The following is a 72,089-nucleotide window of genomic DNA, read 5'->3' on the forward strand; positions in this document are numbered from 1 at the left end:
CCAAATTTTCTGCCTGTGTGAGTGTCCAGAATTCAGAAGAAAACCTGAAGAGATATGGGGCCCAAAGTGACAAAAATCACCCATGCAAAAAAAGCCCAAGTTAGATGGGTGTAACTGGTTCCAGTTAGTATAAATCATCTTTCAGTATCAAAACTATCTAGTCTGACCATTTTAAATAGATCTATCCCCAGCTCAGATCACATACTGTTGACGTAAGCTCACAGCTCTCCTCAAACTTACTTGTGAAGCAGCCCGAAATCAACAGACTTAGACTGGAGTAACTTTGCTTGGGATTGATATGTTAATGAACTAATGACACATTTTTAAAACCAAATCTCATTGCAGCACTGATATACCATTTCCATTAACTATGTGAGCTTAAGATTAATTCTTCTATCAGCTACCAATGTTTTTACATTATGTGTCTCACTTTACAAATTTTTAATATGTGATATAATTAGCAGTGTGGGGCAACAGAATGCAATAAGCAAATAAAATCAGACAGAGCTCATTATACTGATTATTAGTCTTGGCTGTACTCAGTTATTTTCTTCATAAGTATGGAGATTTTATTCTCTCGTCATCTATGCATTCCTCATTGTTAAGAGATGGGAGCACTTGATCTTTGTGAAGCCCCTTCTCCCTGAAGCTGTGCCCTTCTTTTTCAACATTCCCCCCCCCCTGCCCCGCCCCAGGATCTTGTGGCTTGCACAATGGCTTTGTGTAGTTTGGTTCCAGATTCCACAAACAAAACTTATCCCGCAGTTCTGCTGGATGACAAGCTTACATGGTGGTATAGTATTTCCATCTGTTCCTTTGATCTTGTTCTGGGGAGATCCATCTTTTGGTTTGTACACATTGATGAACTTCTCCAACCTTGCTTCATTTACAGTTTTCAAGCTTTTAAACCCATACATCTGGCAAACAAACATCTTAATGCTCTGTATTGTTGCCTTGTTCACCAAATTTGAATGAATAGCCTCAGGATGAAAGTGCAGCATGCTGCCTTTTTGCTTCTTTCCAGAATCTTGAAAAGACAGGCCTTCCCCTTTCATGAAATGACTGCAGTTTACTGTAGTCACATCTGGTGAAACACTGAAATCCTAGAAAGGATTTACATAGCGTGGATCACAAGGTGTCATTTAGGTTTCTCATATATATCAGCTCATTCCTTTGCAGAGATACTCCAGGCTAAGCCCACTGTAATCAAACAGGAGTAATTTTGCATAAGATTGTATTGTTAGTAGCTCAAACTGGTTGTTGTTTTTGCTGTTTTACTATGGCTCACTGGCATACTCCTCCCACCTTCTGGCTGGAATATAAATGCTCAAGGATCTCCATTCCTACTTGTATCTGACAAAGAGAATTTTGACTCTTGAAAGTCTATACCTTGAAAATCTTGTTGATCTTTAAGGTGTTACTGAACTTAAATTTTACGTTTAGGAATTAATGCTGAGATTCAAATGTGATAACTCAGTAAGTAAACAATAACTCAATATATTATTTGCATTGTGGCCACTCTGGAAATTGTTCCATCTCTCAGCTCTCCAATAATGAAAATAAATGCAAGAGAAAAGATGCCTAAAACAACTGAGAATCTTGCAGCTGACTTTTCATTCTCATTTATTATCATTTTGATGTTGCTCTCAAGAAGAAGGGCATGTCATATCCTAATTAGGGATGCTGCCTAAAGAGCTCCAAAATAAGGAACATATTGTTAGACTGTAATAAAATGATCTTACATGTATCAGATCACTACCAATACTTTATTAGACTATTCCACCTTTGTAATGTATTAAATTAAAGTTGCTTTTTGAAGTTTCAGTGCATCACTTCTTTCCATAATTATTTCCTAAATAAATAAATAAATAAATAAATAAATAAATAAATAAATAAATAAATAAATAAACGATGCTTTCTTCAAACAAGGAATAGGTGGCAAATCTAAATCTCCTAGTTACAGTTGATCCCCCACTTATGTTTAGTTATTTGCCCTCCTTAAGTCTGTAGTTTGGCCCTCAGGGCTAGATTTCCCATCATACTCCGGGGAAAAGCGAAGAAAGATGAGAAAAAAGAGGGAGGATGAAGAAGTTCAGGGACTATAGAACAGTAAAGCAAATTTTGTGTTTTTCAAAGCCTGTCCATTATGTCCTCTTTACCTCACACAAGTGACAAAACTCTTCTGTAATTTCAGCTTTCTGTTAAAGTCAACACAAAAAGGGACTTGCTTGTTCCTATGGTGTGATGGACAGCAGTGCCAGTTAAGGGAGAGGGATGGTCTCAGGCTCAGAGGGGGCCTCAGATTTAGAGCTTGTTAATATTTTGGCATTTTACATGTTTCACAACTTGTTTTTATACTCAGTGTACTGCCAATTTAAATTTTTGTTATGGTGGTCAGTAAAGGCTAGAAAAGCTGGAAGTGGCCTTGGCCTCTCTAAACCTCTGGGGGGAAGGGGCTGATGAACAGTCAGTAGGCAGAGCTGTGTACTCCAAATAGGGAAATTGCAGGAGATTTGGGGGTGGTGCCTGAGGAGGGCATGGTTTGGGGAGGGAAGGGACCTCTATGATGTGTAATACCATAGAGTCCACCCTCCACAGCAGCCCTTTTCTCCAGGGGAAATGATCCCTGTAGTCTAGAGCTCAGTTGTAATTCCAGCCGATCTTCAGGTCCCTCCTGGAGGTTGACAACCCTAAGTAATTGACAGTGCTGTCCTCTTAAACAGAGTTACACCCTTCTCAGCCCATTAACTCCAATGGCGTTAGAAGGGTGTTGATCTGTTTAGGATAGCACTATAAATCTGCTATAAGGAGAACATTGGGGAAGTACAAGGTGACAACACACAATATTAATCTTTGCAACAACATAACCCAAGAGTCTTAAGGCTTGGCTTGCATTCTCAGAGTGACTCTGTATAAGTGAGATAGCCGGGGCACTGTTCCTTCTTGCTGTGCTTCCTCAAGCAGCAAGACCAGAGTCCAACCTTGCACACAACACAGACACTCCTGCTGTCTCTTCTCATTATTTGCTTTTGAAAAAACATGTCCCGACAGTCCCCCCTCCCCCTTCCTCCCAGGAACTGCCAGTCACCTGTCAAGAAGAGCTAGTTGCTGTGCTCCATGCGCCTGCTTTCTGGGAAAGGAATGCTTAATTCAATCAACCTCCAGGCTGCAGAAAGCAGTGAGAAGTGGGAGGGGGGAACCCACAGGAGCACATGAGTAGGCATGAACATGTGCGTGCATGCATCTAGTGTGAGAGCTGGTATGCATATTGACAGGAAGGGGTAATTTTGGATCTAGCTGGGTATTTGGCGAGAAATCTGGCAGCCATACTGGAGGTGTGCAAGTGCTATTTTATAAAAGATTCATTTTGTCACGCAACTGCAAGAAAAAAGTAGTGGGATAGTGAAAGATTTCTCAGCATTTCTGAAACACATCCCTTCAGGGTAAGCAAGAGAGATTCCAAAGAACTGTCTCAATAGCTCATTCCTATGCATTTTCATGCAGAAGTCTCACTTCAAGGGAATTTACTTTCAAGTAAGTGTGCACAGGATTGCAGCCCACATCTGTAGAGATTGTTGGTGCAAATGGCAATGAAGTCAATGAAGAAACAAAAGGTAGTCTGAAAAATAAAAAGCAAATGAGAGATGGTGTTTACACTGAAAAAGAGTTAGTAATGCCTCCTAGCAAAAATAAATATTGATTTTGGTACCTCCCCTGCTGGTGATTCAACTTTATTGGTTGATGAGCAAATATCTCTCTCCTCCATTCTGTGCCTAATGGGGAGAAAGACAACACAAATTGGGTCATCACACATATAGGCTGTTGTGTGCAGTGCTCACCTAGCAGTTTAGGTGGCAGGATGGGAGTTGCCCCTACTCCTCAAATTATTTATCACATTTTTAATTTTTTTCTCCAAAAAACTGAAGGCTGTGTATATGATTCTCCTGCTTCCATCTTATCCTCTAAGCTAGGATAACAGTCACCACTCCAAAATCAGTGCAGCAGTTCCCAAAATCATTTCAGAGGGCATTTTCTCCCCTGAAAACTAGTTTGGTTTTCCCCATTCTGTTCTTTGCCTTCTTCCCTCCCTTGGCAGTCAGTGGTAGCAGCCTTAAACTCCTGCTGCCCTGACTCCAGAGGTGATGAGGTTGGGATGGAGACAGGGATTGCTTTGGCTTATGACGAGTATTAATAGTGTAAATATTTATTACTTCACTAGTAACAGAGCCCATTGTAAAAATAAATACAATGGGATCTAGCAGCGGGGTGTTGGGAGGGACATGCCAGTACGGTCCTCCCAAAGCGCTGCAGCTGGTGGAGGTAATGAGAACGCTGCACGGGGAGGGAGCCCATGCAGCTGCACCTCCCCACTGCTCCTAGGACCTACAGCTGCCATGGACGTGGTGGGAAGGCCGCCTGGGGGATTTTCTCCGAACTGTGCCTCACTAGTTTACAGACAGGCCTCTGAGGGCCGTGGATCCAGCAGGGGGGCTGCACAGAGGGGCTCCCCCATGCTTGCCTCCCTGTCAGCTCCTCAGGCAGGCCTCTGAGGGGCCATAGAGCTGGTAGGGAGGCACAGCGCAGCTCCACAGCTGCCATTGAGGCAGTGGGAAGGCTGCACAGGGGGAGTTCCCCCACTCTTCACCTCCCTGTTGGATCTGCGGCCTCTCAGAGGCCTGCCCCTACTAACTCACGTTTTGTCCTGGCACAGGTGCACCGCACAGCCCTCAGTGCACCTGCACCAGGATAAAAAGTGAGTCGTTGGCAACACAGTTTGCCTTTTATGTCTTAGGATTTATACCCTAGTTCTCTCCCTAATGGAGACCCAAAGTGGGTTACAAGTCAAACATTATAATAATAACATAATAATAACATTTGATTTATATACTGCCCTTCAGGGCAACTTAATGCCACATTAATGTTTACAAAGTGTGTTATTGTTATCCTCACCCTGTGAGGTGGGTGGGGCTGAGAGAGCTCTGGAAGAGCTGTGACCGACCCAAGGTTACCCAGCTGGCTTTGGCCGGAGGAGTGGGGAAGCAAACCCGGCTTTCCTGATTAGAGTCCTGCTGCTCATAACCACTACACCAAACTGGCTCTTACTTACCTCCTAATCCATTTTATGCTCACAGTTAGAGATGGGCACGGACCAACATTTGCCTACGGACCGCTGGTTCGGGGTTCGTGGGCTTCCACGGACCATGGTCCACGAACTTTTAACGGACCAGGCCCGGTTCGAGAACCGGTTCACGAACCGGTTCGGGTCAGAAAAGGCCTTGTTTTCCCCACACATTTTCACTTCAGTCGACTTTCCCCACCAAACGTTCTCATGTAACGCTCCTCGATTATCACTTTTCCAAAGAGACAAACAACAACTTCCCCTCCCCTATTCTCACTGACCCTTACCCGCCCTTGGGGGAAGGAGAGAGACTTGTGCTCCTGTCCAGCAGAGGTGGCTGCCCACAAAACCCACCTACCCACAAAGCCCACCTGTTGATGGGGCTGCATCAACAAGAGATGCCCTCCCCAGGGGCGGGGAGACCAACTTTCCATGATGGGCAATCAATGGATGGACTTGAGTGAAAGCCAACTCCGCAACAGGAGATCATGCAGCAATTCAAAGGCCGCTTTCTGGAATGGAAGGCACGGGAAGGAGGGAAAGGATGTCTCTCACACCTTGAGGGAAGGAAGCTCATGCTACCCTGTTCAGAGGGAGCCTCTTCTGGCAGGGGACGAGTCCCACCCCAGTGACGTGGTGTGTCAGCTTGCTTGCTATCAAGCAAGCTGACCTGGGTCACTGTCCTCCTTGTCACCGGACTTTTGGGGATTGACCCTCAGAGGGGCCCTTGCGCTCGCAGGAGCAGGACGGTCGGTCGCCGACGAAACCCACTTCACCAAACATGATGCAGTCAATCAAGGAAGCTCACCATGTGCCTTAGACTGTTTTGTAAGTATACAAATTCTAATGGAAATAGTAGAGTTTATAAAGAATAAGAAGAGGTACTTAGAAGGTGCCAGGGACAGGGCTTGTCATCACGAGGAGGATACCAGGGACAGGGCGTGTCGTCAGGAGAAGGATACCAGGGACAGGGCTTGTCGTTAGGAGGAGGATACCAGGGATAGAACTTGTTGTCATAAGGAGGACACCAGGAACAGGACGTGTCATCAGGAGGAGGATACCAGGGACAGAACTTGTTGTCAAGAGGAGAATACCAGGGACAGGGCTTGTCGTCAGGAGGAGGATACCAGGGACAGGGCTTGTCGTCAGGAGGAGGATACCAGGGACAGGGCTTGCCATCATGAGGAGGATACCAGGGACAGGACGTGTCGTCAGGAGGAGGATAACAGGGACAGGACATGGCTGGAAATGCCCCCCCCCAAGTCACCCGCTATTTAGGGTGTGAAAACAGCTTTGAAAGGAGTGAAGCAGACAGAGAGCCCCCCGAAACGTGCTGCTAGTGGTCCTAGGGTGGATGTTTCACAGAGGCAAGCAGCAGTCATCCCTCTGCACCTCAAAAGCCAAGCTGGAATTGCCCCCCCAAGTCACCCACTATTTAGGGAGTGTGAAAGGCTTTGAAAGGAGTGAGGTGGAGAGAGCCCCCCCCAAAACGTGCTGCCAGTGGTCCTAGGGTGGGTGTTTCACAGAGGCCAGCAGCATCCCCCCTGCACCTCAAAAGCCAGGCAGGAAATGTCCCCTCAAGTCACCCACTATTGAGGGAGTGAAAGGCTTTGAAAGGAGTGAAGCTGACAGAGCCCCCCAAAATGTGCTGCCAGTGGTCCTAGGGTGGGTGTTTCACAGAGGCCAGCAGCAGCCCCCCTGCACCTCAAAAGCCAGGCTGGAAATGTCCCCCAAAGTCACCCACTAAAAAGGCTTTGAAAGGAGTGAAGCAGAGAGAGCCCCCCAAAGCGAGCTGCCGGTCACCAGAGTAGGTAGGTGTTTCACAGAGGCCAGGAGCAGTCTCCACCTTGCACCTCAAAAGCCAGGCTGGAAATATCCCCCCAACTCACCCACTATTGAGGGAGTGAAAGGCTTTGAAAGGAGTGAAGCAGAGAGAGCCCCCCAAAGCGAGCTGCTGGTCACCAGAGAGTAGGTGTTTCACAGAGCCTAATAGCAGTCTTCCTCCCCTTGCATCTCATCAGCAGCCAAAAAAAAGGGGGGGGGGAATGAAGGCAAGAACACAAGCAGGCAACGCCCAAAGCTGCCTTGCACCCACTGTGGGTCTATGAGCGGGGTGACGTCACAGCACAGTAGAACCCACCAGCAACCCAGAAAAAAAAGAAGAGATTTGGGGGGGGGGGATTAAGCCCGAGAAGAACCCAAGGACTCAAAACGCAGAAAGAAATCAGAGTAACCCGATAGTGCAGTGATAGGATTTTTAAAAAAGTGCTCTAGAATAGAAACGAGGAGAAAAAAATTAAACAGGAATGGAGAAAAGAGAAAGCTCTCTTGCACCAGAAGCCCCAAAGCACGGCTAAGGCACAAGCGCAGGCAAAAAAGAACATGGGGAAATGAAGGCAAGAACTCAAGCAGACAACGCCCAAAGCTGCCTTGCACCCACTGTGGGTCTGTGAGTGGGGGTGGCGTCACAGCACAATAGAACCCACTGGCAACCCAGATAAAAGGAAGAGATTGGGGGGGGAGGGGGGATTAAGCCCGAGAAGAACCCAAGGACTCACAACGCAGAAAGAAATCAGCGTGGTAAAAGGATTTTTTAAAAAGTGCTCTAGAATAGAAAGGAGGAGAAATGGAGAAAAGAGAAAGCTCTCTTGCAGCTGAAGCCCCAAAGCCCCAAGGCACAAGCCGCGCTCTCACACACGCACACACAAAAATTCCCCACAGCAAGCAGTTGCTAAGCTAGAACTAACTCATGTCCCCGCGCCAGGAGAATGGAGCTGACACTTTGCGAGCGTTGTCTTTTATACAGAAAGGGTGATCTCTGTTTGGCTGACAGAGCTGCCAATCAAGGTTTCCTGGGCTACGATTGGTGTGTTCCAAACGGGGAAGGTGGTTCCACCGTTGCCTAGGAAATTGTTTGAGCGGGAATCCTGGCATGACGGGCCAACGGACACACGGACAGAAAGCCCCAATGTTCGGCACTTTCATGAGAAAAACACAAGCCCACGGCCCGCGTGTTCGCGAAGCACGAACTGGGTAAGTTCGTGACGAAATTAGGTCCGTAATGCGGACCGTGCCCACCTCTACTCACAATAACCCTGTAAAGTAGATTAAAATCAGTGAGTTGGATGGGAATAAAGGATGTGTTAGGGGCATCCTTGACTTTTGCCCAGGTCCCTGGACCACTAAAATGCCTGTCTGGCAGGGGATCTGCCTAAAAATGTTGTGGAGTGAAGCACAGGCAGCAGTGAAGACTCTTTGTGGCCTGCCTCTTTCCCTGCCTTCTTGATGGGCTGCTGCCAAGCCATGTGTACCCAGCAAGTTCAACAAGTTGTTATCAAGTGTGTCCAGCATTTTTGTTGATGCCATCTGGCAACCCTAGTACTTGGAAGTGACACAATGATCGCTGACATCACATGCACCTTTGCCCCACTCCTAGACTTCCCACTGGTTGCCAGGTTCAGTGCAACTCAGAACAAAGAATCAGGCCTAAAATGTGGATTGCTGTAGACCTGATTTATTTTAGTGACTCTCCTGTCTTACATGGCTGGGCCTCAGAGAGGACAGCCCCAGCAGTACTCACCAAAGCCACACTAGCCAAAGAGAACTTATCTAGGTTGCCAACCTCCAGGTGGTGGCTGGTGATCTTCCAGAATTACAACTGATCTCCAAGTGATAGAGATCAGTTTCTCTGATGAAAATAGCTGTTTCAGAAGGTGAATTTTATGGCATTATACCACACTGAGGTCCCTACTCTCCCCAAATCACACTGTCTCCAAGTTCCACCCCCCAAATCTCCAGGAATTTCCCGTTCTGGAGCTGGCAATACTAAACTTATCTCATTAATGACTAGCAAGATACATATCTGCAGAGAGATATGGCCTATCCATACCTGCCAATGTTATAGCGTACTGTGGTGCCTTAGGTCTCCCCTTTATTCCCCTGGAGCAGGGAATTGCTAGCCTCCAGTCCCAGTTTCTCACCCTAAAGGAACTGAAGAGCAGGAGAAAAAAAAATCCCTTCTTTGTGATGCTCTAGGAATTTCTCCTAGTCTTTATGATAGACTATGGGCACTAAGAGAACAGCCTAGAGTATCACCCAGAACAGACATCACTCCCCACAAACTCTACCCTCCCCAGGTATGGCCCTCAAAATCTCCCGGCATTACTGAAACAGTGGGGAGCCCTAGTGCTCTCCTCTGACCCGGTATGCAGTGCAGATTTTCCTGGCATCAGGTGTACGGCAGCTTACCTCCAGTAAGAACGTGGCTCCCTAAGAAACTTAGCTATTGTTGGTTGATCCAGGACTGCCTTTTGGGCTCAGCTTCTTTTGTGTCCTCAGCAGTGTTCGGCTCCCTCCTGAGAATCGTTAGCCCTTCTCAGAACTCTGGCAAGCCCTTTTATTTTACCCAGGGTGGAGCATCACCCCATAGCCTTGTCCTGATGCTCTGTTACAACCTATGGTTCATAGGCTCACAGCAATTCACTTCCAGTCCTTGGCAATTCATTTCTAGAAGCTGTGTCTGACTTGTCCTGAGTTGCATCCTGTTGCACTTTCATTTAAAAAGGGTGCCTACAAATCCTTCATTTCCTTGTAAAACTTCGTTATACAGAGATAAACAATAGCAGATATTTGTTTATTCAATTTAGTGGATGTAAATCCAGACAGAACTAGGGTTGCCAGCCTCAATGATGGGCCTGGATTTCTCCGGGGTTACAACTGGTCTCCAGTCTACAGAGATCAGCTCCCCTAGAAAAAAGGGCAGCTTCAGAAGGCCAACTCTATGGCATCACATCTCTGCTGATCTCCCTCTCCAAACTCCATCCTTCCCATCCTTCCCCCCTCCCCAAATCTCCAGGAATTTCTCAACCAGGAATTGGCAATCCTAGACAGAACACATTATCCTCAAGTGCTGCTTTCAGGTATACAAAGAGTAAGAACCTGCAATATAACCATGGTACCAAAACCAAACAAATAAACAACCTCAACCCCTGTGTTTAGAAATGGTATGGGGGAGATTTTTCTTTGATTATAATCCACTAGGTATCCTGCCTTATCTATGCTAATCAAGAATTCATTATGTTTTGTTATGTGTGTTATGCCAAATGTTATGCCAGATCAAATCAAGCCTGAATTTCCCCTAGAAGCTAAAATGACTAGACTGGTGCTATTGTATTTTGGTCGCATCAAAAAGACAAGACTTGCTAGAAAAGATAATAATGCTAGGAAAAGTTGAAAGCAGTAGGAAAACAGGAAGATGGAACACAAGATGGATTGACTTGATCAAGGAAGCCACATCCTCCAGCCTGCAAGATCTGAGTGAGGCTGTTGATGATAGGATGTTTTGGAGGTTGTTAATTCATAGGTATTATATTTGAAATATACAATGAAACATGTCACTTGTTTGTGCTAAATGGGCCTCATGCCATAATTTTTGTGGCTTTTTTTCAAAGTTATTTTTATTTTATTAATAGAAATAAAAGCCCATAGAAAGGGCAGAAAACAAGAATAAAGAAAAAGTTTTAAAAAATAGTAAAGAAAGCTTACAAGCAAGAGGAAAAAAAGAAGAGAAAAAGAAAACAGAACTTGGAACTTAGAAAAGAAAAAGAACAATAATATGTATTTCATTTCCATTCTTCTCTACAACATTTGTCTTATTTTAACAAAGTTACAATCTCTCCAAAATTTTCTTTCCACTACTGCCTCCCTTCTGTTTGCTTTATATCCCCCCCCCCATTATCTTCTTAATGATCGAAACCACAAATCATGCCATAATTTTTGGATAGCCTGGCTCACTCCTGATAGCAGACAATAGGATCCTTTGTAATTCTACAACACTTTCCTGGGAGTAAGCACCATTAAATACCATTGAACTTACTTCTGAGTAGGCCTGCTTAAACTCTCCTCCTTAGTGACCTTTGTGGCTGCTCCAAGCCACTAGAATTGGTCTCACATCTCATCTGCCTAGTTGAAGGATGAAGGAACAATTTTAGCCGGGCCAAAGAGAAAAAAAATTGAGTTGACTGAAGGAGACTGCTAAATGCTTTTCGGCTGGTCAAAGATTCTTCTAGTATATTGGCCTGCTGAACTGATACAGCTTTGGAATTAGTTCTGCATACGTCCTTGCTTTCCATTTGCTCAACTTGTACATATGTAAATAAACACAGGTTACAAAAGCAACATAAATCTAACAAGGAAATTGACCTTGAAAAATTCAGAGAAGCTTGAAACAATATTGTAAATTAGATGGTTGTGTATATTTCTATACTTTATACTGATAAATATAAAAAATGTATCTTTTGCAACTTTCCCAGACGATTTTGCAATCTGCGCTGAACAAGCACTTAGGCAATCATCCAATGAATGTGGTCGAGATGGCAGACTCCATAACTCTCAAATTCCATTACTTAGCCGTACAAAAAGTTTATTATGGAGCTCTTGGCCTCAGTGAAGGAGACACCAGCAACACATGGGTTGTGGCACAGGAATATCCCTGCTTTCACCTGTGGCTGTGCCCCATGCAACACATGGGATAGCAGGCACATGTTTACGAATATACTCAGCTCTGTTAATGCCTATGGGGGCTACAGGGTCTGTTTTTCATGCAAACTGCTCCAATATTGAAGCGGAGTGAGGGATGCCTTCCTTTAAAGACCCTCCCTCCCAAGTGAATTGGGCCAAGGGGTCCAACTCTATAGGCCCCTGAACAAGCCCCCCTCAGCCAATCTCTATTGCAGCCTATGCAAGGGGGGGGGGACACATGCTTTCTCCAGGATGAATAAGGCTTGCTCAAACACAGAAGGGCCACCACCGACCCAAAGCCTCCTCAAAAGAACTAACAAAGCCCAACAAAAACAGATAATTCCAGCAAATCCTGCCTGGCAGAAAGAAGGTACTCCTTGCCCTGTGATTGTCGCTTGGATTTTGTCTTCTTTTCCTTCCTTTTCATTGCCAAGGAGAGAGGGGGGAGGGAGGAGGAAGGAGGTGACTCTCAAAGATTAATGATATTGCATGTTAGGGAGAGCTATCTGTTTCCCAAAACTGCCCAAATGTTTCCAAAATGTTCTATTATTCATCTCAACCTTAATCTAATACCTTTCATTTCGGCCTGAAAGTTTGGTGCTTCCACATCCCAATCATTTCACTGAGACTTGGGATGGTGTAACATTTTGGGGACTGAAGATATCATGCCATCGTTCTAGCACATATTCATACCACTTTTTTATAGTAGTATTCATAGATTTAGTAGCAGTATTCATAGATTTAACCACTCATAGAAGCTACTAAGAATTTGCTGAAATGCCTTGCTTTTTAATCCCATTCATCAGTGGGGCTTAAGTACACGATAGGTTTAGAATCAAGGTTTCTGGTACCAATTTATGATACCTCCAAAATGTCCCACAGGCATTCACAGACCTCTGAAGTAACAATCTGTATATTGTAACCTCTACTTGCTGCTTTCAAACAGCCCGAGGTGGCATGTGTGTATTTCAACTGACACATCCGATTGATTTCATTGGGACTCACTAGTTGAACTGGAACAGTGCCAGCTGGAATGGTTTGTAGAACATGCTTTTTAACGTGTAGAGGGGGTTAACCAGATAATATTTCACTGGCTCCCTTCAAAAGCAATAGAATACAGTCCTTGAAACCAACATTCCTAGCAGGGGATGGTTCTTTTTCTGCTGATGTCATCATGGTTTCTCTAGCATTTTGCTAACAACACATTTGACACATTATTATTGCAACTGCTGAAGCAGGGAAACTCACTTTGTTTTTTACTTTAACTAACTCACTGAGAAGCAACAATAACAGGAAACTATGTAGCACCCTCACGAAGGAATGTGAAAAGATGTGCTTGTGACTGAAATTGACATACTTGGCATAATTACTCTATATTAACTTTATCCTGTTCTCCCACTGTTGCAACCCTCATGAAACTCCTTGCAAATTCCCAACAGAGGGCCAGGCAAATGAATAAAAAGCTGATAAGTCTGGTCTGAAGAAGGGTAGAGAATGGAATGATCAGGCATTGATAAAGTGATAAAGTACTCTGCTCTTTGTGTAAACATGTAGTATCTGTATATGAGAAACCTAAAATGCTCTTTGAGCTGCTTTCACATTACTTATGCGAATGTCAGATTGTTCTTAATGTAGAAGGGTGCCCTTTGTAATATGATGGAACATTTTGTCAGCATAGGCTTTGCATTCACATTACACCCTAACTGAAGCAAGGACCAAAAGTCTTCATCTGTCCTCAGCATACAAGAAGAGGAATTCTCCAATTGCATATATCAACACCAAGATATACACAGAGAATAATGGTTGGGTATGGGAATCACTGAATATAAAACACAGAACCAATGTGGTGTATTGGTCAAAGTGCTGGACTGGGAAGTGCTGGACTGGGAAGACCCAGGTTCAAACTTCCACTCAGCCATAAAATTCACTGGGTGACTCTGAGCCACACTTCATAGGGGTGTTGCAAGGATAAAATGGAGGATTTAAGTCACTCTGAGCTCTTAGAGGAAGGGTGGGATAAAAATATACTAAATAAGTAAACAGAATATGAATAAAGGAGTATGAAAGAGCTTGGGAACATGCAACAGTACATGAATAAGCGGCCACTTTTGTATGTTTAGGTTTTTCCATAGGTGAGGCTATAGCATCACATACTATCTGGAAGAATCTAACCTTTCCCGCTGCCATCTCCAGTTGTAGCAAAAGCACCCAAGCCTAATTCTTTGACATAATTTCCTCTTCCAAACAGGCACAGAGCTTAATATTTCAGCTCACTGACCCAGTGATAATGATTTTATTCATAGATTTCTAGGCCTTTCATATTCTGTGATTCCATGTCCATTTTCCATGGAATTTAATAGCAGGTTCCAGAATATTTGTGTTTTCTGTATTTGTTAATAAAGTGAATTTCCAGATCTAATGATTGTGGAGACATTTCAAAAGACTCAAGGACTTCCCACTGTATTTATGCAATAAAGGAGCAGCAGTTAACTCATTTGTTTCTGGGCCTCCAGGCTTCTTGGATAACATATCCCCAGTATTCAAACCACAATGTTTTGTTGCACACAAAAAGAAATTCTCCCTTTCCCCAAGCTAGTGTTCCTCCACCCTTGCAATAATTATTATCATTTATGAGCTGTTTTGAAAGGCCAAACCAGATGTGAATAACATATAGATATGCTGCTGTCATATTTAATTTTGATCTAAATTTAATTTTAAAGAACATTTGCAGCAGCAGAGCTAGTGAATACCAACAAGAATCATGGATAGCAATGAGGACAGAGCACAACAGGCACTAATGCCGGGCTAACACAATTATAGTGGCATGTTTTCATCATTAGGAAAGGCCTCAGATAGAGTCTAAAGAGGGCTCCAGTATTCAAGGGTTAACTTACAACTTGCGGGACCTCAGTTATCTCTACTTTCTATTTTCTTCTCACCATTGCACTACAAAAGTTCAAAGTTTTGCAAACATTCTAATTCTAGATTCAGAATAAAGCATACAAATAGAGATACTTTGAGAGGGGTGGAATCAGACATTTCCATAATTTTTGTTTTCATAATCTCAGTGTAAGATTTGAATTTTCTTGATACAGAATATGAGTTTCGCAAATATAGGGTTGCCAGCCAATGGCTGGCACCAGGAGGAAGATGGGAATGAGGATATTGGAGCCCCCTGGCAGCACGCATAATGTGATGGGGCTTCCAAAGAAAACCAGAAGTGATGTCACATCACTGTAGAAATTGCTGGAAATTCTACAGTAAAACCATAGATGTCACTTCCGTTTTTTTCCTTGGATGTGATGTGACATCACACTGAGCACTACACTGGTGATAAAAAAACAAACATTTCCCTGCCACCCAAAGGAACAGTGGCAGGAAGAGTAGGTTGCCAGCTGTGTTGCCAAAGAGCAATGGTTCTTTTAGATTTGTGGTCAATAAACACACACGTGTTAGAGGAAAATGAATTCATTAAATTCCTCTCACAATTTACAGAAATGAACAAGTACAGAACAGAGAATATATTTATGGCCCTATACTGCTTTTGGGAACTCCAAGAACAACAACAGGTGGGCCCCTGGTTCTGCTCAGTTGCACTGGGCTGCTTCTGTGGTTCAGCCTGATCTGAGATTCTTTGGGAGAGTTTCTCCAAGACTTATAAAGAAGATATAGGGCTGCATCTGTGCACTTTTCCTCCTAGTTGGCCTTGGAAGGAGTGAGGTATTCAAGGCCAACTGATAAGCAGTACGGAGCAGGCATAAAAGGCCCCTGTACCAGCTGCATAATTTAACTCATAAACGTCTCACTCTGCAATGCAATGACAGGACATGGTGACAAAATATGATGGATATTAGGATGAAAACATGTTTTTAAGACAGAAAAACATCGTACATTGCCAAAACTCAATGTTCAGGCCTCACCTGCAAAACACTCTGGGCACAAAATGGAGGGAATGTAAAGGGGCTACCAGGTTCCCTTATCCTTCTGGCGGGAGGGGGAGGGCTGGCACTCACCTTTGCACCACCCTGAGAGTGCTCCTTGTGTGTGCACTTTGCAGTGGGGCAATTTGGGCCCTGAACAGACCCAATTAATTGCATTTGGGGCTCAAATCAGCCCACTGCGAAGAGCAGGAGCACTCTCAGGGCAATGCAATGACTTCACTCCCAGGAGTGTTGCTGTCGCGCCACTCCAGGAGCTCCCAGGAAGCCTGTTCCCCTGCCTTTACTCCCCGCCCATGAGGTGAGTGGTTGTGGGGGGCAGAGGGTGGGAGTGGGGGATCCCTAGGAATGTGGCACACCAAACTTGACTCCTTAAGTTTACAATAGTCTTCTGCATATACCACTACACTGGCAGGATGTCTCCTGCCACAGCAGGGGACCTGGCAGTAGACATGGGCGCGAACCCAAAAATTTAATGAACCAGCGGTTCACGGTTCGGTGCCGACGACAATCCTGAGATTGTGAACCGCAATGAACATTTCCCGTTACCAAACCGATTTGTGGTTCGTTGGGTGTGGAACACCCCCCATGGCACTTACAGAGCCCATATTCCCGGCGAGTCTTTTGCAGCCTCTCCTACAGCCATCACCCAAGCTTGGACAAGATTGCAAAAGGGATCTTGGAGTTATACCCTCTCCAATCCAAGGCCCCCAGGAAACTCCCACTCAACACAATTAGAGCCACCAGTTGACGTTGGCCCAGTGTACAGAAGGTGGGTGTTGACGGATGACCAAGTTTGCTTTGCGGATGACCAAGGTATCTAGAAATGGATGTTTCCCGCCGATTTCTTTCTCCATGGTGAATTGTATGTTCAGGTGGATATTGTTGAGGTGGTTTAAAAACTCCATCAATTCTTCCTCACCGTGGCTCCAAATGATAAAGGTATCATCTACAAACCGGAACCAGACTATAGGTTTCTGGGGTGCTGATTCTAGAGCTGTTTTTAAAAAATGTTCCATGTAGAAGTTTGCTATAACTGGGCTGAGAGGGCTTCCCATGGCCACCCCATCCGTCTGTTCATAGAATTCATTATCCCATTGGATGTAACTGGTTGTCAGACTTTCAGACTTTCAGTTAGGTCACAAGGTCTACAGGAAACCAACTCACACAGATCGGTACTTACACAAAAACTCCAATCACCACCCTCGACAGAAAAGAGGCATAATAAAAACATTAGTAGACCGTGCAAGACAGATACGTGAACCGTACTTTCTCAACGAGGAAACTAATCATCTAAACCACGCACTTCAAGCAAATGGCTACTCAAGAAATGAAATCAGAAGAGCAATTAAACCAAGGATAAATCAAACAACCAAGGAAAAACAGTCTCCCACAGGAAAAGTGTTTTTGCTATATATCAAAGGAATCACTGATCAGATGGGAAAGCTTATGAAAAAGCACAACCTTCAAGCAGTATTCAGACCCACCAGAAAAATACAACAGATGCTACGATCAGCAAAAGACAGTAGAGACCCCCTCACCTCTGCAGGAGTATACCGCATACCCTGCAGCTGTGGACAAATTTACATCGGGACCACATAGCGTAGCATCCAGACAAGAATAAAAGAACATGAAAGACACTGCACACTTGGCCATCCAGAAAAATCAGCAGTGGCTGAACATAGCCTAACTCAAACAGGGCACAGTATCTTATTCCAGGACACTAAAATACTGGACAACACTTCCAACTATTTTGTCAGATTGCACAGGGAAGCCATTGAAATTCATAAGCATAAGCACAATTTCAACAGGAAAGAAGAGACCTTAAGAATGAATAGAGCATGGTTTCCAGTCCTGAAAAACACCAGGCTAACAAAATACTCTATACCCGACAATAGCCCTGCAGAGAAGATTAGCATATCAAGCACCAATCCATATGCAAAAGAACCTCCTCAGGATACAGTGAAGCCTCCCTCCATTAGCATTCCACACCCTGGGAAACTCTTACTGGATGACTCAGCCCATCCCTACCTTCCTGAGTAGATATAAATTACCTGCCAACTTTTTTTCCACACTGTGACACTGAGAGATCTCTGTCTTTTGGTGCTACACTTCTGAAGATGCCAGTCACAGCTGCTGGCAAAACATCAGGAACTACAATGCCAAGACCACGGCTATACAGCCAGGAAAATCCACAACAACCATCGTTCTCCGGCCGTGAAAGCCATCGACAGTTACCCCAATGTTGTGATTTTTCCCTTAGACCTGGTATCTCTCTTATATGGAAAGATTAACAGCTACCTTATTGTTGCCAAAGCCAGCTGTATGTGACCTGCTTTTTAACTTAAAGGTTCCACATTAGACTTATACTTAGTTAAATTTCTCAGGTCACATTCCAGCTACGTCAACAAAACAGTCAAAACAAACAAAACAGATTATTCAATCTCTGTGTGAACCTTTGTGTGTCTTGACCTGGTTCTGGTCTAAATCAGAGATGGGATGTTAGACCAGATGGGCCACAGGACCATCCCAGATGATATAAAAATGAATTTTTTCAGTAATACTATAACTGCATTAGCACATTCCAGGGCTAATAGGTATGTGTAGGGTAACTGAAGAGGTTGGAACAGAAAAAGTGAATTAAATATAGCTACAATTGTAATATAAATGAATAAAACACCAGTATATAATTTAATTCAACAAATAAAAGTGCAAAAGTATGATTAAAAACAGCAACAGTGTGGTCCAACATTTAAGTACCATTCCCTTGTATATACACATAAACAACTTACAAATGTACAGGTATGTTAGGACATTTTATTTCCATATATACAGAACCAGAACCAGACGCGTCTTGGCCCCTATTTGTAGGAAGCACTCCATTAATATAGCTAATAAATTGAAAATACCTGACCCAGCACAAAGAACACAAATTGTCCCATGAAAAAGCTTAAAGTGCGGTGTGAGCAACACACTAAGATGAGAATTTTTTCCTTTGTCTATACATCTCCTTTGGCCAGGTCAGAAGTAATCAAATCAAAGATGGAAAACTAAGCCATGACTTATTTTGTTGTCCTTACCAATAGACATGTGTCCCTCCCAAATACTGGAAGGAGGCAGAGGCAGTCATGATGTTTTTTAAATAAAAGGGGTTGGATGAATTTTCTGGTGCTGGCTTTGATTCATTGGAGAGTAGCTATTTTTAAAGTCCAGTGAAAATTCTTGAAATAGTAGGGAAATGAAGGAGAGGGAAGCAAGGGAACTGTGCTGCATTTTTAAGTTTTTGAAATACAAACTGAATGAGCTCTCCAAGCACAGCAGAGGAGTGCGCAGCCAAGGACATTTATAACTGTAGAAGAAAAGTTTCAAAAACGCATGCAATAGTAATGGGGAGGAGACTTCTCACTCGTCACTAGTGATGTCACAGACATTCTTCAAAAGGCATCTAATTATGCAAGTTCATTCGGCACAACATTTGCAACAGAAGTGCATGACTTAGCTGGGGGAAGAAGCATTTTCTCAGTAACCAAATATTATGATTTGAAGGCTGGAAATGCAATATTCCAACAACACGTGCAATCCTTGAGGGAAGACATCTGGATTCTTGCATCTCTACCATGTACTTAAAGTGCTATAATATAACCCTCCCCAAAAACCGATTTGAGGCTTTTGGAGAATGTAGCATAGAAATTTCCCTCTCTCGTCAAAATACAGGTTGTGGAAAATGCAACGACCTACTCAACTACCACAACTATTGTTATGCTCCAGCAATATGGCTCATGCCGTGTCTACCCACACAGTATGACTTCTGAGAGAACTGAAGTTTGGGATGGGGGTATTGTGTGTTCAGAATGCAAAATGACATCTGCTGATCACAGTGGAGGACTGCATCTGGCATGTGAAGGACTCTCACTTGTGATACACAACCCAACATCTGGTTTGTGTGCACAGCATGAATAAGTGGGTGCCTCCTCAAAAAAAAAAAAAGGCTGCATCCCCAGGGTCATCTGAGGCAGGGCGTCCCATGCATAACATCTCTTTGTATCATATGGAAAAATTTCGGAAGACCTCAGGAGCTGTGGGAGGAGAGGACAAAAGAGGCAGCAGTTTCCCATCTACAACAAATGATCAAAGTCCAGCCAGCCCATGAGTGACATGGAGAACCATGAGCTGGAACTCATATATTCAGTGGGTTGCAGTGCATGAAGAGAGGGCAGGGCAAAGGAGAGGGAGGAGTGATGGGCTGAGAGGCAGAGAAACCAAATACAGTCTCAGTTCCTCCCATGATTAGGCCATATTCGTTGTAGACAGAAGCCCCAGCCCCCCCCACTACCCATTTCTTTGGGTAGTGAGAAGTTGCAGGGGCAGTGTTTGCCTAGATAGGTTGCCTTTTAGAGGAAAGAGCACTGGGGATTTACGGTGATGTTGCACTATTTGCTTTATTTACAGATTTAAAAGTAGAGCACAGATAGAGACATCAGTTGCACAGAAAAAAAGAGCCTGCACCCAGTCAACTTCCTTCCAGCAGTCTGTCTGCTCTCCTCTTTTTTCCAGCATCAAAATCAACCACACTTTCTTACTGCACTCAGACACACCTAATCCCTTCCTTCACCTTGGAGGGGAGCTCACCTCTTCCAAGCCCTGTTGTGCGCTTGGCCAGTTTCCTGAAGTCAAGGCCATGGAGCAGTTAGTTGCAGTTGTTCAGTCAAATTTCTCTTCCTCTGGTCATGTAGGATAGGGTGATTCACAGTGATCATAAGTCAAGCCCATAACACTAGGCATTGTTACTTGCCTTCAATTGGGGAGGGTAGTTCGAGATGGGAGGGTGCTGATTGCCTGCTGCAGTCTGAAGAGACCAGAAGGGGCAGCATGTGGCAGTGCAAACATATCACAAATTCATCAAAGGCAGGTGATAGAATAGGTGAGTCAGTATGCCTTGGACATTGGGGGCTCTGGATGTCACCCTGTGTGTGTGAGTTACTCTCTTGATAAGTAAGCTGCTTCTCTTTGTCTAAGGCGGGAAAGCCTCCTGACTCTTCCTCTCCCTCTGTTTCCTTTGGGAGATTTTCTTTCCTTTTTTGCCTCATGGCCTTCTGAAGGGGAAGGATGTATTTTTCAGAGCTCCTGCCATTAAGGCCACATCCACACACCCACATCCAGCCTCAATGCTGTGCAAGGTGGTCATAGTAATAGGGGAAGTGATTCTTTAATCTAGGGCTCTTTCTATTCCAATATATTGTCATGAATGGAATCTCCTTCAATAAACTGTAAGTTCTATCTTTTCTATAATTTAATTGCCTGAGGATTAATTACTGCACATTGGGGAAAATGCTTTTGACTGAGTAACTCTGCAACCACTCTGCCTACCAAATGAAATATAACTATTTCTAACACCAGAGATGTGTATCAGCTGGGCCGTTGTCACATGGCCATAAATTTAGCACCAAACTAGCACCATCTCCCGCTGAATGCTCACCTTATTCCAGCTCTCTTGCAATTTTGCCATTCTCCCCAATTCACGCTTTGTGTCTCTTTATGTCATCTTTATCCACTTCCATGTGAATGCCCTGGATCGCTTTGCAACACCAAAACGCTCACTCTCCCTGATCATCTGTCTCACCTAACACTGATTCTCCTGCCCTACACTTCCACAAGCCCCAGTGCAACCCACAATTAAGCCTCAAAGTAATTTTTTTTAAAAAACATCAGCCTTATAGCGCAAAACACTATAGCATTATAGTGCTATTCTGCCATGGGAGGGAAACCTCTGCTACCTATCACGGTTGGCTTTTGGGTTGGCCCAGCACAACATTATACTAGAAGAGTGATATAACACAAATATGCAGAATTTTTTTTTAAAGGGGGCGGGATTTTTAGGGCCCTGTTTCTGGAGGCACTTTGTCATGGCCCAGTCTGAGAGTGAGGTCTCCTCTGGAGGAGAGGAGCCTCATGTAGCCAGCCAGGACTCCTCAGGAGAAGAGGAGCCCTGTGTAGCCAGCCTTAGCCCTGATTCAGCAGAAGCCAGCAATCAGGAGCAACAGCTGCTGGCTGATCAGAGCTTGCAGCCAGCAGCTGAGACACCAGCACCCTCTAGCTCCAACACCACAGGGGAAGCTCAGCCAGGGACCCTACTTTCTGTTTAGCACTAGGGGTGTGCAAAGGCACACTGTTTTGGGATTCTAGTTTTGGGTATACCGAGAATCTGTTTCGGCAACCACTAAATCCGAAACGGCAAGCCGTTTCGGGTTTAGCGGTTCGGGTATCGTTTCGGATTGTTTCGGGTTGTTTAGGGTTTCTTTTCAATGGGAAAATGCCTCCGTCTTCCCGGACACCTGGGGGAGGCATTTTCCCACTAAATCAAGCCAAAATTGGTGGAGACCTTCCTCTAGCTCCTCTCTAACAACCCCCCAAGTTTCAGACCGATTGGACTTTGGGGGGCCATGTTATGATCCCCCAAACCAGGTCCCCCTATCCTTGCCTAAAAAAGGGAAACGTGAACGTATTTTTAGTTTGCTGCTGCTAATCTTCTTCATTATTTCCTATGAGAAAAAATGAAGAGGCAGGCTTGTCTTGCCATGGGTGGCATTTTGCATGCAAAATGCCCCACAACCCTCAGGGGCCCTTCTCCCACCTTTCCTCCTACCTCCCACCAAGGCTCAGCCTGCTCCCACTTGGGGGGGGGCATTTCATGGCCTCCCCAAGTAGGTGCTCTTTTCTCCACCAATTCCACCTGGGGGAGGCTTGTCTTTCCAGGGGTGGCATTTTGCATGCAAAATGCCCCCCAACCCTCTGGGGCCCTTCTCCCACCTCTACTCCCACTCCCCACCAAGGCTCAGCCTGCTGCCACTTGGGGGGGCATTTCATGGCCTCCCCAAGTAGGTGCTCTCAGCCCCCAAAGTCCACCCCCCACAGCCCCACACAAACCCCATTCCCCCCCAGCAGCCACACACAGACTCAAATCCCGATTCCCCACATTAGCCCCTCACAGACCCAAATCCACCCCCAGCAGCCCCACACCCATAACCCCAGGAACAGGCTGGCAAAGACCAGCCCTCCCCCTTTGTTCCCTATGCTGGGAACTTCTAAACTCTCTTTCCCAGGGCAATTCCGCACAGCCCAGGGCAGCCACAATGGTGGGCAAACTTCTGAGTGCCAACTTGTCCCTGGGAAAGAGCACCTGACCTGACACACAGACAACCACTCCCTGACACCCCCACCACCTACAGAGAAGCCTGGCCAGCCTGCCGCACTATTTCCTATGATGGGAACCAACTGCACATCAAAGAATAAAACACGAACAACACAAAATAAATTTTTTAAAAAATATTTTCTCACTTTCAAAGTACAAGTAGGCAAAGCGTTATGACACATTACACCAGCAGTCCCCCACACAGAAAAATAACACGACTCACTTAACATCAGAGAATCACAAAAACACAATTCCTGTCAAAAACACTTTATTTCTTGAACAGCTTTAGGTTACACAGCAGGGGGGCACACCAAAGGGTATGCCAGAAGTATCTTACACAAAAATAACACAACTCACTTCACATTAAAGAATCACCCCAAAACACAATTGCTTTCAAAAACACTTTATTTCTTTAATTGTTTTAGGTTACACAGTAGGAGGGCACAACAGGGCATGAAAGCAGTGTACTACACAAAATAATGCAGCCCACCACCTTTTTTGACAGCAATTGTGTTTGAGTGATTCTCTGATGTGAAGTGAGTTGTGTTATTTTTGTGTAGTAGACTGCTTTTATGCCCTGTTGTGCCTTCCTACTGTGTAACCTAAAGCAGTTAAAGAAATAAAGTGCTTTTGACAGCGATTTTTGGGGTGATTCTTTAATGTGAAGTGAGTTGTGTTATTTTTGTGTAAGATACTTCTGGCATACCCTTTGGTGTGCCCCCCTGCTGTGTAACCTAAAGCTGTTCAAGAAATAAAGTGTTTTTGACAGGAATTGTGTTTTTGTGATTCTCTGATGTTAAGTGAGTTGTGTTATTTTTGTGAGGTGGAATGCTGGAATGCCCTTTGGTGTGCCCCCCTGCTGTGTAACATAAAGCTGTTCAAGAAATAAAGTGTTTTTGACAGGAATCGTGTTTTGTGATTCTCTGATGTTAAGTGAGTTGTGTTAATTTTTCTGTGTGGGGGACTGCTGGTGTAATGTGTCATAATGCTTTGCCTACTTGTACTTTGAAAGCGAGAAATGCTTTTTAAAAAACTTTGTGTTGTTCATGTTTTATTCTTTGTTGTCCAGTTGGTTCCCATCATAGAGAACAATGGGGCTGGCTGGCCAGCCATCTCTGTAGGTGGTGGGGGAATTTGAGGGAGGGTGTCTGTGGTTCAGGTGCTCTTTCACAGGGACAAGCTGGCACTCAGAAGTGTGTCCACCATTGTGGCATCCCTGGGCTGTGCACATTTGCTCTGGAAAACAGAGTGTTATAGTTCACAGCATAGGAAACAAAGGGAGAAGGCTGGCCAGCCTGTTCCTGGGATTGTGTGGGGCTGCTGGGGCTGGATTTGGGCCTGTGAGGAGCTACTGTGGGGATTTGGATCTATGTGTGGCAGCTGGGGGAGAATTGGGTATGTGTGGGGCTGTAGGGGGTGGACTTTGGGGGCTGAGAGCACCTACTTTGGGAGGCCATGAAATGCCCCCCCCAAGTGGGAACAGGCTGAGCCTTGGGGCTGAGCTTTGGTGGGGGATGGGAGGAAAGGTAGGAGAAGGGCCCCTGAGGGTTGGGGGCATTTCGCATGCAAAATGCCACCCCTAGCAAGACAAGCCTCTGTTATTTCCCAGCTGGAAATAGTGCAGAAAGGGGGGCGGGAAGAGCACCTAATTTGGGAGGCCATGAAATGCCCCCCTCCCAAGTGGGAGCAGGCTGAGCTTTGGTGGGGGGGTGGGAGAAAAGGTAGGAGAAGGGCCCCTGAGGGTTGCATGCAAAATGCCCCCCCTAGAAAGACAAGCCTGCCTCTTCATTTCCCCCCCATAGGAAACATGGAGATCAACAGCAGCATCCACAACGTAAGAGATCAGCAGCAGCAAGCAAAAACCTTTCCCTTATAGGCGAGGATAGGGGGACCTGTTTTGGGGGGCCATAACTTGGCCCCCCAAAGTCCAATCTTTCTGAAAGTTGGGGAGTTGTTAGAGGGGAGTTAGAGGAAGGTCCTCACCAAGTTTGGCTTGATTCAGTGGGAAAATGCCTTCCCCCAGGCTTGCGGGAAGCCTGGGGGAGGCTTTTCCCCATTGAAATGCACTACTAAAACAAGCTGAAATACCGAAACGTTTCGGAAATCGCTGTTTCAGATTACCCGAAACGTTTTGGGTTTTCTGAAACGTTTTGGGAAAACCCGAAACAACCCGAAACAGGTTGTTTCGGGTTTTTTTCCGGTATCATATACCCGAATTGCACACCCCTATTTAGCACCACCACTGGGGCAAGCAGCTGCTTCAAAGTGAAGCAGTTTTGTTGAGGAGGATTAATAACGAATCATAGTCTGCTATTTCAATTGGATCATCTGATGGTTCTTTTTTAAAAAGGGTGGACCTCCCAAGAGAGACCACAGATGCACAGTTTCCTTGCTCATTCTTCCCTGCCTATACACAGGGCTTCTTTCCCACTCACTCTATTTCTGAAATAAAGATATAAGATGTAGGTGGGAGAAAAACGTCTGGTGCTTGGCTTCCTCCCAGAGCTAGGCACTCATGGCAGGCTCTGTTATTCTTCAGGGGTCTTGTTTTTTTTTAATGAAGTGAACACAGGCTTGTCTCTATCAGCTTTGGGAGCAGAACTGTGCCAATTATTCCTGCTGCCCGGTAAGGTGCAAAGAACCCTGCGACAGGATGGCTGCTGCTTCTGACATTCAGTGATCAGTGAGAGATTTTCACAGCTTCTCAGGACATGGTCCTATAACCTCTCACTCAGAGGGTGAGAGTGTCACCTCTGCTCTCAAAAAGATGTCACAATGAATTTGTATCGTATCTCTTGGGTGTCATTCTAAGTGAGACCCATCCCTTTAAGCCATCAGAATAGCTTGAACTCTGGAGACGGGTGAGGGGAGGAACTGTTCACACTCCAGCAAAATGTTTCTTGGGAATCACACTCTGGACTTCTTAGGCACAAGATGTTAGCACTGTCTTTCTCTGTCAAGCAACTGTGTGTCAGAAGGATAAAAACAATTCTGTTTTTTTCTGTATGTGTTCTCCCAGCTTAACTTGTCAATGAACCCAGGCAAAGGAAAAGACATGGCCAGTGAGCAACAGAAACAACCATGTAGCATGCTGCCTTCTTAGTTAACACTGGCAGGACAACATAGACCACAGCATTTTGGGGAGGAGCAGGCCTGTAGCTAGAAAAATTTTGTTAGGGGGGCAAATGAGCACAATGGGAGGGAGGCCCATCATCTCTCTGCATAGAACTATCAAGCTTATTTTTCTAAACAAATAAGTTAAGTGGTATATTACTCACCCAGAAAGTTTTTGTAAGAAGGGAAATGAGTACAGTGGTGGGCTGCCCATTATTATTTATTTACTTTATTTATAGTCTGGCTTTTTCATTGAGGATCAAGGCAGATTATATGGTGTAAAACATTGTAACCAAATAGCATCAGAGATTTTTTTTTATTTGAAAAGAAAAAGACAATAAACAATATATAAAGAAAAATAAACAGAACATATAACAGCACGTTTAAGCTACAAAATATTTCTCCTCTCCATCTCTTTACCTACTTATACTCAAGATATTATACTCAGCATTTTATATTTGACATTATTCTCAATCAGAGAGCTATTAACTTAAGTATGTTAACTTGCATACAACAATGCAATATGACTAATATTACAAAAATTAGAAAAGTGAAATTTTTAAAAGTATCAGATTCTATATATGGGACATTCTGCCTGAAGAGGTCATGAAACACCTGCTGTCCTGGCTTTCCACAAACTATGCAAAAATGAATTATTCAAGAAGGCTTCCCCCCCCCTTGTTAACAGGACTGTGTTGTAAGGATATGATTCAGAAAGATGTACTGATAAAGGGAAGAGGACTATAGACTATGCTGTTCTGTACTGTCTATTGCTGTAAGTATGTACCTACTGGATAGTTTCTACATTATTTAATATGTCATGGCAATTTGCTTAGGTTTTGTTGCAGCATTGTTTTCAGCACTGTATTGAATTTCTGCCACTTTTTATTTTGCTGCATTTCTCATTTTTATTGAATGTCTCAGCCATTGATCATATTGGCTTACACTGTATAATCCACCTTCAATCTCAGTGAGAAAAGCAGACTATAAAGTAAATAAAATAAAAATGCCAAGGTATGCAGAAAATAAAACAACAAAAGTAGAAAACAATGCAGTGAGAGGATGATCATACATAAAATAGATTCATAATACATAGTATACATAGTGGCATATCCAGGGCTTTTTTTCAGCGGGAACACGGTGGAATGGAGATCTGACACCTCTTGAAAATGGTTACATGGCTGGTGGCCCCCGCCCCCTGATCTCCAGTGGTGTGGAGGGCAATCTAAACTCCTCTCTCTCTGGAGATCAGGGGACGGGGTCACCGGCCATGTAACCATTTTCGCCGAGGGCAATTTAAACTTTAAAAAACTCCCCCCTTGTTCCAGCTGACCCAAAGTGATGTCATTGTGTGGTCCTGAGTTCCATCACTGAGGTCCACCACCTCTTTTCCCAGAAAAAAAGCCCTGGGCATATCTCTATTGCCCCCATTACCTTTATAAAAATCCGCTTTCAAATAACTCTTGTTTTACATGGTTTGCAGAATTCTGTGGTAGTCCTTATTCCAGTTATTGAAATTGGAAACTGTAATCACAACCTCCTTTTCTCTGTCCTTAATAAATGTTTTGCAAGGAAAACAGAAAGCTCTTTCACTTGAAACAGAGTATTACAACCAAGAATGCTCATCATACCAGCTGTACCAGCTGTAGCTAGAACTCTACTTGGTGTATCCACATTTTGTTTTGGGGTAATTTGGAAGCTAAGGTCATGAAGGGTTTTCTGGACCTAGACCTGGAGGACAAATTGTCATGTAAATGTTCATCTGTAAGTCTTGACCTACACTTGGATTTCACAGTTTCCATCTTGGAAAAAGTTTGTTCACAGATGTATGTGGTACCAAAGACTGAACATGCCTGCAACAAATTTCTTTAGGTTGATAAATATATCAGGTAGATCATAGCACTTTTTGGTTTAAACTACCATTTATGAGCATTCACTGTGATTGCAATGGCTTTGGCACGGCACCCCTATTTTCCACACTGTCCAAGGAAATTTCAATTTGCCATCTTGATTTTCATTATAGACTGGCTTTGAAGCCTCAATGCAGTTTCAGGCTTTCAGGGCTTTGCAATTCACATCACATTTTTCTTTTAACTTTGAGCAGGCGTAGTAATGTTGCAATGTTGGAACCCATCCCCCCCCCATATTTTCTGATTGGGCTGTCCTGAGCCCACTGGAGAGGTAATTGGTGGTAGAGTTCTGGGGGAAAACATGTACTTTTTTTGCTTGTTCCACTCTTGTTTATTTTTTTTAAAGCCAAGCCAGGGAAGGGTTAAAATGCTGCTGCTTCATCCCCTCCTGGCAGCTTCCTTGCCACTTTGTTTTGCAAAGGGCTGTGCAAAATGCTTGATTTTTTTTGCATTACCAGCAGACACCAGGAAGGAGGGGAAAGCAGCCATTTAACTCTTTCCTGGCTTTTAAAGCCAGGAGAAATGAGCACTAATGTTACAACACAGCAACATTACAACTCATTCCTGGCTTTGAAAAAAAGAGAGAGTGTGCATATATCCTCAAGGGAAGAAGGGGAAAAGCAGCCATTGAACCCTTTCCTGGCTTTTAAAGCCAGCAGGGAACAAGCAGCAATGTTCCTGGCTTTGAAAAAAGAAATGAGAGTGCCTGCATACTCAGGAGGAAGGAAGCCAATGGAGAAGCAGCCTTATGACCCTTGCCTCAATTTATTGATAAAAATGGCAGAAAAGGAGTTCAGAGAGCTGAGGAGGGTGGGAGTGGTTAATTCTGCACAGACCAATCAGCTCCCAGGGAAAAGGAGAGAGGGGAGAAGAGAAGCAGAAGGGGAGTACAGAGTTCGCACTGACATTAATCGAGCCAGACGTGACTCGGCAGCAACTTCAAAATAAAACTGTGGTATGTCCACGGGGGGGAAATTGGGGATACTGCAGACAAACATTGGTACTACATTCCATGACTACCTTGCAAGTGTAGAACTCCTGCAAACATGGAAAGCAGAACAGATACCAAAATGCTTTAAAGTCCCAGTGCGAAAAGGACCTACAATAGAAACCTAACAGACTATTTTCTTTGTAAATGTCTCTGAAATAATCACTGGCTGGCAAATCAATTAAATCCATCTGAAAAAAGTTACTTGCCTCTTCTGGTGCTACTTCAAGTGGATTTTGAAACATTCTTATTTCTTTTTCGTGCTTATGGCAATCAGTGACTTTGTTCTGGAATTCCGCCTGCAATAGTTGCAGTGTTTTGACATGTGTTTCAACAATGAAGTGTAAATTCCAGTCCTCCTCAAATATTGAGAAGCTATGAGAAGTTTGAAAAGTTACTTTCACTAACTTGCCTCACAAAAATGTTCAGTTTTGCTTCAAAATCTTTCAATTCAGAATACGTGTCACACAGAAGTTTTCCTTTTCCCTACAACCTTAGAGTCAATGTGTTCAGATGCTCTGTGATATCAGTTAAGAAAACCAAATCAAAAATCCATCCAGGGTCGGAAAATACTTCTTGACCTTTTCGACATCACATGCAACATAATTTGTTCAGTTCTATGGGTCCTCAGGCTGATCATAGCCACATGAATCTTGTTTCCCAAGCCATCCCCTCCTCCAGCAGCCCTTCAGTCCACCTTTCCTGGTTTTCCAGCTCAAATCATACCCTTATGCATTTCTGTTCCCCCCTCTGACTGCCAGACACCCCCTGACACTCCAACACTAGTCTTGCTCTATTGACAGCCTTTGATCTAGAGCTGCCTTCCTTGTTATTGCAGTCCTTTATTTCACTATATTATAGCTATGCAGGTGAGACCAAATCCTTCTGTATCTCATAGATGGATATATCATGAGTAGAGATGGGCACGAACAGAAAAAAACACGAACATGATGTTTGTTGCTCATTGCCATCCACGAACAGGGACTCACAAACAACCATGAACATGGCCCTGTTCACAAAGATGTTCGTGGTTGGCTGTTCGTGGGGGCCAGCAGGCTCTCCTCCAGCCATCATCCAAGCCAAGATCCCTACTGCACCACTCCCAGAAACCTGACCTGATCAGGCACCAGGAAAGGTACCAATAATAAACAATAGCTTGGCCCCAGAGCCTGGCAGCAGCCCTGGAACTTAAAGGGGTAGATCCCTATCCCATCACACACAAAGAAAATTCAAGCTCCAATACACTCTCTCTATCAAAATGCCAACAGCAACTGTCTCTCCACTGTCTGCAAAGTCAGAACTGGGAGCCCCCCTCCCTCCTGGTCTTTTCTCCCTTGTTGTAACAAATTTGGAGCTCCACACTTGAAAGGAAGATCTGCCTATCAAGCTAAATTGGGCTTAGATTGGGGTTTCCAGGACAACAGCAGGAGTTCAGATAGAGTTTAGACAATCCCTGCCTAAGTTGCCAAGAGAATTGATTGCAGGTGCCAGACTGTCTGGCTTGACAAACAGCAAGACGAACAACAATGAACAAGGCTTGCAATGACCACTTGTTCATTTAGAATGGGGCCTCATGAACAGCTTGTTTGTGAACAGCAGATTGGGCTGTTCATAGGGGTTTTTTTGGTTCATATTGCTGTTCATGCTCATCTCTAATCATGAGTAGAAGCAGCTATATTATTGGGTTAGTTTGAAGGTGTACCCTCAAACTACTGGGTTACTGGTCGAGTACACTGGTTGAGCAGTTCAGACCCCACTGGGGTCCCTGGAGATGAAAAGGCAGGATGTCAGCCTCTGTTCATAGCCAATGATGTATACAGTAGCCCTGTCAGCATCTGTGCTGATTGACTGATTGGGGATCAGGGAAGAGTCTGAGCATTCAATGATAGATAATTAACATAAGAGGCCTTCTTGTCAAAGCCAGCACTCCTGCCTTTCAACAGCAAAACAGGGCTCAACTTGAATGTACGGTTTCATATGCTGAGTCAGGGTGTGGAGAGACCCTTCAGCCTGGAGGGCTTTTCTCTACTTCCTTACAAACAGATGTGGGGATGAATGACAAATATGTGTCAAGAGAGCTTGAGTGTTTCAATTTATTAACAATTCAAATGTTATTGGCTTGACAGGCTAGATTATACAAATGTGCCAAAGTGCAGAGAATGGACAGATCAGGCTGGTCATATCACCTGGAGTATTGACCTTTTCTGATCTAATGTCAGTTTGGCTCATCTGTCATAGACTGCTAGAACGTAATAGCTTGCTCTTCAACAAAAGATCATGAGCATGTTCCTCATTCATTGTGGAGTAAAAGTGCTTTTGCCCATATGCTGCCAATTATTTATCACCCCATTTGTCCAGGATAAGTGATACAGTAGGAAATGATATGCAATACAAGAAAAGTCCTGAATGTGTGAATCAGTTCAAATTGTGTGGTAAAAAAGTCCTAAAGCACTTTGTGGGTTATCCCCAGGTCCCCAGCAAGCAGAACCATAGAAAAAGATGCACGGCAGCTATGTTTAGGGTTATGTCCTGTATCTCCCACACTGAGCTCCTGCGTCAGATCTCTGTCTACAATCTTTCATTTCGCTGTTTGGTTTTTTTTTATCTTAACAAAGTCTATGGAAAATTAGTGATTATGACTTTCTCATACATATGAATGTCTTTTGGCCCTCAAACAATACATCGATCCTTGAGTAATATCACCAGCTTCTATGAAGTTAGACATTCTTGCCATTCTCAGATGCTGTCTGCACATGGTCCTTATTACATTGTATATAGTTAGACAGCTCTTCTAAACTACATGAGGCCATCCAACTGTGTCACTCTGCTGTTTGATGCCCCTGTCCAAGATTGTTTGGTTATAGTCCTCTAGACTCTCTTTGTGGCCTGGCCTATCTAGTTATGGGTCTGGGCTAGCCCTGTGTCTCTGTGTGAGGGCATCTTCTATGACTTTCTTGCTCAAATTCAGCAACGGTTCTCCTCTGTTTCTAACTATATGCATAACAATAGGTACTCCCTATCCATTAGCTGAGCTAAGTGACATGCCATATGCAAATAGAATAGGATGAGCCTTTGCAGATCAGTTCTACAGGGTCTCTGAGGAAGGAATACAAATGGAATGAGGAAATGGAGAGTTCAAGGCTAAGGAATAACCACATGTGGGCAAGAGGGGCTACCAGTAAGAAATGAATGCTACCCTCTCATATCAAAATGCAGTGCATATTCTCAGTCCTCTTCTCTCATGATCAGCATCCAGAGCTGCATATTACATCCTCAAACTGTCTCCTCTCTGTGCAGTGAGCTTGTAAACTCTTTCATTTCAATGAACATACTGTTGTCCAGGTCTCTAAAGCCCTACACAGCCCCACAGTAGCACAAAGAAGTAAAAAGAGAACTGAGACTTCTTTCCTTGTATTTAATATGCTGCTCAACATCTCCCTTTGGGCTTTGTCACTGATTCCATTTTAATTGCTCAGCCCTGACTTCCCAATAACACACAGCCTCTGAGGAGGAGGAGGGGAAATGTGTGTTTGGTTTGAAGGAGCTCTGGTTCCTACAAGCACATCCTGGGTCTTTCTCTCCTTCCACTCCAGTTATGGACAGCAAAAGAATCACCTTTCTTCCAACATCTCCTGTAAATTTCAATCTAGGCACATTAGCAGCCACCTTTTTCTGATTTAATTACAGCAGGAAGACATGCTAGTTATGGGTATGAGCAGGGCTTTTTTCTGGGAAAAGAGGTGGTGGAACTCACTGGTACTAGATGTGCGTGGTCAAAGTGCGCTCACGCTCCTGGGACCATGTGATGACGTCACTTCCAAGAAGAGATGTCGTTTCTGAGAAGTGACAGTGCTTCCCAGAAGTGATGTCACTTCCAGGAAGTGATGGCATCACATGGTCCCGGGAGTCTCTAAAGTCTCTAAAACATTTAATAACATAATTGATATTTAACAGCAATGCTAATGAAATTATACCAGATTCAAAACATTAATAGTTCAGATTTCTCCACTTTGGACATACAGAAGAGAGCATGGAACAATAAATGCATAAGGAATGCTAACATTAAATCATACGTATCAGAAACACTACTAGAAGAAAAAAAGACAAACCCCAATTCTTAATTGCTTTATCCTCCTCCTCCAAAAGCCCAAGCCATGTATCATGGAATTTTTGCCCCTTTCCACAGCTTGTGCAGGGGAAGGCCAGTGGGAAGGCAGGCAGGCAGGCAGAATGCTGCTCCCTGCAGCAGGGAACAAGGGAAGGATTAGGGTCAGGGATCCTCATCTGTTGAGTTTCTTGCTCTAGACAGATTAGGAAAGGCTCAGGGCTGTTAGGCCAAAATAAAGAGGGCTGCCAAGTTCCAACTGCCTGGAGGGGGGGAAATCCAGCCCCTTTAATGGGATGTTATTTACTTGCATGCTATGAAGAGTTTCAGCTGCTCATTGTCACACATTAAACCACTATTAAAGGGACAGGACTTTTTTTCCTCCAAGCCAGTTGGCAACCTTACTAAATGAGGGTTGCCAACTCTGAGTTGGGAAATTCCTGGAGGGGTGGCAGGTGGCTTCAACAGGGTATAATGTCATAGAGTCCACCCTACGGGCAGCCATTTTCTCCAGGGGAGAACTGATCTATGACGTCTGCCGATCAGTTGTAATTCTGGGACATCTGCAGGTCCTACCTGGAGGTTGGCAGCCCTACTTAACAATGGGCATACTTTAATCTCTCTCTCTCTCTCTCTCTCTCTCTCTCTCTCTCTCTCTCTCTCTCTCTCTCATCTCAGCACACCACAAGTTTACTGCCAGTGCAGCCTCTTTTAAAGCAAGTGTAAGGCTTCTAGCCTCTATGGTAGCTTTACCATTGAGACCAGGAGGGAGACTCCTAGAGCATCACTGCCATTTTTGAAAATTCAATCAGCTGGCAGGAGGGACTTTCCCTGTGAGATTGCCAGGCACCTGGGAACCCTAGCTGCCCAGCCTGCTCTCCCGGGGAGGCTCCCTTCTGCCTCCAGCAGGGGAAATTAAGGAGGATTGGGGAAATCAAGGAGAAATAGGTGGGCAGGACCACCAGTCATGTGACTATTTTGAAGAGGTGCCGGAACTGCGTTCCTGGGCGTTCCTGCTGAAAAAAAGCCCTGGATATGAGAGTGTTCTCTTTTTTTGTTTCCCCTTTGATTTACAGGGCATCTTTTGCATTTTGTCTGTTAATGTTGACTTGATTTAGAAAGGGCTGCAGCATAACACATGAGAAGGCTGAGACGCCATCTACACATTACCAAGTGTTCATATCTGTTGGGGAATGAAACAAGGACTTTGTATCACACATATGATGCGAGCTTTGTGCCTCATCGTCATGCACACTGCCTCTTTTTTATTTGCAACTACATCACACAGGAAGAAGCAGCTTTAACCTCCCTCCCTCCATGCTGTTTTCATATTTGCAAGCTGCCCCATGAAGCTGGCTTTTGACTCCATTGTGAAACTTCCACGTAGTCCCATAGGGAACATGATTTTTACTATGGGATCTTTTACAAAGACTCTGGTGATTTTCACAATGTCACTGCAAAATATTTGGGGGGGGGGGGTGTTTAGGAGCATGGTGAAAAAATTACCTGGCCTGTAGGGTGAACTGCTGTGGAGAGCAGGTGCAATTGCATTTAAGCAGTCAGCATGTTATTGCTTGTTTACAGGAATTATACCTGCTAAGTTGCAGACCATGTGGAGTGCATTTCAAAGCTGCCATCTCCAAGAATCAAATGAAGGTTAAGAAAGGGCTTCAGAAAAAGAACAGATAAATTCATGGAGGATAGTTCTATCACCAGTGTATCTAATGTCTGATCTCAACTACCTTGGATATTTACAAAATGAAATTACTGTCCCAGCTTCTATATGAAGCATCATTTGGGGGATATGGTATTCTTCAATCTTTAGAAGTAGCTCAAAACAAATTTGCCTGCCTGCTGTCAGCTGTTTCTCTTTCAACATCTTCAGTTATAGTTAGAGTAGAATCTCTACCTTCAATAATAACCTTAGTCTATATAAAGCAGCCTTTAACTATTGGCTGAAATCATCTTGCACATCTCCAAGCCTTTTGACTTTGGAGTATGGTGAGATAAAGGATTAATCATGATGCAGGTTTGTAGTGGAATTAGTGGCTAACCTTGGCTTCTCAGAAGATTACGTAAGAACCCTTGGATTCTATTCAGCCAAACTTTCAGTAAAACAAAGATTGTTAGACCAGAGTGCTCAAACTGATGGTGGATTAGTAGCAGTTTGGCAGGGTCTCAGAAAGAGAAGTCTTCCACATCTGCTACTACCTGATCCCTTTAGATGGCAATGCCAGTAGAAATAGTTTCCAATGCCAGTTCCTCATTCCCTTTCTTGTCCCTTTATTTCCTTTTAGTAAATAAGATTAACTGTTTCCTGCCTAAATTTTCACCGAAAGTAAAGTTCTAATTGCCACCAGTCACATTCTCAATAGAAACTCTTACTCAAAAAGCCCCTGAAATACTAATTTGAATCTCCCTGCCTTGTCAGCAAGGAGAAAATAACTCTTCCTCTGATGGCATCACCATCCACCATGCCGATTGGGGTTTCTGCCTGCTGAGTTAGAGTATTGTGGAGAAGGGTGTGTGTGTGTGTCTGGCCGGCCTGACTTGCACTGATCAGGTGGGGCACGCACTCTTCTTTTGCTGAATGAGGGTGTGTAAGTAGGGGGAGAACTGGATCCCTGGCATCTGGGTGAACTTTTAAATGTCACTGTTGCTCCAGAAATGAAGAGTTGTTTAAGGGTGGACCAGATGACTGTAGTGTGAAGCTTTTGAAGACCATTAGACTCCCACTTCAAGTGTTGAATTTATTTTATTTTATAATTTAATTTATAGTCTGCTCTCCCCATGGACTATTGAAATTCACCTTCATGATGCTCAAGAAATGATGCTCAAGAGATGGGTGGACAAAGGGGTGGGATTGCTGCTGGACTGGGGGATTCCAGCTCATTTTGTCAGCAGGAGTGGTGGCAGCCCTCAAAGGAGTCTGTCCCTTTCTGGCTCCAAGGGGTCTCTGGGGGGAGACAGGCAGGGCTTGGAAGGTGGCCTTTCCTAGCAGAAGTGCTAGCCTTCTGTGTGCAGTGGAGCCACCAGGGCTATGCCAAAATGGGCCAAGACTAGAAGCTGCTACCATGGGGGTTGGCAGTGAATTCTGTGTGGTTGCTCTTAGGTCAACAGGCATCCAAGAACATGTGGTCTGTTCACCAAATACTTTCAGAATTACAGAGGCTCTGAACTGGGTGTTGGGAGGGCAGGAATGAATTTGCAGAATGCAATCCTTGTCTCTGCAAAGAAGTGTTGGTTAGGAGTAAAGCAAGAGGTTTATTTGTGCTTGTTGGCAGTGGTGGTACTGCATAGGATGCCCCCCTGTGGCTTTATGAGTTGGTGAGGCTATGTTTTCGCAAGGAGTTTTCTTTTGCCTTGAGTGGGGAGGCCTGGAGCCAACTGCAGGGCCTCTGCTGCCTTCTGTGCAAGCTTCCACAGTTAAGAAGGATGTTGACAAGTTAGAATGTGTCCAAAGGAGGTTTGTGAAGATGGTCTGGAGACCAAGTCTTATGAGGAAAGGTTGAAGGAGCTGGGTATGTTTAGCCTGGAGAGGAGGTGACTGAGAGGTGATATGATAGCCCTCTTCAAGTATTTGAAGGGCTGTCACATAGAGGATGGAGCAGAGTTGTTTTCTGTTGCCCTAGAGGGCTGGACCAGAAACAAAGGGTTAAAATTAAAGCAAAAGAGTTTTTGGCTAAATATGAAGAACTGCCAGGCAGTCAGAGCAGTTCCTCATTGGAACAGGCTTACTCAGGAGGTGGTGGGCTCTCCTTCCTTGGAGGTCTTTAAGAAGAGGCTAGATGGCCAACTGACAGCTATGATGATTCTCTGACTTAATATGAATATACACAGATCAAGAGAGGGAGGGCAAGAAGGGATGAGCTAGTGCATGGCTGTCATGGTCCTTTCTTCTATGCCCAGAGTAATGCTGATCACCACTTTGAGATCAGGAAGGAGTTTTCCTCCAGGCCAGATTGACTGGGGATCCTGGATTATTTTTGTCTTCCTCCGGGCATAGAGTAGGGGTCTCTAAGGGAGGTGAGAGGGAAGGGGATAGCTGTGACTTTCTTGCATTGTGCATGGGGCTGGACTAGATGATCATTAGGGATACCTTCTAGCACTATGTTTCTATGTCCTCCACCAGACTCAGCCCTGGCCTCTGCTCTAGGCCCGGGCTTGGGTGGACATCTCCCATTCCACCCTCTGGTTTGCTTTAATGTTCTCACTTGTTCCTCCTGCTCTGCTTCTCAGGTGGATGGAGCCAGTTATGGTGGGTCTTGGGTGTCTTTCAGAGGAGCCAGCTAAGCTCTCTCCCCACTAGAGTTGATTGGGTTGCCCTTTGTGTCCAGTCTTTCTATCAGTCTCTCTCTGCTTTCCTATCATGATGTTTGCGTCATTTTCCTCCTCTTCTTCTCAGCTCTTCCACCCTAGAAGAAAGTGTTAAACTGTACGAGCAAAACTTGGCCAGGAGGCTGTACCAGGCCTGGCAACAGGCAGCAGGGCAGGGCCTTGTCATGCCAGTGGCGGTGCCTGCAGGCCAACCCAGGTGATCAGAGTTCCCCCCACCCCCTTTTGCAGAGCAGGGCCCCCTCCAAAGAAAAACAGCTCACTCTGCCCATTGCAGCTCACCCTGCACCTGGGACAAGATGCTGCTGCATGTGGGCAGGAGGCCAAATCCCTTCCTTCTTCTAGTCCTCCCTTCCCGCCCCCCCCAGGCTGTACTGACTTCCATCTGACAGAGCCCAATTTTTCTTTAAGCAAGAATAAAATCTCAGGATCTTTTAACAGATAGTTCATGTTGTGATGGCTGGAGAGACTTGAGGTGTCCCTTGATGTATCATCAGATAACCCATCACAATGTGTGCTGAGGCTACAGTTCCAACACAGACTGCAGCACATTTACTGAAATCATTGGGCTTAAGTGTGCTTAACTCTGCATTGCATTGAGGCCAGACTCAATGGTCACTCATGGGCAAAATATGATTGATTTGTTGACCTCTGTTCTGTCATCGACATGTACATAACAAATGTAATAAAACGTTACAAAGCACAGATGTTTTTAGGACATGACATGATTTATTTCTTAGTTAAATCTACTTACTGACTCATTCTTCAGACACTTATTAGCTTCCCCTAATTTGTAAAAATTGATTGCTGAAGATGGGGCTTGTACATTCAAACCTTAATTAATCATATGTATGTAACTAAATGCTTTCTGGTAATCAATCATACCAAACATATATTTACAACCATCATCACCAATAGTGTTGCTGAGTAAAGGGAAGTTGGCCTTAATATTTACACAAAACCTTCCAGGTATGGCTTCTCACATTATAACAAAAATTATAGTTAGAAGGATTTATAGCTGTGTCTTAAATCAGATATGGGTATGACAAGCTTCAGCTTGGCATATCCACGCTTGACTTGTCGGTAGACAATAATTCCTTCCCAAATTACAGTTGTTGTCAAGGGAGCAACGTGTGAGAGCATTCCCATGAATGGAAATTTCAACATGTGAGATGACCCTGAAATGGCAGCTGAATTAAGAGCTGCTTTAGCTTCAGGGGGCAAAGAAAGATTGCCTCATGCTACAGTAAAGCAACCCAAGAAGGGTACAGCCATCCGGTCCTGCTCTATTAGTCTTTTTGTGAGAGTGTAAATCTATTTGGAGGCAACTAGGACTGCATGAAAGGAGCCATCCCCCACCCCACATATTTCCTTACATAGGTCTTACTAGTGGTAGAAAGCACGGTGTTTGGACTCCAGGGTGATGTCTCATCACTGGTATTAAGACGTGTTATCCCTTTGCACTGACCTTAGGACCCTGAAAGCTAATACTGTAAACCATGGTGCCGAGTGAGTTCATATTAGTGGCTCTTGTAGCATCTTGGCTGGAATGATGTCTTTGTCAGTACATGATGGTAAAAGTGGTCAGCAGTGATCCAGGTTAGGTCTGTCTATGGCATGTTTAACAAGTTTCCAAGTGAAGTGCCACTTCAGCCAGTGCTCAGGGTTGGTGCAATAGCAAAAGCTTGAGCTCTGACATATGCACAACTAACTGCCTGCCTTTGATGTCCCTTTATATATGACACATTCAGGGAGGGGAAGCCATATTAGTCTGCTGCAGCCAAAACCACAGAAAGTCTTATGATGACATCTTAAAGATTAGCACATTAACAAAGTCAGAAATCTGAAGAAGTGGTATCTGAAGAAGCGAGCTGTGACTCACGAAAGTTCATACCCTACCACAAATTTTGTTGGTCTTACAGGTGCTACTGGACTCTTGCTCTTTTCTACTGCTGAAATCAGAAAGACTCTTTGAAATTTTGCCCTTATACATAAATTTAGATGGGCATGCACACATGCACCAAAAGACAAGGCCAACCTGATTATAATGTAGGAATGGATTGTTTCATTCATACTGTTTTTTCCCTTAGCTGTATTTTTGTTTGCATACTAATTCTGGGTATGATAAAGCCCAAAGCCCTCATCATATTACCTGGAAGTATTGCTTCAAAGATGGACAGTAATAGAAATAACAGAGAAAACCCATAAAAAAAACATTAAGCAGGATATTATAAATGGAAGTCTTTCTTGTTTGAGAGTGAGCAAGGAAAGGAAACAGTGACTGGCTTATTAAGCTGAGATTTCATTGAGCTGCCATCCCTGAAGCTCATGTTCCTGTCCCCTCAATTTGCTAATTAACACACTAAAGCCCCTTCTGCACTGGGGACATAACTCCTCACTATCCCTGAAGTCAAGGCAAAATGCATGGAATCAACTTGTATGCATCCAATCGCACGTCTCATGGCCCGTTTTTGTTTTTTGTTTTTTCATATTTGGGCAGCTCCATTCCAGCTGGTTCTCAGGTTAAGAACTGGAAGGCCACATGACAACCTACATGCCCTCAGCAAGGAAACCACTTTTTAAAAGCTTTCTATTCCCAATTGGTGTGGATGGAAATGGGGTAAAATTGACTGGCCTCCTCTACTTAGCTAGGAGGTGAAATTGACGTAGGACAGTCAATTTCAGGGAAACAGCAGACTGCAAAGCAGACTTTTTAAAAAGTCATGGTATAAACGCTCCAAGGAAAGCTGCGGAAAAAGCCACATAGCGGCCAGAGTGGCTACATGGGAGCAAATCTGGTGCAGACGGTCGGGGAAAAAACCACTGCAGTATGGGAACTGAACCGTTAAAATAGACCCAGGCAAACTCGGCTTAAGAGAGGAAGATAGCAGTTTAAGAAGAGTCCAGCATGGTATTTTGAGGAATGTTGTAGCCATGCCCAGCATTCAAAACAGGCACACTGATACTTTCCTGCAATCAAGGCATGTATTATCCAGAGAAGCATTTCACTAAAAGTCCCATTGCCTCTGACTCCTTAGGAGTGTCTATTGAATACAAAAAGGAAAGTGCTTTTAATGATTTGTGGCCACAAATACACTTGGACTAACTATACATGTTGTGAAATTTGTTTAGAACATTGGTTTTCAGCAGCTGGGTGGTTCTCATGATGGACACAGGTTGTGGTCTGACTTCAGATTTGTCAAATCAGAGCCACTACCAACACACACTTTTTTGTCTCTTCTCTTTTTAAGAGAAGGAAAAGGAAATATGAACATTGAAACAGAGAGAGAGCTGAGAGTAAGTGAAAGAGAGAAGGAAACAGACTGAAGCAAAAGAAAGACAGAGGTGAAAGTCCTATATATATGGTAAAAAATAAGAAGGGTCCCATGTTTCAAGTTGGGGTTAAGGAGAATCCTGGGTCTGCAAAAGCTGGAGACAAGATTGGGAAGATCTTGCTGCTGGCTTGAGAAATAGCTGAACCTTGGGTTTACTCCTGTGCATTTCAAAACAGCCTGGCATGCAGAAATTTAGCAAGTGAAGCTTTTACTGGCCTGGGGAATAAAGTGACAGAAAAGCCTAATCTGCTTAATTTATTTGTGACTGACTCCTGTCAAAGGCACAGTAGCTGGGCATGTGTAAAGATGGCAGTTCTAGAAGGATCTTTGCAGTCTGATCCTCTGGAAGAAGTTACTGGATTTTCCGGTCCCTTTATCCATGTAGTTTTGCTGATTGTTTGCACAGGGTAAATGCACCCTGCAGCTGCTGTGAGTGATCCTTCATTTCTATTTGTTGCCAAATATCCACTTCAAGATCCTGAAGCTACTTCCTGTCATTGATATCTTTATATTGTGGGCTAATCTCCCAAAAGGAGGAGTTTGATACTAGACAGTCTTTTTGCAAACAGCTCAAGGGAGAATTCCCTGTGGAGAAATTTATAAGGGCTTTTCCTTTTCTAATTCCTAGGATTAACTGGGGTAGCAAGGCAGAAATTTCTTTGTCAGGCTAGTTCAAGGGTAACGTATGTGTAGATCAGTTCCAGGTGCCACAACAGGCAATCCTGTCATGTGTGTTACTTACTCTCATTGACTCGAACCATTACTGGTGCAGCTAAGAAGCCAGAAGAATGGTGGTGCTTTAGGTGAGAGGTGTTAGAGATGGGCACAAACCAGAAAAAAACCAAACCATATGGTTTGTGGTTCATCAAATTTCATGAACCACAAACCATGAACTTTCATGAACCTGCCCCTGGTTCACAAACTGGTTTGTTTGGTTCATGAAAACGTCACATCCAGGTCAGAAAATCATCACTTCCGGGTCAGCAGAAGGTCACTTCCAGGCTAGCAGAAGTTCACTTCTGGGTCAGCAGAAGGTTTGGAGGAAGTCCATCTCCTGTTGCCTAGGAAACTGATTGATTGGCACCAGGCTGTCTGCAGTGATGAACCAAAAAATGAACCAAATGAACCAGCCTAAAGTTCGTGGCAGTTCGTCAGAAATGGGATCTGATGAACCGCTGGTTCACAAACCATGAACCGGCCTGGTTTGTGCTTAATTTTGGTACGTATTTCGGTTTGTGCCCATCTCTAAGAGGTGTTTGTTAATCTACTCTTTACAGTGCCTCTCATTACAAGAAACAGATATGGACCACCACTGCATCAACTATTTCCTTATCTAAAAGTTGTATGAGGCTCTGGTGTTTCAAGAAGCAAAATATAAAGCAAAATATAAAGCAAAATATAAAGAAGTGTTGTTATAGTGGCAATAAATTTTATTTGGGGAAGAAGCAAGATCAACTTTCTCTCAGCACCTTCTTATTCTCCTTCTGCTTTCTTATCTGCCATAACAACAACAGCAGCAACAACATTCAATTTATATACTGCCCTTCAGGACAACTTAATGTCAGAGTGATTTACAAAGCATGTCATTATTATCCTCACAGCAATCTCCCTGTGAGGTGAGTGGAGCTGAGAGAGCTCTGAGAGAGCTGTAACTGGCCCAAGGACACCCAGCTGGCTTCAAACAGAGGAGTGGGGAATTAAACCCGGCTCTCCAGATTAGAGCCCTGCTGCTCTTAACCACTACACCAAACTGGCTCTCACCATGTTGCTACCCCCAGCAATTTTCTCTAAAAAGTTTTATAAATGGCCTCTGCTTTCCTTCCCAGACTATTCATGTGAAAAATATATTGAGAAAGACTTTAGCTAGTTAGAACTACAATGTATATCACAATGCATATCTTTCATCATCATACATTCTCCGTTGTGCCTTTCTCACATGCACTCACACAGGCCTTTATAACTGGAACTTTCCTGTTTTTTTAGCTGTAAACTCTGAGGGCCAAACTACAGAATATGATTTCTAGTGAGTGGAATCTGGCTTGCCCAAACCAACTAGCTTTCCTCACAACCACACAGCAGCTGAAGACAGAGTGTTTTTGAGGTGGCTCAATTTACCTCAGAACCATGGCATGAAGAGGGGAGAGGCTTCTGCCTCTGCTCTTCACTAGTTTTCTGTAGCCACATTGCCCCAGGAGGAGTTATTTGCCACATTGCATCTCCAAAACCGATACCTGGACTTGTTATTAATTATATATTTAGAATATTTCTATGCTACCTCTTCAGAGTAGGGGCCAATCCCCCGCTCCCACCCTCCACCCCCGCCCCGCTTACCTGGCTGGTGGAGGAAAAGGTGGGGGAACGCACCTCCGGGGCTGTGCCTCCAGGCCACATAGCACGCTCCCATGCTCTGCAGTGGGCCGATTTTGGTCCATTTGGAGCTAAATTGGGCATGTTTGGGGCTTAAATTGGCCCGCAGTGAAGCACAGAAGCTCTCCAGGCCCCTCCCAGCAGCACTGTCGTGCTCCACAGTGGGCCAAATCAGGCTCATTTGGGGGCAAAATTGGCCTGCTGTGGAGTGCGGGAGCACTCCAGGGCCTGTCATGCTGCCCCGGCTGCGCTCACAGGCTCCACAGCAGGTTGATTTCAGGAGGGCCCTACACTTTACAGTGGGCCAATTTAGGCCCTTAAATGGGCCCAATTCACCCCCAAAGGCCGAAATCGGCCTGCTGCAAAGTGCGGAAGCGCTCCCAGGAGCAGCACGAGGCCCTGCACAATGACATCAGTTCCCAGAAGTGATATCATCATGCAGCTCAGGAGGTGAGTGCCAGTTCTCCCACCTCCTGCCTGGAGGGTGAGGGAACCTGGGAACCCTACTTTAGAGTCCTGGTTGAGGCAGCTTACAATTAAAAACCCCAATATAAAACACAATCCTTTAGACATAAGCATCATAAACACTATCTGAAAAAACAGAGTAGAGCTTTAAAAAGCTGGTAAGATAAACCCCTAATTAAAAGCCTGGGTAAAAAGACGTGTTTTGTCCTGGCACCTAAAAGAAAGTAAAGTAGGTGCTAGACAAGCCTATTCTCTCAAACGATACCCTCTTGCAGAGAGGCATTTATTACCTCCTGGACCCAGTCAACCAACCCAGCCCAGCATAATATCTTTAGGCATGAGGGGCAAGGAGCAAGGAGCAAGACTAGATATGGTTGGTTTTACACTTTACAGCACATTGTCCACTTTCTCAGGTCTCATCAATTGAAAGTTACTCATATAACTAAGACCAGACTGTACTCCAGTTAGACTTGCCAAGTTCCTCCTGGCAACTGGCTAGAAACTTATCTCACTGTGGGGAGGGCCCTCACCAGCAACACAGTGATGTCTCTGGCAACATGCTGATATCACTCCCTGTGCACCCAGAAGTGACACTGCTGATGTCTTCTGAGTTTCCTCCTATTTTTCCCCACCACGAGCTAGCTGGGCAGCCGCAGGAAGTGCCTGCTGGTGGTGGAGGCTTTATAAGCCTACTCCAATAACATCCAGAAATTGAACCAGTCCAACTGTGTTAGAAATTGTATCATATTGTTTGGCCCTGAGTCTTACTACTTTAGCCAAGATCTTAATAGTACCCTGAAGTATTCTGGAGGCCTTGGTTTTCAGTGCAAGCTACCAAAGCTTCCACCTTATTATGGTTTATGTATAGTGCACACATAGATCTGTGTAAAACTAGTTTCATTACCATGGCTTCAAACCAAGGAATTCTTGGAGCTGTAATTGAGTGGGCTAAGAACTCTTTTTATTGTGTGCTATACTGTAATCCTTGCAAGCAGCATTAGTTCATAAAATGAAGAAAAGCACCTGGTGGTGAAGAAAAAGTAAGCTATTTGTTATCTACTTTTGTTTGAGATTATGAAGAGGGGAAATGGAAGTCTTACCCTTATCTCTTAGTGACTCACAATCACATCCAGATGATTTCTGATATAGTTCCTCCAATTCATTCAGATTAGTGTACAAGAAATATACGTATTGGTTTCCAGATCTGATCTTTGGTGAGTGGCTCTCATTCCTTCTAACCATCACTCGATAAAAATTTGTAACCCCAGCAGCCACTGGAAGCAGAGCCCTGGTGAACTGAGTAACAGTAAAAATTATGACTGGAGTCAGTTTGATTTCTTACTATCTTAGTAAACTCTGGTCCTGTTGTTTGGCATGTTGCTGATATTCCTTGGGGAAAGTCTCAATAGGCAGCCCGTCTCTTAGAGTCTTACTGGATTGTGCTGGATTTAGCAAATTTCATTACTTGCAACAATAGGAATGCATTAAGTTGGTTTATTCAGCACAACCCTGGCCATTAGTAACATGAATGAAAAGATGACATCCTATAAGTCTTTGAGTTCTGAAGCCACAAAGAAACAAACATCTTTGACAAGTCTCAGCTTTGCCTGCACTCTGTTTTAAAAAAATATTGGAGAAAAAGCCAGGAATGTGTCAACCACAGTTACTGTTGTTAAAGGAACCATGGAGGTGGGGGTTTGGGCCTGTCATTTCATAAAAACTGCCATGTGCAGGTCAACTCCAGAAGCACTAAGATTCTTAGCAGAGCAGGGAAAGCAGATAATGAAGTGTAGGAGGTGGCATCAAGGAGAGACCTGTTGGTCTGGAAAGGAAATAACTGTTGTGGACTCCTAATTGCCCTGGCTCAGTCCATTTTACAAACTAGGTGTTTCCTTAACAGGCTTTAATTGCAGGGTTATGATGACTGGCCAAGTGCCCATTAGGTCTTGGAAAAGATGAGCTTCCCATTTAGTTGAAGGGAGGGAACACACGGGTTTCTAAGAGGTGCTCTTCTTGATGCTGGAAGAGACATGAGAGAGAGGAGCAGACAGACCCTGCTGGAAATTGGTTGGAGCCCCTTGGAGGGGCTCCAACCCCCTTGCTCTGTCTGGGGATCTGATTTGGAGCAGTAGATCTGCTTTCCTGTAAGAGGCTCTCTTTTGCCTCCACCTATATATGCTACCCATATATTTCTAAAAACACATCATAATAGGACTTGAGAGAAGATGCCAAATGTTATTTAAAAGCCTTGCCTTAGGGAAGTTCTTTCACTATCAAACTTTCAGGAGCACAAATCTAGATTTGTCGAGATATTCACACTGGATTTACAGCCAAAGCAGCCATTTTTATGAGAGAAGCATGCATTTGGACAGTTATTATCGGCATTACATTACAGGCAGTTTAGCCACTTATGGGACTGTTGCCTTTGACCTGGCTCTTTGAAAAGCATCAAGTACCCTGTTTCCTCTTTCTTTCTTTTGTTGCCATCATTTGAGGCAAGAGGTTGGGAGGAAACTTAAAAAGGGTCTGTGATGGGCAAAACAGCAGGACTTTTGTTCTGTCTTCCGTTCAAGATCCCCTAGTTAAATACTGTTGAGAATGAGATGCTGCTACTTTTTGGAAAAAAATTATTTTTTGAGATGGACTACTTTTTCCTAGAGATAGTGGAAGAACATCAAAGACGCACTTTGAAATCTGTCTCAGAGTATAAATAGCTGTGTTGAGAGGTTCCTCGTGCCTTCTGCTCAGCAGAGCTTGACTGGAAAAGGGGTTATAAAAAAGAATTATTCATTTCCCTCTCCTAATTAACTACATATTGGTAAAACGTCCTTGGAGAATTGGGTTAGGCAAAGTAGGGTGGTTTTCCAGTGTCCCTTGTATGCACAGAAGAAAATGATATTGCCTGTCAAAATCCACTCCTCTCTTTTTCAAGAATGCAAGACATTTCCATCCCGACACATTCTTGACTGTGATTGATGGGAGGGAAATGGAATTTGCAGAGCAGTGACCTAATGCAGATTGCACTCCGCTTGGGGACAGAAGCATCCAAGGCTCTGAACGCAAAAGTTGTTATTAGGAAGTCAGCGTCCACAGAGAGCTGGTATCTCTGGAAAACACCTGATCTGACTGAAGCGTTGAGAATGTCTCTGCACAAACTTATTCCTGCCATGGCTGATTGCTGCATGATACTGAGGAAGCTAAACTACTCTTGTCATTTGGGAGATGGTGCTGAGGCACAGAAACCTGTTTTGTACAGCCTTTGAAGGGAGTTCTATTTGGACAGGTGTAGCTGAGCTTGAATAATTTACCTAAGCACAAGGTTAGTCAGTCATAGATGCTGAGTGAGATTAATTACAGAGCCTGGGAAAACTGCAATGAAAGGTGTTTTCGTTTTTTAAAAAGTTCTTTAAATTAATGGATTTCATGCTGCTGAAATCTTCCCCAGACTGACAGCCCCTGGAGGCTGAAGCGCTGTTTGTGTTGCACACCGAGGCTTTTGTTTGCCACCCTCTGCTTTTCTGCTCCCCCTCCTGCCCTTGGTAGGCACTGGTGGCAGCAGGTTTACTACAGTTGACAATTGCCCAGTTAGCCATGGACTAAAAAGAGCTGCTGCAACTAGTCTAGATGAGTGATGATTGACAGTGGCCTCCAAACAAGGGATGACAGTTGAAGTGGACTAAACCACCCTTGCTTATTTCTGCCATTGGACTACCTGGTTCCCCTCCCCCCACCCCCATTCAGTCTCAAGCTAAACCACAACAGGCACATTTTAAGCAGATGCAAATAGGCAATCAACCAATATTTTCACTTGGCCTTGTATGTCTAAGTAGTGGGTTGGAGGGAGATGGATTTGCTTCCATTGGGCATTGACTCCCACAGCTCAAACAAGACTGTAAGGTCAGTATGGTCCATAGTAGTGGCTATGTAGCTGCAAACATTCCTGGGTTATACTAATTCCTTAACCAATTCTACTGTGGTTTCCACCTAGCTTTTGGAACAGATATAATTGTCCTAGTAGATAATCTATGCTGAGAGATAAGGGAATTCATCTCTGTTGCTTTTCTTGGATCTTCCAGTGGAGCCAGTAAGTCCTGCAGGGCCTGGGTCTCAACTGGAAGAGCATTCCACCAGGCCGGAGTCAGAGCCGAAAAGGCTCTGGCCCTCGTTGAGGCCAGGTGAACATCCTTGGGGGTCAGGGACCACCAACAGATGTTGGTCTACAGAGCATAACATCCTCCAGAGAACATACATGGTGAGATAGTAATGAAGATATGCAGGTCCCAATCCATTAAGGGTTTTAAAAATTAACACCAACACCTTGAATTTGACCTGGAATTCAACCAGGAGCCAGTGCAGCTGGTGCAGTACAGACTGACTAGGTGTCCTAAATGGGGTTCCCGTGAGGACATGCACTGCTGCATGCTGGACCAGTTGTAATTTCTGGGTCAGTTTCAAGGGTATCCTTACACAAAGTGAGTTGCAGTAGTCCAATCTGGAGGTGACCATTGCATGGATCACTGTAGCTAGGTCATGGGCAGAGAGGTAGGGAGCAAGCTGCCTGACCTACCATAGATAGAAAAATGCAGATCTGGCAATCAACAAGACCTGGGCCTCCATTGACAAGGAGGCATCCAGAATCACACCCATGCTCCTCACCATCAGCGCAGGCATCAAAGGCATCCCATCTAAGGCTGGGAGCTGGATTCCTGAGCTCAGTGACCCCCTGATCCCGATACAGGACCTCCATCTTCACAGGGTTCAACTTCAGCTGACTCTGTTTCATCCACAGCCCTGGCCAAAACATCTGTGCTGGCATATGGCCATCCATTCATCAACAGATACAACTGGGCATCATCAGCATATTGACGGCATCCCAGTCTGAAACTTCAGGCTAACTGGGAGGCATATAGATATTAAATAGCATTGGGGAGAGAATTGCCCCTTGAGGAACACCACATACCAGTGGTGTATGTAATTATTCATAGAATAAAGATATATTTCCTTTTGTCTTTCCCAAATGAATTACCCATCAATTACATTGAATGCCCACAAGTGCTAGTATTATGGGAGATGGAGAAAAAATTCTCTCTTTTTTACTTTCTCCACACATACATAATTTTATCATGTCTTCCATCATCTCCCCCCTCAGTTGTCTAAACTGAAAAGTCCCAGACTCTTCAGCCTTTCTTCATAGGAAAGGTATTCCAACTAGAGATGGGCACGAACCGCATTACGAACTTCAAAAACCCACGAAATTGGCGATCGCACGATCGCGATCCGGCGGTTCGTGATTGTCCATGGCAAACGAAGCAGTGTTTGGAAGTGGCCTGGTTCAGTGCATTTGGCCGTGGTTCGGGAAGCCAAACAGTCAGATGCCATCAATCAATTCCCCTGGCAACGGAGCCGGGGGAATGCCTGAACTCTGTCTGCGCTCCTTCTGTCGCCTTGGAATCCCGAATGTAAGCCCAGCTTACCTTGATCGACAGGTCTTCCTTCCAACCAGGGAGCTGCAAAGCCGTTACAAGTTGGGAGAAGACACCCGGGGGAGGGGGGTGTTCTGTAGCCATGAGCACTCCAATCTCATCCCTGCAAACCCTGATAGGCAGCTCTGACAGCCAAACACAGACCTCCTGCATTTCACAGTGAGTCCTCAGCTTATAAATAGCAGTGGGCTCTCAGGCTGGGTTTCACTTTCAGCTAGCAGTGGAGTGTGACAGAGCTGCTGCTTGCTACTTGCTAGCCCTTGGGGAGAGACAGAGAGAGTATAATTGAGCTTGGATTTTTGTGGGAGTTTCCTGGGGGCCTCGGAATGGAGAGGATATAACTCCAAGATCCCTATTGCAATCTTGACCAAACTTGGTTGCTGGCTGGAGGAGAGCCTGCTACACACTCCCTGTGAATATGGGCTTTCTAAGTGCAACAGGGGCCATTCTGAGCACCACGAACTGCAAACTGCAAACCAGTTTGGCAACGGGAAATGTCCATTGCGGTTCACAACTTCAGGATCGTCATCGGCACTGAACCACGAACCGCAGAGTCGTTAACTTTTTTTGGTTTGTGCCCATGTCTAGTTCCAACCTTAATCTGACTTTCTCTCAGCCTAATCTATCTCACAGGGTTTTTTTGATGATAAACTGGAGGATGAGTATTCTACCTTAAGTTCCTGAGAGGAAGAGAGGAGCAATAAATAAAAGGCCTATAAAACATAGCATCACAGTGTAGTGTACCCCCTCACAAATATACCACAGTTGTTTCACCCAACATTCTACTACATATCAAGGCCATTTATTCCCAGAGGGAAAATCATCCCTTTGCTTAAGTATAATAACTGAAGTCCATACTCCATCGCCAGTGGAATTGTTGGTGAGATATGTTCAAATCTTAATAGAAGAAAACTATGATTTTTTGTGGACAGAGCACCTAGTTTTGCTCAACAACTGCTGACAGACTAAGCAGAAGCTATAGAGAGAACTAATTTTAGGAATGACCCACTGGGTATATTTTGGAACCCTTTCTATAAATTGTCTGATATTTCCCTTCAGTCTAGATGAGAGTTATTTCTAATGCTGCCAATTTATAGACATAATTCCAGAGCAAAATCACTTGCAGGGCAGGCTATTAAAATACACTTCTTTCTAATTGCAGACTATTACAAAGTGGCTGCCAGATATTACAAGACTGCCACCATGTACTAAGGAATCAGCTCTCATGAAGTCCACAGGCAGCCCAAATCAGCATAGAATCTAAATCTGTTGTCTGTCTGAGGATTACTTGGCCATTCTTGAAGCTTTTATTTATATGTAAGGCGTTTCAGAACCCAGATGAAATGTACAGTGAGTAGAGCTGAGTCTTTTTGCCCCTACAAACTTGCCCAAAATGTGTTGTTCTCAAATTGTACCCCAAATCCCCCATCAGAAGGCGGGTCTTCAGCTTGTGTGGAACCTGGCTACTTCCTGCTAGCTTTTTGATCAACAGCTTTGCACGACAGCTTATGCCAGGCCAGTGGTGCTTTCTAAAACCATTACCTTCTAATTTCTACATTTCTAAATTTTAATTTTTTCAATATATTTTTAAAACCATCCATCCAAATTAATCTGAAAGCCAAGGGCTGCTGTAAGGTGACATAGAAGAAGAAGAATTTGGTGAATCCAGTTCTCTGTGTTCTGCTTATCTCCTAGATAACAGATTTTTATTGTCTATGCCAGCAGTTTTCAGACTTTAGCAATCTGGGGACCCCATTTTGATTTTAAAAATGCCATGGACTGTCAAGCCTCCCCTCCTCCCTCACCAGTGACTCTCTCATACTTGTCAGCCCCCTTTCAAAGTCCATAGCAAGCTGTGCATGTACCATGGAGGCAGGCCCCATGTTCTAACACATTTGCCGGAGAGCAAGAAACTTGCTTATTGGTTAATTCATTTCTAGCCAAAAGCTGTCTGAATAGAATAGGAAGGCACCAGAAAAAACCATTCAGAACAGCCCAGAGACATGAGGGATTTAAATGTCATCATGCTTTTTCTGAGCTACTTGGATTATTCTTTTTTTAAAAAAATGATGGTATTTATTGATGGGATTATTCTGGCATGGACCATTGTGTCTATATCTGGTTCTTTCATTTGTTTCAAAACACAGGCCTTTTTCCCCAATGCACATAATGCTTGTCAGTTTGGCAAAGTCAGTCATAGCCCCAGCATGGTGACCATTCCTTAAGGACCAAAGATTTGTTGAAAATAGTCTTCCACAGATTATTCTTGTCTGCCTGCTGGCCATCACACAGAGGTTGATCTCTCTCTATGTTATGCAGAGAGATGTGAACAGTTCATCAGCTGGTCTGGGAAGGGAATTCCAGTGGCATGGAGAAGTGTCTTGGGACTTAGCTAAAAGCTATTTATGTAACATGTTAACATTCCAAGGGTTTCCCTACTCAGTTTTCAAAAAGGCACTAAAAAGAGGCTCAAGTACATGATCCTGCAAAATACACTAGAACTACAATAGTTCTTTTTCACAGTTGTCCCACAAACTAGGGGATACAGAATGAAGAGGTAAAGAATGAAGGTACCTTGCTGCAAGAGAGACAGTCTCACTTCCCAGGGGGTAGGATGCCTATACTGCATCCTATACATTTATTTAAAAATGGGAGGGCTAAGCAAGTGCTCCACTGCTAAGAGAGGAGGATGCATCTTTGTCGATTTCCCTTCCACTAGGAACCAGGAAAATGAAATTGGCAAGATTTTTTGTCTTCATTCCATCCTACTAAAGCCTAAACCAAAACCTGACTCTGCAATGAGATCTAGGACTTTACACCCAGTTTTTGCTTGAATAATGTTTTCAAATTCAAGTTATAATCTGGAAGACATAGTTGATTCAGGCCCAAATTAACCACAAGCAAGTTCAATTGGAAGCCAGGCGCAGGCGCAGGCTAATGCCCTCCTGGGTACCACTGCTATACAGCAAAGTCTGACATTATGCTTTGGAATCTGATGGGCTGCTCTTCTGTACCTGATGTAGAGGAGAGCTGTGGCAGGCCTTGCATACAGGCCAGTCTCAGGAGGATAATCAACAGTATTTTAAAAAGACCATGGGTCGTTAGAACAGTTGCTGGGTTGAGAAAAGGTACCCATATGGAGCCAGTCTAGTTAAAATCTTTACTAGTAATTCCAATGATGTGTTACTGCACAGTTCAGGGAACTTCTTAGAAAAGGGAGGAAAGGTCCATAGATGTTTGGGGGCATTTAAGAATTTAAAAACGTGCGGCACCAATGCTGTTTTGGGACAAAGTATCTCTGGCCCAGAATTCTTGCTCTAGAAACCCACCTAGTTTAAATGTTGTCTTACTGGAGATGAGCAGATGAGGGACAGGAGCTCTTTCCATGCTGGGAAAAGATAGCAAAGCTGTGACAGTTGGTGAAAAGAAAAGAAACTGCTAAAAAAGTGATGACACATCGATGTACTTCTTCCTCTAGCACAATTATTTAGGGTGTGTGTATGCGCTATTGTTCACAAATTCACCCAAATTACTTGTTCGTTCAACTTATCTACTTTGATTACAATCTGATCTTGAGGCGATGCCTGTGCCAAATGCTTGCAGGCTTGGGTGCAGGATAGGTGCAGCAGGAAAAGACAGATGCAATAGGGAAGGATCCTCCTGACCCACTGTTCCTTTTCAATCAGGTCAAAAAAGAACTGAATGCAGATTATTTAGCACATGGTCACTAGGTACCAAATCCTAGTGTTTACTCAGTTACCTAATTTATAACCTGCTTATAATTCGTTTTTAGGCCAAAATTCTGTACTGCATATTTTGGAGTGAGGCTTTACCAGAGCTCTTCTACAACATGGGGAAGAGGCATTTTAAAAGGCTTTTTAAAAAACAGGACAAAGTTTTATGAACAGTCTGGTAGATCATGATGAGCATTTAACTTTCTGTATGTTAAGGAGGAACCACATATATTGAAATTCCTCCATGGAGAAGATCATCACTACCACCTTTATTTTCATGGTCCACCCTTCCAGTAGGCCCTGTTGGCAGGGGGGTGCTAAGTGGGACCGATGTGGGAGATTGCCTAGCCTTTGAGCCGCCCTTCTCCTTATTGCTTCCTGGCTGCCACCACTTTATAAAAGTGTACCAGTAAGTGATTGACCCTTGATGGTGGTAAGCAGTTGGTGGGAAATGGTGCTGGTAAGTAATTGGAGATCATTTGCTTGGACAACAGCATACCTTGAGAAGAAAATGGGGAGAAAAGTATGGGCCAAGGAAATGAAGGATGCAAAGAATGAGTCTATTACATTTTCCAGTGTCAACATCATATAAAATGAAAAGAAGAACCCCAAGAATAGCTTCTCTCCATCCCAGATCAGACTTGCTCTTCATTATCCCACATCTAATAATTTGCAGTCCACAAATCTGAACAAGGCAAATAAGGATGTTTCCTAGTTACCACGGAAACATGATGCACCTTTCAGTTGCTACAGCAACCCAGGGTGGTTTTTTAAATTCAGGAAAGGTAATTTTTTTCTTTCTTCACTATAATTTCTTTTTTATCGCTTTCCCCAGGGGACACGTTGCCCTCTTACTGTGCTGTAGGCAAGGTGGGATGGTGGAGATAACGAACCTTTGCTGTGTCAGCACCGCAGTGATGGGCTCAGCGCAGAAAGGCTGCAACTGATATCTCTCAGCCGGGTGTGGGAGGGAAGACTCATTCCTTGCTAAAGAAATGCTGAAAAGGGCCTTCCTTGGTGAGTCTGAGTAGAAAGGGAACTCAGTAGAGTCTTGCCGAGTGGGCAGCAAAAGAAATGTCCACATACAAAGAGCCTGGGTCATGACAGAATAAATCCCAAACACACCTACCTAATGAATGTGAGTCAGTAGATGGAGCTGCTGCCATCACCCATCAGCTGCAGACATGGTTCACCTCTGCACCACCTTGGGCTGCAGAGTGCAGACAAGAGGACAGTAATTTCTTAGGGAGGGCATCAATAGCTTTCCTTCAGCTCCTACACTGTCAATTCTAAAGAGAAATGCTTGTGCCTTTTATGGTAAATGCAGACCTTTAAGAAAATTGACAGACCAGGATCTAAAGTATGGCTAAGAACCTGACACGAGTACTAGTCACACCCTGCTGTGATCTGTGTAGCCTTCTTGGGAAAGTCATTATCAATAGTTTCTGTCTCCATCTGTATTATGAAGATAATAGTTATTAAGGGTGTGCACTGAAAAAGAACTGTTTCACTTTTGAATCTGGGGTTTCTGAAAGAGCTCTGTTCCATTTTTTTTCCAGGTGCAGTGTTGCCAGTTTGGATCTAATCCTTTTGGTTTTTTTCATGAGTTTTGGACCCATTCTTTGCAATGAGCCCTTTGAGGCTCTTTGGGGCAGCTGTTTTTTTGCAGTTAATAGCACCAACATCACACAAAACACAGTCCTCCCTACAGTCCTCCCCAGGGCTTTTTTTCAGCTGGAACGCAGTGGAACGGAGTTCTGGAACCTCTTGAAAATGGTCACATGGCTGGTGGCCATTTTCTCTGAGGGCAACCCACTGAGTTCCACCACCTCTTTTCCCAGAAAAAAAGCCCTGGCCCTCCCTCTAAAACATCAACCCATCAAGTCTGAGCACACATACGGTTTTAGTGTTTCAGTGTTTACCTCTAATAATGCTTTGGGGAGGTGTCAAGGTTAGGCGAGTGTTGGGCACCTGTGCATGTGCACACTGTTCTTTTCAGGGTGTTGGGGAAATGAGGATCTGGAGCAGCTGTTTCCACACTTAACCAAAAACCCATATCAGCCAGTAGTTCTTCTCCCTCTAAACTATCGATCCACTATACTCACACACAACAATGGACACCAGAGAAAGTGAGGGTTAGTGCATGCACAGGGAAACTGGCTGGCAAAGTAATAGCAGGGAGGTGGTGGTGGACAGAACAGTGCCAAAGGAAGGGGACAACTCCCAAACAGACCCAATTTCTACAAATCCTCTTGTGCCACAGGCAAGGATTATCCAAAACAATGTACGCTTAAAGAATCCACATCTTCATTCTTTTCATTTCATCTTTATTCTTCTTATTTTCAGAAAACTTTCTGCAGAAAAATTTGGAGTAGAGCATAATAAAGAGCCAGAATAAGCAGTTGGAAAGGCCGTGAAGAAGCGGTTGTGGCGAAATGGGAAAAACCGAGGCTAGTGAACCCGTTGCCAATCTCCCACCGGGAGCTCCCGGCACGGCAGGACAATTTTACTGCATAACATATCGTGGGTTGAATATTTACCCTGAAAATAAGAAGAATAAAGATGAAATGAAAAGAATGAAGATGTGGATTCTTTAAGCATACGTTGTTTTGGATAATCCTTGCCTGTGGCACAAGAGGATTTGTAGAAATTGGGTCTGTTTGGGAGTTGTCCCCTTCCTTTGGCATTTACACACAGACCTTCCCCTGATATACTGTGTCAGTGGACAGAACAGTGCTCCAACCAGCACAGCAAGGGGATATTTTTTTTAAAAAAATCCTGCTTTATGTTCACTTCCTCCCCCCCCAAAAGTGGTGATGATAGTGCCAATAAATAATTTAATCTTTTTGCCTCTTGTTACTGCCATGTTTCCTTGTGCTCTGCAGTGTTGTTCCCACAAAGAAGGGTGAATTGGAATTGATGCTCTGCAAAATGGGGTGTTCTCATTAATATCCATCACTCGTTATGGGGTGTTCTCATTAATGTCCATCATTCAAGTGCAGGCAGGCGGGCAGGATGATTGTTTGAATTCCTTCCCACTTTCCAAAACAGACCTATGTTTTCCCCGTAAGTTTTCCTTTTGCTGTGGCCCAGCTGGATTGTTTTTGAAAGGGCAGAGTAGGCTAACAGCTCACAGGGGGCTTGACTTAAGCTTGATGTGAAAAATTCGTTTTTAAATAATTTTTGACAGATGCTGGATGGGGCGAAGCAATACTAAACAGATCTACTCAAATGTAACGCCCATGTTATACAATAGTACTTACTCTCAGGGAAGTGTCTTTAGGATTGCAGCCTATGGCCGTCGTCACACGGGCTTTTATTTAGCGCTAAAATGGCGCTATTTCCCGGCAAAAACCCACCTTATTCCAACACTGTAGTGATTTTCTCTCTTCTGCTTTGTGCTTGATAGTCGCGCTATTTTGTGCCTCAGTACGAATGCCTCACATCGATGTATTTCGCCTCGCAACGTCCTATGCCCTCCCTTCAATCCCAGAATCCATTTCTTCCTGTGACTCCCCCTTTTTTAATTTTATTATGTCCTTATAATGCCATAACGACATAACACAATGCAAACTTTCTGCTGAAGTAAAAATGACTCAATCGCCATGGCAGAGTCTTCAGCGATGGGGATCATGTCAGACAGGGAGTTTTCTGCGGGCAAAGGACTATTTATATAATTTCAAAGTTGGAAAAACAAAAGGGTCGTAATGTTTTGCTCTAACGGAATGTTTATATGCTGTTATTCCGTTATAGCGGAATTAAACGCCAGAATAATAAAAGGGGGGGGGCTGCTTCTGCGCGGTTAGAGAGAACAGAACAGAGTGCTTCGGTGTGGACAGCTGGTGGCACGAAGAGCCGTTAGGTGACCCAAAGAAACGTTACTGTGCCGATAACAGGTAGGACTCTATATGCTGTAAATTTAATGGAAGAGATGCCCGTGTGATGACGGCCTATGATTGAAGTCTTCCAGGGCTTTTATCAAGTTTGACTGACTGATGGACTGACTGACTGACTGACCAAGTTCTCTGATGGGAGTGGGGGCAACAGACCAGTGCCCAGGTAGCACCATACACAAAAAAAGATGCACATTCTCCCTTCTGAATGTTTCCAATAGGCGGAGACGCATCTTCACTTGTGAGGACTTACCTGATCACAATACCATTGTATGGGTAGCACTGAAAAATGATGCACCCGTGCATATTGCTCACATTTCCACTTCCCACCAATGGACTCTGCAGACTGCCATTGCCCAGGTAGCAAGAAAATTAAAAAAACTGCACTCCTGTGCATTTCTCTGTTCCTCTTTCCTGCCATTGGAGTTCAGTAAGAGCTTGCCTCTCTCCCCTTGGGAACCAGTTGGTGATTTGCCATTGAGTAAAACAAGATGCTACTGGCCCACCAGCACATAAACTTTTTGATGGGAGGCTGCCATTATAGTTTGGTTTCTTTGACTGGGATCACTGTTCTGGATGCCACTTTAACAAAATGAAATGGCAGATTCTGTGTGTATTTCCAGCTTGTTTGTTTTGTTTTGCACACCCGTACAAGTTATCTTGCCCCACAGGACTGCTGTGGTAAAAATTGACTAAAGATTGTAAAGTGCTATGCAAAGTACTATAAATAGGATATACTAGTAGCTAGGAGCATACAAAGTGATATGAACACATGATAATGGCTTAGGGACATTACAATTGCTTTCAGGAGTGGGTGAGAATACCGCCCACCCCATGGCTGCAGCAGTAAGTTGTGTGGAAACATTGTCCACACACCCTATTCTGGTGCCACTTGATCTTCTGCTCCCCCCCCCCCATTCCTCCCTGCTGCACATTTTTAGAACTTCCTCATACAGTCAACAATTGCTTTTTAAAGCCTCTTAAAGGGATTTTCTCTCTCTTTCCCAGCCACTCATTGCTGCCACACAGCACTGAAACAGCAACAACAAAAAATCCTGTAAAGGGTTGAAGGGATGCAGAGGTTTTGAGGGTGAAGGTTAGCTCCATCCCACTCTCAGTGGTGGCACACTGAGAGCATCTGCAAAGACACTCCTTCCATAGCCATTCCTCAGTTCCTTTACTTCAGAGAAAATGAACTTTATACTTTCTCCAGAGAAAAGGGGGGGGGAATAGGCTCTAGATGAGTCCTGCCCCAATTGGGTGCAATATCAGCTAGATGCTCCCTTTTAATGTTGAGATTCCTTGCTGTCCACGCAGAGTGGAGACCCCATTGTGGAAGAGGCTTTGGTCTGAACTTGATATGACCAGCCTTTCAGAGGAAGAATGGGTCTCTCCAGACATGATAAAGAATGGCACACAGTCTGGGTAAAAATCCATAAGGGAAACTTGTCAGGGCATTAGTACAGGAGCTAGTGTTGACAGCATTAAGGAATCCAGAAACCTAGGCTTAGGTCAAGAGGGGAAAGCAAGGCTAATGTTAAGGCTTGGAGAGCTGAGTTCCTGTTGGGGTTAAGAAAACAGCCTCCACAGCAAGGTTAAAAGTCCAGGTCTTTGGAGGACATGAAAGGGCCAGTGTTGGAAACACAAAGCTTTTGTTGTATGAAGTGATCCACTCTGGCCTCTGGAGCAGATTCTGCTGCTCCCAAGGGTTATTAGTTAAGACCACAGTGTACTTTAATATGGGGGAGGTAAAGGGAGTGACAAGGTTAAAGGTCCAATGGTAGACTAGAATGTGCAGACAGACAGTGGTACCAGGAGCAAGGCAAATGTGCAGACAAGACAGAGATTCTTCAATTCAATTCATATGAACAAGGAAGGGGAGCATATAGATGTGTAGGAAATGCTGACAGATAGACTAAGAATGTGAGTCATACCCAGAACTCACTTGTGGATGACAAGAAGCATGAACGGGCTGTCAGAATACAGAGGCTTGGAGTGTAATGCTGGATTCCACTAGCAGATCAAAGGCGAAATGAAGCCAAGAGTTGGTCTTCCTGGACAAAGGTGAGATTTTATTAGTGGAGCCTCTCATCAAAAAGTTTTAGAACCACTGTACTGACAAGTAATTTTGAATAATGCTGCACTACTAAAAGACTCACTTAAATGAGATTTTTTAAAAAAACTGGTGTCATTTCCCAGTTGGATCTTTCCACATTTTAATTATTAATTTGATAGCATATTGCATCCAGGGTGCCTTCCCTTTAATCTAGTAGCACATGGCAATGGTGAGTACTTCAACTTCTTATGTATGTTCCTCTTTGGTTATACCCATGATTCCCACCTCCCACCTCTTCTACAGATATTTTTTGCAAAGGTGTAGATGTCAAAGTAGTTTGAGGATCTACAAAAAGAAATCTATTTCTCTCAGCTCTATGAGGCCAGGGTTCACATGGCACTGGCAGCTCAAAGCACATAGTGCTGATGCTATTGGACATGGGGTTGGGGGCACTGCCAAAGGGGTGCAACAGGTACAGAGCTGCTATGGGCACTTTTGCTAGCCCCTTTTCACTTGCCTTTTTCACATTGTGAGACTGCAAGAAGACGATCAATGCAGATCTAAAAGACATTTCTGGCCTCTTCTTAGCAAAGCAGTTTTGCAGTAATTGAACCCAAAAGAGATTGTGGTTGTTGAAAATTGATGCCATGGTTTGTCTGAAAGTGGATTCCACCCCATTAAACTTTCCCATGGAGCTGGCTGCAACTGCTTCTGCCTGCACAATGTAATGACCACATTACCAGCGGCCCCTTAGCCACGAATCATTAATTGAGTGTGCACTTACAATGATGAATACAGTGGAGATGAACCAGAAACGGCTACATATAATTGTGCAGCAAAGTTCAGAGGCAGGGCTGCCGTCTGGCTTTCCACTGTCCCAGATTCCCCACTAACGAGCTGGCCTTGTTGTCGCTGAGGTGCTTTGTCATTGTATAAGGGAAAGGCAGGGAAGGGGCCATGCTGCTTGCATTAGTAGGCTAGTATCCAGATCTTAATTGGTCCATTGTCAGTCAGGATAGGATTTAACGGGCTGGGTTGAATGCACAGGCCACTTATCGGGGCCATCGGAACTGGAATTATAATGAACCACCTACATGCCAAAGATAAGCGAGTGGCTATATTGCTGATGTCAGAGGTGAAAGGAAGCCACTTGGAGAGAGAGTTGTCTGGAGAGGGCATTATGAGCATGAGATATCAGTTAAAAGCCTATGTTGCCTTCTAAGAAACCTTTTGGCAAGGCACCAGGCAAACTTCAGGCTCTCCTGTTATGCTGTATTAATGTTATCACCCTGGATTCCCATGATGAATGTTCTGCACTGTCATTCCTGAAAAAATCTTAATAAAGGACCAGGAAGTTCCTAGTTCAAATATTCCTTTCATCATAAACTTGTTAGGTGATCTTCAGCAAGCCATCATCGTTTAGCCCCAGCTCCTGATCTGCAACACAGGGATAATTGTTACTCAAGGGGAAAGTTAAAGGACATCTTCCTCTTTAATACCAAATTATGCTTTAGGAATATTCTGGCTTCCAAGCCACACAGAACTTATTCACTGGGCCATCTCCTAACTTGGAGCCACCTGATCCTCAGAATTATCCACCATGTTTAAAAAAGAGATATTTATTGCAAAGCTGAACCCTTTACCTGATGGCAGATTCCCTTGAATGGCCATGGACTGGAAACTGACAAAGAGCAAACAACCTTTCCCAGTGATAGTTAGGTACTGAAACGGTCCCATTCTGTCTGTTGGGACAGGATATTCATAAAACAGTACTTAATGGACTTAGACTGGAGTAACTCTGCTTAGGATTTCACTGTTAGAAATCTAACTCAGTGAAAAGTAAAAGCAGTGTGGAGAAAGGTGGTGGGGGAAAGGGTAGATGAAGACCCTCCTTCCTCTGTCTCCTCTGACCATATGATATTTTAGTTCTCCCTGTTTGTAGTTCAGATTAGCTACAAGGCTCTATATTCTGCTCTATGAAGCCAAAGAATTCTATCCTATGCATTCTAAACTAAAAATTCTGACCTCAATTCCTCAAAGACTTTGACCTCCTCAGTGCTGCCCTGAGGATTTGGAAATGTCTATGACATTGGCCATGTAATTGGAAAATGCCCATCACTTAAACTTGCAAACAACAGACCAGATCAACAACCAGTATCTATCAGTAGGTGCCAATCAACTGCATGGAGCAGTGTCAGTACTGTCAATTACAGTTGTTGGATAGGGGATCCTAAACCTATTTTCTCTGTCTCACAGGTGAAACAGAAAGTGTGGTATAGCTGGGAGACCTGGATTCATATCTCCACATAGAGTGTCTATAGATGAGACATCTTATACGAGGATGCTCGAGAAAAGAGAGATGCAATGTTAGCAGGGAAATATAGGAGACAGAGCAGAAGGTTAGTCACTTTCATCTCTCTACCAAGAGCTGGGAGACCACTCCTCTGAGAATTTGTTTATTTCTTCTTTGCCTCCCCTGACCAGGAGGTGAAATTAACATATCCTTCAGGGAGGAGAAGGAGGAATCTCACTAAGATTAATGTGGATGTTTATTGCTGGACAGGACTTCAAGACTTTTTGAAGATACATATTATGATATTTTACATTTCATGGAGGATTTCCCCACTGACAATTATGGGACTGAAAGAACAATTTTGGACTATGTGTCAGTGCTGTCCTGTGGCACAAGCTACTGTTTCTGATCCTTCAAGTAGTACTATATGCATATGAATAATTTCATACAGTGGTATAAATTAAGTGGCTATGAATTATGTTGAAAGGCTACGGAGAAAGGAAAATATTTTAGTTTAGTCCAAATTATTCTTCAGGGCAGAAAAAAGAAGTCTAATGAAATTACAGATTTCAGAAATAACTTTTTATCCTGGTCTAATTTTGGCTCCTAATTGTTCACAAATGAGTTTGGATAATGGATGATTAATTATTCCCTACTGACATGGGCCCCATGAAGCAGCAGCATTTTTTCAGAGGGGGGGGACCCCATGTTATTCCGTCTGTAGGAAATTTATTTATTTATAGTCTGCCTTACAAAGATCCAAGGCAGATTACACAATGTGAGTGAAAATACATTATAATCAACAGCTAGAACCGTCACTGAGTAAAGTATAATAATAAACAACAGTTAAGATATCGAGGAAAATAGATACCATAGGGACAGCAGGATTTTAATCCAGTGGCATTTTAGAGACCAACAAGATTTTCACAGTGTAAACTTTCAAGAATTAGAGCTTCCTTTTTTTAAACACCAGGTGCCTGAAACTTATACTCTGGAAATCTTGTTGGCCTCTAAGGTGCCACTTGACTAAAATCCTGCAGTTCTGCAGCAGACAAATATGGCTACCCCCCTAGGTACAATAGGAAAGGGTAGTAGAAAAATTTTAAATAAGCATAATGCCAAGCATAGATGAAATTTGGACCTGATGACATTCTTTCCTATGCTGGATTACAAAAGAAAATGCGCATTTGTATTTGAAATTAAATGGAATTGAATGTTTTTGAAAATTGTGGTTTTTAATTTAATTTGGTAAAGGAGTGGGAAGATTCTCCTTTGAACAAGAAAGGGAGAAAAACAGAAAAACAGCATGAGGGTGAATGGGAGGGGGTGGAGGGTGAGAATTGATATAGGAGAGTGAATTTCCATACATGCAAGATGTGGGAAAGGACATGGAAAGATATGGGAAGTTTTTAAACTTCTACCCAGCCATCCCATCAGCAAAAAATTGTCAGTGCTGATAATTCATTTCACTTAATTTATTTTATTAATTTTAGTTTTCTATTTGCCACCGCTTCAGACACCTGCTTGAGGTAGCTCACAAGATAAATAAACATATAAAACAAACATTAAAACTGAGAAAAATTAAAACCATGAATAAAACCCAAAGTAATTGATGGGATTGACTAGAGTACAAGCAGGGGCATAGACTTTCCAATTCCCGGGGGTGGAGGAGGTTGGGGCTGGGTGAGAGGCGTTGCTATGCTAGGTCCTTAAAAGAACTAGGGCCTGGTCATATCATGAGGGGGCTCCACTATCTATGGAGGTGGAGCCATGGGGGAATTTAGGGATGGACTCCCTACAAAATTAGGGGGTCCCAGGCACCCTGGGACACCCCCAAACAATGCTCCTGGGCTGGGCCAAACCTAGGGAAAGGTGGGAGTTGGCCAATGGTTATAGTGGTATCTCAGCGATCTCCTGCTGTGTCCTATTTTTGAAATTCTCTTTTAGGATAGTCACTTTAAGATCTACAAATATGCACACTTTGTGCTTAGGACAACTAATGGTCACCAAATTGACACTAAGAAAGGCTGCAATGAAAAGCCTGTAGAGGAACATTTTTAAAGGTTTTCTGGATGTCCATTTACAGGAGTCTTTTTGTGTCCTATTCATAAGGGTTACTTACAGCCAAATCCTAAGAAGGGCAGGGGGGGAGTGCATAGGGAGAGAACCAAGGCTCATGTGGGCGTAAGTGGCTCCTACATGGGCGCAGATGCCCTTCCGCCGGCAGTGGCACGAGGCGTGCTACCGCTGCTGTGCCACCGCCGGCGGGAATGCCTGGCGGGTGGATGGAAGCAGAGAAGTGGCAAAGGGCCCCACGTCGGTGCAGGAGGGGGCAAGGCAGAGGGCGGGGCCGGAGTTAGTTTGTTCCCTAAGCCCTTCCAGAATCAGGAACACCCACAGTGGCACAAAAGAGCTATGCCACGAAAAAATAAGGCGTAGCCCAAAGGTGCCCATTGAATGAGGAAACCTCGGCCCCCTCTCCGAGCACCCAGCCCCCCCCCACGGCCTGAAGGAGCATAGGATGGGAACTACCATGGGGTCCAATCCATGTGCACTTCTGGCATGGATGAGCCCCCCTCCTCGCACCCAATCACCTGAAGATGCACACTACAAAACATCCGGCTGCGCTGCCCGTGACCTCAGGTAAGTGAGCACATGGCTGAAAGCTCTGCCCGTTTGCCTTCTGCCGTGGGTACTTTGAACACGAGGCAGGAGAGAGGGTACCCACAGTGGCAGGCACTGAGTGCACTTTAGGGACTTTACGAGAAAACTGGAAGAACTTTGCACTCACTCAAGGGAAGAAGGGCAAAGTCCAGACTGTCTGGCTAACAATAACCACTGAAGTTTCCTTGCAGGTTATCCGACTCTGAAGTTCCATCTCAATAAGGAGCGATGAAGCACTTACAGTTAAGAGGGAGATGGGGCACTTGCAGGCACGTCGCAACTGTCCAGGAGACAACCAAGCATGTCTGCTTCAGCCCCCCCCCCCAATCCTCTGCAAGTGTCATTCAGATCCAGCCCAGGAAGCGATATCTCAAGGCAGTCAGCATCTCTGCCCCACCCCTGGGAGCACAGAATGAGGGCTGCTCAAAATGTGTTGGCTACCAAGGGACAGGGGCACTTTTTCCAGTTTAATAAAACGTGTTGAAAAACAACGAACTTCTGTGTTTGCATGCCTGACTGACATTGTCATTAGCTCCTCTCTCAACACCCTGTCACACATGTCCACTCACACAACCCCCCAAATGTATCAAGCGGCACCCCGTCCAGCCTCCCTGTCCCCTTCCTCCCCTCAATGTAACTTCAGGCAGAGGGGTGGGAATTGAACTGTGGCCCATGAATATCTGCAGTGGGGCGGGGGGGAGGGGGGTGCTGAGGACTTTCATTCTCTGATAGCCTGAGCTGCTGGCATCTGATAAGCCAGGAAGATGGTTGCTGCTGGTGGAAAGCTGCTGCCAGGGGGTGGGGGATGTGTTTGCAGAAGCAGGGATGGACTTGGCATGGGGAGGGTCTGTCAGTTCACTCTGGGGGGGCATCTCCCCAGTACTGGGACATGGCTGTCAAGGTCCAGCCCCCATTCTTGCTTTGTAGAGATGCAGTGATGTGTTCAAATTGTGCAGCAGCAAGTCTGAGTGCGCTTTTCATTCCCCTCGCTTCCAAATGGCCTCCCAGCCTCCCACGTGGTTCCCAATGGGCGTTCCTGTCACTCATTGACGGCCCCGCCTCCCCCCACCTGCTTCTCCGGAACCTGGGGACTACTTAGGGTTACAAAATAGAAGGGTTAAGTAACAATATATACTTATACACACACACACACACACGAGAGTATTTATTATAGATGTGCACCAATGTAGATTAAAAACAAGTTTAAAACATAAGGCCTGAATGGCAGGCTACATATATATACTAAAACTTGCTAAAACATCTCAAGGTACAGATGATGGTACAGTGCAATGACCAACACAAATAGACCAAGGTACAGTATAAACCGACCAGACGCGTTTCGGCCCTAAGGCCTTCCTCAGTGGTCAATTGTAAACCATTTATGATCAAACACACCCACACATATAGAAACCAATCATGCAGTGCTCCCGGTGCTTTGTCTAGGGGTTTTTTGGGAGGGGGTGTCAGTTTGGTTCTGTTAGGGTTCCCCAGGGATGAATTTGCATTTAGGAGCATGCCTCAACTGTAGCATCACTGCCTTGTGCCTATGTGCTCCTGGGAAAGAACTTGTAAAAGTTCTCATTATTGGGAACAATGGAGAGTGGTTTGTCAGCTGGTTCAGGGGGTGCAGGGTTTTGGGGAGCAAACTTCAGTTTGGTTCTGTTCGGTTGTTTGGTGTGGAGATTGTATTTGTGAGTGTGCCTCTGGTCATGACAGCCTTGGTCCTGGTGTTTCTGCAGTGGGAGCCAGCTTGGAGAATTTTCCCACAATAGAAATAAATGGAGTAGCTCCACCAAGTTTTTGGGGGGCCATAAAGTGGGCCCTCGGGGTCCAATCTCTCTGAAACTTGGGGTGTGTGTGTCTTCAGAGGACAGTGAAGAGTAGGTACCCTGCAAATTTGGTAGATTTTGCTTGCAAAATGCCGCTTCCAGCCCCCTAGATTTCTCCCATAGTTTTCCCCTAGGGAATAATAGAAATTGGAGGTGGCTGGGGACACCTTCTTTGGGGGGACATAAAAAGGCCCCCAGGGGCCCAATCTTCATGAAACTTGGGGGTAGTTAGAGGACAGTTAGGAGTAGGTCCCCCTCCAAATTTAATAAAATTCTGTCCAAAAACACACACACACCCTAGGCCACGGGATAGCCCTGAACTGAGTTTCCCGTAGGAAACAATGGCCTAATATTACCAAATTTGCTTTGCTTTATGAAACCAAACTGAAAAAATCAATTCAGTATTCAGGCAATACCATTTTTTTTCAATTAAGTATTACCAATCTTAATCAAGCACATTTTTCTCCAGTGCATACCCCTAGGTACAATTTGTTGACATATCCAGGAGGTTTGGCAAGCACCGTGAGATAGGTTTAAGAGGGGGTATAATGCCACAGGTGCTGACGTCCAATGACACCACTGTCTCCAAGAGAGATAACGTCGCCATATGGATTTCCATCGCAATGGAAACAGATCTCCAATGATCTCCTTTGGGGGTCACTGGTAGTTCTTGGAGCTCTTCAGGCAGGTTGGCAAACACTGTAAGGTGTTCCAGACACCACAGATTCCAATATCCAATGACACCATTGTCTCCAATTTGGGTAAAAATGTGTCATATGTGAGATCAATTCTGTGAGATCTCCAGCTGGGTTGGCATCAATTGTAAGGTGATACCTAAGTGGGGTATAATTCCACATAGCCCAGACTAAGAAGCCTCCATGTCTCTAAGAATGTTAAAATCTGTCATTTGAAGAAGTGGCACAGCATGGGGGGGGCAGAGGGGCGCATAATTTTTAGGAGGTGTCACATTGAGGAGAGCCTGTACTGTGTCCACTGGAGGCTGCCTGCGCCACCCTGGCCCCTGCTGCATTGATGGGGTGGCTGGCTTGTTCAGCACTGAGCTGGCCCTCCTACAGTGTCTGCTGGCCGAGAAGCACACCGAGTTAGTGGTGGCGGCATAGGCAGCTGCCAGGTAAGGGGTGGGGAGGCAAGCAGGCCTGAATTGTGGGAGCACTCCTGGGGGCAGGGCATAATTATTAGGGACAGAGTGCTGTGCTGAGGAGAGCCTGTGCTGTGTCCGTGGGAGGCTGCATGTTCCGTCTGACGGAATAACCGCCTGTAATTAGTGCTGCCAAGTGACCCGCTTTGCCCAACGACAAAAACACTGGAGCCAAGACGTTGTGATGAAGTGCAGATGGTGTATTATACAAGTCCATATATTACAGGTGCAAAAAGTGCTCAGCATACATACATACAGAGAGAGCAAAACCAGAGTCCAGTCCTTAGGTCAGTTACCAGAGTTATCCAAGATTGTTCTGAGCGACAAAGGTTTGCACCAGGCACCAAGCTGAGCAGATCAGCCATGCACAAACCTTTGGCTGGACTTTTAAGTGTCCACTAGCCTATAGGGTGAGTTGGAGTCAGCCAACCAGCACACGGCTGATGCAATCATGCCGCAATCCCAGCTTAATTGATCAGGTGTGAACTGTCAGAGAAATTGCTGACTCACCCTATGCTCTATGTTAAAGGGCACAACAGCCTTTACACATGTGCAAGTGAGTTTATATTCTGACACTCCTGCTAAACTCCTTGCCACATGTCACATATCATTTATATATATTATACACAGCTGACCTTACATATTTACACCATCAAACAACCGTTCAGTGAATATGTTATGTTTTATCACATCCAACCCTTTGGTAAACATGTCAGCTATGTTTTGTTCAGTGTTGCTGTATTGCAGGTCCACCAACCCTTTGTCAACAGCTGCTTTTACGTTTTGATACCTGATCCCTATGTGCTTGGAGCGACTTTTAAAGTTCTGCTCCCTAGCTAACTGAATAGCAGCCGTGTTGTCACAGTGTATAATGACCTTGTTTTGGGCTATACCAAAATCATGGCATAGCGAAGTAAACCACTCCACTTCTGTGACACAGGAACTTAAAGCACCAAATTCTGCTTCTGCAGAACTTAGGGATATAAACGTTTGTTTTACTGCCTTCCACTGAACCAGGGCACCACCCAAATAAATAGCTATACCAGTGGTGGATTTCCTTTGCTCCCTGTCCCCCCAACTGGAGTCTGAAAAAGCGAACAGGTTTGTATGGCTGGCTGCCAGAGTTAGTTTCCTGTTGCTAGTGCCCTTGAGAAACCTCAAGACTCGTTTGGCTGCCACCCAGTCAGATTGCCTAGGACTGGCATTTTTCTGACAAAGACGGTGTACAGCGTACGCGATATCAGGCCGAACCCAGGAGGACAGATATAGGAGAGATCCCACCAGTGATTGATATAATGTTGTGTGAGGAAAAAGCTCACCTTCTTCATCACAGCTATTTGTAATTATGGGAGTGTTAACTGGCTTGGCTTCTGCCATGCCAAATTTGTCCAGGAGCTGCAGGATTTTTCCCTCTTGGGACAAAACATAGGTTCCATTTGAGTGCCTGGTCACTTCCACCCCTAGGTAGTGTCTTAAGGGGCCCAGGTACTTTAGTTGGAACCTTTCCTGCAGCTTGCACTGGAACCATGTTAGGTGCTTCTCATGCTCTGTTATGAGACATAGATCATCTACATAAACCAGTAAATGCACCCATTTACCTGCCCTTTGTAAGGTATACAGACATGAGTCAGCGTTGCTCTGCTTGAAACCCAGAGCTTTTAGTGCCTGATCCAGGCATTGGTTCCATTGCCGGGCACTCTGTTTCAGCCCATACAAAGCCTTGTGCAGTTTTAAATGCATACCTTTTTCTCCCATGGGAAAACCTGGAATTTGATCCAGGTATAGACTTTCTTCAAGATCTGCATTGAGGTAGGCAGTTTTTACATCAAAGTGGAAAGCTTTCCACCCTTTGAAACCTGCTACAGCCAATGCAGTTCTGAAAGTCTCGGTTTTTACTGTTGGGGAAAAGACTTGGTCATAGTGTATCTGATTTACTTGTGAGAATCCCCTAGCGACCAGTCTTGCTTTGTATTTTATAGAACCATCCTCCAGTGGTTTCTTTTTAAAAATCCACCGGCACCCAATTACCTTTTCACCCTTGGGTAGCCACCTTGGTGACACAACCTTATGGGTAATGAGGGACTGGTATTCTTCTTGCATAGCAGCCTTCCAGCCCTCTTGCTCTTTTTGTGGCAGTTGTTGAACCTGCCAAAAATCCTCTGGCTCAGAGGTGTAAACATAATTTATGGCCTGTGAATAGCCCAGCCGGTCTGGCGGCACACCTTTGTTTTCCCTCTGTGACCTCCTCGGCACAGCCTGCATTTGAGCAGGGCTGGAGGAGGGAGAGGAACTGTTTGTCTCTGCAGGAGGGGGAGATCGGCTGACAGCCGACTCACCCTCCTCTTGCTTCACAGCATGCCGTTTCTTGGGGCTGGGAGTTTTTGGAGTGATGACGTTCTCCTCCTGCTGTGGAGGGGCCAGAGGCAATAGCAATTGTGAGTGGTTGCTATCACCTAGCCTCTCCCAGCGAGAATTTTCCTTAAACCCCGCGGACCAGCTGAAGATCACCTCATTTCTATCACCCAGGAACCTGTAGGCTTTTGAACCTGACTGATAGCCAAGAAAAACCAGCTCCCTGGCTTTCTTGGACAGGGTCCGTCTCTTACCCAAAGGGACGTTTACAAAGGCTTTACTCCCAAAGACCCTGAGGTGATTTATGTTAGGGTACTTCTTATACAGGGCATGATATGGAATGTCCTGTATTGAAGAAGTCCAAGTCCTGTTGGCCAAATAGCAGGCAACCTTCATAGCTTCAGCCCAGAAGTGTTTCTTCAGACCACTATCAGCCAAAAGGGCTTGCATTTTAGTTTTGAGAGTCTGTATCCACCTCTCAGCCACACCATTCTCCTGAGGAGACATAGTGTTGGCAAGCCTCTGTTCAACCCCTTGCTTTTGCAACCATGCCTTTAATTGGTTTGAACAGAACTCGCCCCCCCTATCCGACTGGATTGATACCACCGCAGTGTCCAGCTGTCTCTGAACTCTGCTCATCCAGTACTTAAGTGTACTAAAAACCTCAGACGTATGTTTCATGGGATACACCCAACAAAACCTTGTACAGTCATCCACTATTACAAGCACATTGGTAGCAGAGGATGGTTACGATCCATCGACCTCTTGCTGACTTCTGCTGCTTTTTCTTCCTCCGGCTGGATGGGCAGGCATTCTTTAGATGCTGTGTAGAACCGCAGGCAAAGCAATGACGGACACGCAGTGCAGTTTCCTCGCTGGAAGCTTTCTCCGGCAGGTGCTGGGACACTCCTCCGCATTGTTTGTTGATTGCAGAGCTCTTGAAGGTCGTAGCAGTTTTCGCTTCTTGCTGCCTTGATTCCTCCTCAAGCAGCAACCCAGAGACGAGGCCCATCATTAAACTGTCCACGTCTCTTGCCTCCAAGGCTGTAATGAGGCTATCAAACCTGGCATCCAGAGAGCTGAGCAGGGCGAAGACTTTGTCCTGTTCAGGCAGGATTTTTCCTCTCTGAGCCAGCTGTTGGAAAAAGCCCTCCATCCGAGTCAAGTGAAAAGACATCGACTCCCCCGGCTGTAGATAGCACCGGTAAAGCCTTCTTGTCAGAGTAATGAGTGAGCCCGCTCCTTGCCTCACATGTAGCCTTTTCAAAGCGTCCCATGCAGCTTTGGCAGAAGCAGCACCCATCACATGGACAAGCTGAGTCTTATCCACACTCAAAACGATGGTGGCCAGGGCTTTTTCAATGTTAGTCTGATCTGCAGGCGTGGGAGCAGCGGGAGGGTTGCTTACAGCAGTCCACAGCCCTTCCCTTTTTAGATAATGTTCCATCCATACTGCCCACGTAAAATAGTTATCGGCTCCCAGCCTTTCAGCCGGCATGAGAGCCATTTGTGCCATGGTTGTTATCTTGCACTCTGCAGGACTCCCACGCACTCACCGCACTCACAGCTGCCTTAACGGGTCCAGGCACCGGCTTGTAACCAGTCAGCGTCTGTTCCAACCCTTGAGCTGCCACACAACGATCCAGACGACGCTCCAGCAAACCAACAGGTTCAGTTGCAGGCGGCAGGTACACTGGCGCAGCGGAAGCGTGCTGGGCCCATAACCCTGACGGAATAACCGCCTGTAATTAGTGCTGCCAAGTGACCCGCTTTGCCCAACGACAAAAACACTGGAGCCAAGACGTTGTGATGAAGTGCAGATGGTGTATTATACAAGTCCATATATTACAGGTGCAAAAAGTGCTCAGCATACATACATACAGAGAGAGCAAAACCAGAGTCCAGTCCTTAGGTCAGTTACCAGAGTTATCCAAGATTGTTCTGAGCGACAAAGGTTTGCACCAGGCACCAAGCTGAGCAGATCAGCCATGCACAAACCTTTGGCTGGACTTTTAAGTGTCCACTAGCCTATAGGGTGAGTTGGAGTCAGCCAACCAGCACACGGCTGATGCAATCATGCCGCAATCCCAGCTTAATTGATCAGGTGTGAACTGTCAGAGAAATTGCTGACTCACCCTATGCTCTATGTTAAAGGGCACAACAGCCTTTACACATGTGCAAGTGAGTTTATATTCTGACACCGTCCTGGCTGCCTGCCATGCTGATGGGGCAGCCAGCTCACTGTGTGCCAAGCTGGCCCTCCTGCAGCGGCTACCAGCCAAGGAGCACACTGAGCTGGTGGTGGCAGCAGCATGGGTGGCTGTGGCAGAGGGCTGCCAGCTAAGGGATGGGGAGGAGAGTGGCCCAAATCGTGGGAGTGCTCCTTGGGGTGGCTGTGCCCTGTGTGATGACATCACTTCCTGGAAGTGATGTAATCGCGCTGTCCCGTGAGCAAGCTTGTGCAAAGCGCATGTGCATGTGGTGCCAGGGGCACCACCTCCTGCTGGGAGTTGCCCTGGGTGCTGGCAACTGATGTTACGCCAGTGATTTGGAGATCAGGTGTAATTTGTGGAGATCTCCAGGAGGGTTAGTGTCTGGCACGGCCGGACTCATCCACGGAGACCGGGCTGCCACCCTTCCGCTGGGAGAACCCGACCCCTCACAGCCCCGACGCAGCCTGCCCCCTTACCTGGCGGGGGGAGACGGAGGCAGGGCAGCTGGGCCCCCCCAGGACTTGATTTTTATAACAAAAAGAAGCCTTAGGAAGCTGAAATTCTGACCAAAGAAGCAATGCATAATGAACACGCAACCTTTTGCCTCTGGCCATTTTTCCTCCTCTGAGTGTCCCATGAAGCCATGCTACATAGATGTAATGAAGCAATATAGTGGTCCTCAACTGTATGTTCTCCAGTTTGAAGGGGGGGAAAGGCTCAACCACACCCTATATTCTACATGTAAATGGGAGGTCATGTGAATGGAATCTCCTTTTTCACCAGGGTTTCACCTGTATCCACAACGAACTGTATTTACTTACTTACATACTTCATTTATACCCCACCTTTCTCCCCAATGGGAAATCTAAGTCGCTTACATCAATCTCCTGTTCTCCATTTTATCCTGACAACAACTCTGTGAAGTAGGTTAGGGAGAGAGTGTTTCACTGGCTCAACATCATTCAGCAAGCTTCCCTGTCACAGCAGGGATTTGAACCTTGGTCTCCCAGATCCTAGTTTGACACTCTA

This window comes from Eublepharis macularius, chromosome 4 (genome assembly GCF_028583425.1).
Source record: "Eublepharis macularius isolate TG4126 chromosome 4, MPM_Emac_v1.0, whole genome shotgun sequence".
NCBI lineage: Eukaryota > Metazoa > Chordata > Lepidosauria > Squamata > Eublepharidae > Eublepharis > Eublepharis macularius.